The following is a 72089-nucleotide window of genomic DNA, read 5'->3' as shown; positions in this document are numbered from 1 at the left end:
TACCAGTGACATAAACATAACAATTTACAGACAGATGAACGTTCTGTACCACAGACAAAAACATCTCAATTAACTGACAGGTGACCTTCCTGTACCAAGATACAAACATTCCAATTTAGTGAGAGGGGACGTTCCTGTACCAGAGACGCAAACATCCCAATTTACTGACAGGTGGCCTTCTTCTACCAGAGAAAAAATATCCCAATGTACTAACATATGACCTTGCTGTATCAGTAACACAAGTATCCATATTTACTGACAGGTGATCCTCCTGTACCAGAGACATCAACATCCCAACTTACTGACAGATGATCTCCTGTACCAGTAACACAAATATCCCAATTTACAGACAGATGACCTTTCTGTACCGCAGATGCAAACATCACAAATTACTGACTGGTGACCTTCATGTACAAGAGACACAAAGATCCCAATTTACTGACAGGTGACCTTCGTGTAACAGAGACAGAAACCTCCCAATTTACTGACAGGTGAACTTCCTGTACCAGGAAAACAAACATCCCAATTTATGGACAAGTGACATTCCTGCACCAGAGACACAAACATCCCAATTTACTGCCAGTTGAACTTCCTGTACCAGAGACACAAACATCACAGTTGATTGACTGGTGTCTTTCATGCACCAGAGACACAAACATCCCAATATATGGACAGGTGCCTTTCCTGTACCAGAGTCACAAACATCCCAATTTACTGACAGGGGACTTTCGTGTACCAGAGTCACAACAGTTCAATTTAATGACAGATGAACTTCCTGTAACAGTGACACAAAAATCCCAAATTGCTGACACGTGACTTTCCTGTACGAGAGAGACAAAAATCCCAATTTACAGACAGGTGACCTTCCTGTACAAGAGACGCAAACATCACAATTTACAGACAGGTGACCTTCCTGTACCAGAGACACAAACATCCCAATTTACGGACAGGTGAACGTCCTTTACCACAGACACGAACATCCCAATTTAATGACAGGTGACTTTTCTGTACCAGTGACACAAACATCCCAATTTACTGAGAGGTGACGTTCGAGACCAAGAGACACAAGCATCCCAATTTACTGACAGGTGAACTTCCTGTACCAGGGACAAAAAAATCACAATCTATTGACGGGTGTCCTTCCTGTGCCAGAAACACAAACATTCCAATTTATTTAAAGGTGATCTTCCTGTACAAGAGATAAAAAAAATCACAATTTATTTACAGCTGACCTTCCAGTAACAGTGACATAAAAATCCCAATTTATTGACTGGTTTCTTTCCTATATCAGACACACAAATATCCCAAAATACTGACAGTTGACCTTCCTGTACCAGAGACACAAGCATCCAAATTTACTTACAGGTTGTTGTCCTGTACCAGGGACAATAAAAACAGAATTTTCTGACAGGATAACTTCTTATACCAGAGACACAAGCATCCCAATTTACTGACCGATGACCTTCCTGCACCAGAGACACAATCATGCAAATTTACTGACAGGTGGCTGTCCTGTACCAGGGACACAAAGAACAGAATTTACTGACAGGTGACCTTCCCGTACCAGAGACACAAACATCCCAATTTAATGACAGGTGACGTTCCTGTACCAGATACACAAACATCAAAATTTAGTGACAGGTGATCTGCCTGTGCCAGAGACACAAACATCCCAATTTAATGACAGGTGACGTTCCTGTACCAGATACACAAACATCAAAATTTAGTGACAGGTGATCTACCTGTGCCAGAGACACAAACATCCCAATTTAATGACAGGTGACGTTCCTGTACCAGATACACAAACATCAAAATTTAGTGACAGGTGATCTACCTGTGCCAGAGACATAGGCCTCCCAATTTACTGACAGGTGACATTCCTGTACCAGTGAAAGAAACATTGCAATTTACAGAGAGGTGAACTTCCTATACCAGAGACAGAAACATCCTAATATAATGACTGGAGACTTCCCTCTGCCAGAGACACAAACATCCCCATTTACTGACAGGTGACTTTCCTGGACCAGAGACACAAAAATCCCAATTTATTGACAGTTTCTTTCGTGTACCAGACACAAAAATATCCCAATTTACTGACAGGTGACCTTTCTGCACCAGAGACACAAACATCCAAACGTACGTATACGTTGTTGTCCTGTACCAGGGACAATAAAAGCAGAATTTACTGACAGGTGACCTTCCTTTACCAGAGACACAAACATCCCAATTTAATGACAGGTGACCTTCCTGTACCAGAGACACAAAGAACAGAACTTACTGACAGGTGACCTACCTGTTCCAGAGACATAGGCCTCCCAAATTACTGACAGGTGACCTTCCTGTACCAGTGAAACAAACATCGCAATTTACAGAGAGGTGAACTTCCTGTACCAGTGACACAAACATCCTAATATAATGACAGGTGACTTTCCTGTACCAGAGACACAAGCATCCCAATTTACTGACAAGTGAAATTCCTGCACCAGAGACACAAACATCACAATTTGTTGACAGGTGTCCTTCCTGCACCAGAGAAACAAACATCGAAATTTACTGACAGGTGACCTACCTTTACCAGAGGCACAGGCCTTCCAATTAACTGACTGGTGACCTTCCTGCACCAGTGACAGTAACATCCCAATATACAGACATTTGACCTACCTGTACCAGAGACACAAACATCCCAATTTAATGACTGGTGACTTCCCTGTACCAGAGACACAAACATAACAATTTACTGACAGGTGCCCTTCCTGTACAAGAGGCACAGGCCTCCCATATTACTGACAGGTGACCTGCCTTTACCAGAGACACAAACATCCCAATTTATTGACAGGTGGTTTTCTTGTACCAGTGACCCACACATCCCGGTTTATTGGTAGTTGACTTTACTGTACCAGAGGCACAAACATCCCAATTTACGGTCAGGTGAAATTCCTGTAACAGTGAGAAAAAATCCCAATTTACAGACAGGTGACCTTCCTGTACAAGAGACACAAACATCACAATTTACAGACAGGTGACCTTCCTGTACCAGAGGCACAGGCCTCACAATTTACTGACAGGTGACCTTCCTGTACCTTAGATAAAAACATTCCAATTTACTGAGAGGTGCCCTTCCTGTACCAGAGACACAAACATCCCAATTTATGGACAGGTGAACGTCCTTTACCAGAGACAAAAACGTCCCAAAAATTGACAGGTGATTTTCCTGTACCAGATAAAAAACATCTCAATTTACGGACAGTTGACCTTCCTATACCAGCGACACGAACATCCCAATTTACTGACAGATTCACTTCGTGTACCAGAGACACAAACATCCCAATTTAATGACAGGTGATCTTCCTGTACCAGGGACACAATCATCACAATGTACTGACATGTGACCTTCCTGTACCAGAGACACGAACATCCCAATTTACTGAGAGGAGACCATCCTGTACCAGAGACACAATAAATTCCAATTTACTGACAGGTGAACTTCCTCTACCAGAGACACAATCATCCCAGTTTACGGACAGGTGACCTTCTTGTATAAGAGACCGGAACATCCCAATTTACTGACAGTTGACCGACAGTACCAGTGACATAAACATAACAATTTACAGACAGATGAACGTTCTGTACCACAGACGCAATCATCTCAATTAACTGACAGGTGACCTTCCTGTACCAAGATACAAACATCCCAATTTAGTGAGAGGGGACGTTCCTGTACAAGAGACACAAACATCCCAATATAATGACAGGTGACCTTCCTGTACCAGAGACACAAACATCACAATTTACTGACAGGTGACCTAACTGTGCCAGAGACAGAGGCCTCCCAACTTACTGACAGGTGACCTTCCTGCACCAGTGAAACAAACATCGCAATTTACAGAGAGGTGAACTTCCTGTACCAGAGACAGAAACATCCTAATATAATGACTGGAGACTTCACTGTGCCAGAGACACAAACATCCCCATTTACTGACATGTGACTTTCCTGGACCAGAGACACAAGCATCCCAATTTACTGACAAGTGAAATTCCTGTACCAGAGACAAAAACATCACAATTTGTTGACAGGTGTCCTTCCTGCACCAGAGAAACAAACATCAAAATATACTGACAGGTGACTTACCTTTACCAGAGGCACAGGCCTTCCAATTTACTGACTGGTGACCTTCCTGCACCAGTGACAGTAACATCCAAATATACAGACATGTGACCTAAATGTACCAGAGACACAAACATCCCAATTTAATGACTGGTGACTTCCCTGTACCAGAGACACAACATAACAATTTACTGACAGGTGCCCTTCCTGTACAAGAGGCACAGGCCTCCCAAATTACTGACAGGTGAACTGCCTTTACCAGAGACACAAACATCCCAATTTATTGACAGGTGGTTTTCTTGTACCAGTGACACAAACATCCCGGTTTATTGATAGTTGCCTTTCCTGTACCAGAGGCGCTAACATCCCAATTTATGGACAGGTGAACTTCCTGTAACAGTGACACGAAATCCCAATTTACAGACAGGTGACCTTCCTGTACCAGAGACACTAACATCCCAATTTAATGACATGTGATCTTCCTGTACCAGAGTCACAAACATCGCAATTTACTGACAGGTGACCTTCCTGTACCAGAGACACAAACAGCGCAATTTACTGACAGAAGACCTTTCTGTACCAGAGACACAAAAACTCAATTTACTGACTGGTGACCTTCCTGTACCAGAGACACAGACAACAACATTTACTGATAGCTGAACTTCCTCTACCAGGGACACAAACATCACGATTTACTGACAGGTGATTTATCTGTACCAGAGACACGAACATCCCAATTTACTGACAGGAGTCCACCCTGTATCAGTGAAACGATCATCACAATTTACTGACAGGTGACCTTCTTGAATAAGAGACCGGAACATCCCATTTAACTGACAGTTGAACGACTGTACCAGTGACACATACAACCCAATTTACTGACAGGTGACCTTCCTGTACCAGAGACACAAACATCCCAAATTACTGACTGGTGAGCTTCCTGTAGCAGAGATATAATCATCCCAATTAACTAGCAGATGTCCTTCCTGTACCAGAGACAAAAACAACCCAATTTACTGAAAGAGAACTTCTTGACCCAGAGAAACCAGCGTCCAATTTTACTAACAGGTGACCTTGTTGTACCAGAGACACAGTCATCCCAATTTACTGACAGGTGAACTTCCTGTACCAGTGACACAAACATCCTAATTTACAGACAGGTGACCTTCCTGTAGCAGAGACACAATCATCCACATTTTCTGACAGGTGACCTTCTTGTACCAGATACACATTCATCCCAATTTTCTGACAGGTGAACTTCCTGTACCAGAGGCACAGGCCTCACAATTTACTGACAGGTGACCTTCCTGTACCAGAGGCACAAGCATCCAAATTTACTGACAGGTGACCTTCTTGTACCATAGACGCAGTCATCCCAATTTACTGCCACGTGACCAACCTGTACCAGATGCACAGGCCTCCCAGTTTACAGACAGGTGATCTTCCTGTGCCAGTGAATCACACATCCCAATTTAATGAAAAGTGATATTCCTGTACCAGAGACACATACATCACAATTAACTGATGGGTGACTTTCCTGTACCAGAGAAAAAAATCATTCCCATTTATTGACAGGTTATCTTTCTGTACTAGTGACACAAACTCCCAAATTTACAGATAGCTGGCCTTCCTTTGCCAGACACAAAAGCATCCCAATATACAGACAGATGACATTCCTCTTCTAGAAACACAGTCATCCCAATTTACAGACAGGTGATATTTCTGTACCAGTGACAAAAATACACAAAATTAGTGAAGGTACTCTTCCTGTACCTGAGACACAAATATCCCAATTTACTGACTGATGATCGTCCTGTCCCAGTGACACAAGCATCCAAATTTACTGGCAGGTGATTTCGTGTACCAGAGAAACAAACATCCCAATTTACTGACAGTTGACCTTCCTGTACCAGATACACAAACATCCTGATTTACGACAGCTGACCTTCCTGTACCAGAGGCACAATCATCCCAATTTTCTGACAGGTGACTTTTCTGCAGCAGAGACAAAAGCATCACAAATTGCAGACAGTTGACCTTCCTGTACCAGAGACACAAGCATACCAATTTACAGACAAATAACCTTCCTCTCCCAGAGAAACAAACATCCCAATTTACTGACAGGTGATCTTCCTGTACCAGAGATACAAACAGCCCAACTTACAGAGAGATGACCTTCCTGTACCAGAGACACAAACATCCCAATTTAATGACAGGTGATCTTCGTGCTCCAGGGACAAAAACCTCCCAATTTAATGAAAGGTGACCTTCCTGTACAGTGACACAAACATTCCAATTTACTGACTGGTGAACTTCCAGTACCAGAGACACAAACATCCTGATATACTGCCAGGTGAACTTCCTGTAACAGAGAAACAATCATCCTAATTTACTGACAGCTGACCATCCTGTACCAGAGACACAAACATCCCAAGTTACTGACAGATGACATTGATGTACCAGAGACACAATCATCACAATTTACCAACAGGTGACCTTCCGTTAGCAGAGACATAATCATCCCAATTTACTGACAGGTGAACTTCCTTTACAAGAGACATAATCATCCCAATTCACTACCAGGTGACCTTCCTGTTCCAGAGACTCAAACATCCCAATTTATTGACAGGTGACCTTCCTGTACCAGAGATAAAACATCCCATTTTACTGACAGATGACCTTCCTGTAACAGAGGCATATACATCACAATTTACTGACAAGTGACTTCCCTGTACCAGAGACACAATCATCAAAATGTACTGCCAGGTCACCTTCCTGTACCAGAGACACAAACAGCCCAATATACTGACAGGTGACCTTCCTGTACCAGAGACTCAAACATCCCAATTTACTGACAGGTGACCTTCCTGCACCAGAGACACAATCATCCCAGAATTCGGATAAGGTGACGTTCCTGTATCAGAGACACAAAGATCCCAATTTACTGAGAGCTGAGCTTCCTGTACCAGAGATAGAAACATCCCAATTTACTGACAGGTGACTTTCCCATATCAGGGAAAGAAACATTCCATCTAGTGACAGCTAATGTTCCTGTACCAGAGACACAAGCATCCAAATTTTCGGATAAGATGATCTGCCTGCACCAGAGAAACAAACATCCCAATTTACTGGCAGATGACCTTACAGTACCAGAGTCACAAACATCCCTATTTACTAGCAGGTGACCTTCCTGTACCAGAGACACAAACATCCAATTGACTGACAGTTGACATTCCTGTACCAGGGACACAAGCACTCCAGTTTACTGTCAGCTGAACTTCCTGCACCAGAGACACAAATATATAAATTTACGGACTGGTGAACTTCCTGTACCTGAGACACAAACATCCCAATTTCCTGACAGGTGACCTTACTGTACCAGAGACACAAACATCCCAATTTACTGACAGGTGCCCTTCCTCTACCAGAGAAACTAACATCCCAATTTACTGACACGTTATCTTCTTGTACCAATGACACAAATACCCACATTTACTGACACGTGATCTTCCTGTACCAGAGACACAAACTTCCCAAATTATTGACTGGAGATGTTCCTGTACCAGAGACACCAACAGCCAAATTTGCTGACAGGTCACCTTTCTGTACCAGAGATACAAATATCCCAATTTACTAACAGGTGGCCTTCCTGGTTTCTCGATGGAGTATGTGTCAATGCTTTAAAAGTTGTCTCGCTCTCCTGAGCCACATTAACCATTTCATGTCTTGCTGTTGTCAAGTAACTGAGCATGTGTGAGACCCGTTCTTCAGTGCAAATTCAACATACTTTCCTGGATGGTAACTGTTTCATATGTAACGAATCACAGTTGCACACTCATACCGGTATCTCAGTATCATGCCACATGTGCATCCAATACAAGCCTTTCTCGGGCTTTCAGTGTCTTATCGAAAGATTGTAGTCATCTGGAGTGCTTGCTCATCTTCCTCTGCATGGTACCGATGCGATGTCATGGGTAGTGGCCAGACTATCAAATTCAGTTTTCTTAAAAGTTCATTAAAGGCAGGGACACAAATGTCTCCAAGAGAAATCTATCAATTTACTATTCTTAACTGCACTTTCCTGACTTTCAATTGGGAATTTTGAAAATTCCCATTCTGTAGTGTAATGCTCCTGTTTCAATCTTACACCCTCAATCACTTTCCTTTAATTACCATTCATATCTCATTCATGAGTCATAGAGTCATAGAGTCATAGAGTTTTACAGCAGAGAAAGAGGCCCTTTGGCCCATCGTGTCCACGCCGCCCATCCACCCCTGTCCTGTCGAATCCCATTTTCCAGCATTTGGTCCATAGCCTTGTATGCAATGTCATTTCAAGTGCTCATCCAAATGCTTCTTGAATGTTGTGAGGGTTCCTGCCTCTACCACCCTTTCAGGCAGTGAGTTCCAGATTCCAACCACCCTCTGGGTGAAAAAGTTCCTCCTCAAATCCCCTCTAAATCTCCTGCCACTTACCCTGAATCTATGCCCCCTTGTTATCGAGTCCTGGAGAAACTTTACTGTCCAGTACAATACTTAAGATAGAAAACATAGATCAAACGTTCTCACTTGATCCAAGTTATTAACACTTTTTTAATTATCATTATTTTAGAATATCTTTTATTTTCCCAAAAGTAACCCAATATATAGTGCCTGAGTCCATTTTGTCTTTTCAAAATATCCCAAAATCCAAACAGCAGTATTATTGAACTGACAATATTCAATTTCATTTCTATCAATTTATCCTCCATTTCCAATTTCAGAAACAAGTAATTCTCAGGCTGGGTGGCTTACACAGTGTTTTAACATTAGAGGCAGAAGTGCTGCAATTAGTTTACAAGGTAATTTCCATGCAACAAATGAAAGAAGATAATCCATTGTGACTGTGCTTAGAGCCCAAGGGGTTAATTTATCAAATCATAAGTTTCATTCTGTCACTGTGGGGAAATATTAACATAAAATTAAGAAACTTAAAATTAATAATGACCAATATCTTTAAATTTCATACTAAAGTTTTTGCTTGGTGAACTTAAACAGCTGTCAGTGGGAAGGGTTAACTCCTTTGCAGGTGTTTAAGAAGGTGGAGCAAAACATTATCAGGTGCACGCAATTTCGTTACTTCACGTAAATTTAAAAAACTTTCCCGATTGAAAAAGACAGTTGTGTTTTCACACTTTAACTAAACACGAACAGAACAGATAAAACAAAACAAAATACCACATTCTTGCAGAAAACAGTAAATTATGTCATATTTCTTATTGTCCTTTCTTCAGATGTCTTTCCAACATACTGTAAGAACATTGAATATAACTGGAGAAAAATTCGTTTTTCACATTTAAACAAATCAAATCAAACTGCTTTAGAAGATTTCACCATAGCAACAGCGACTCCAAGGTTAAATCTTAGACTGAAACTTAATCTTTTGTTAAACAAACTTTTTGTTGCCCTTCTCAGTTTTTACACACCAGCTTAACTTCAATTGTAGTAGTTTTTTTTCAATTCTGGGGGCACAATCTTATTTGCACATTCTTAAAACTTCCAAAATCCAAGACAAGACAAAAGATTGAAACGCTTTTAACACAGAGCAGTGGGTGGAGCTAAAACACACATAACAGAATCTTTCATTTAAAGACAGACTTTCAGACAAAAGAAATACTGTAACTTCATAAACATTCATTCTCAGGAAAGCTTTCACACTTTAACGCACACTTTCACACAAACTGAAATTGCAGCATTTTTTTAAGGTTCCTTTCATTCAGCAATCTTGTGCTTTATTTGTCTCGGCACAGACATTAATAACTTCCATGTTGGTAAAACTTTAAATTTATCTCTTTTTCCCCTTTTAAATCGGTGTCTCAGCAGCTTCTTCTGGCTTTCCAAATCCCTGTTTTTTCCCTTCCCTTGCTGAGTTTTCATATTGGTTAGTCTGCAAATTAGATCTTTTTCCTTCTCGATCTCTCCCTCTCTCTCCTGCACTTTATGCTTTACCTCCTTTAGGCTATCTATCAACTGTTCCCGGTGATATGCCAACGCCATTGTACTTCTGGTTTTACCTTTCAACAAGCTCTTTACCGCTCCCTTCTTTCAGAGAGAAAAAAAACACTCTACACAGTATAAGCACCGATCACGTGTGTTCGACCGGACCGCTACCTTTTTTCAGAGAGAAAAAACACTATACACAGTCGAACAAATGATCACGTGCGTTCGACCGGTACCTCCGGTCATCCCAACTGGAACCTTACAACTCTTAATTCTGTGATCCCACTTCTGACACCAATGTAAGATTTGGGTCACTGGCTTACACAGATTACCGAACAGGGTTTTAGAAGTTGCAAGACTTTTACTAAAGAGCTACAGTTTTAAAGCATATTCAGATATTAGATATGGTTTCAGCCGAGTATAATAGACATACAACCCATGATAGTTGGAGCGATCTATGACTCCCGAACAGGAATGCCATGACCGGATGGACATGGTGGTAGTATGGTGGTTCAAACTGGGTGGATTCCTGCAGTCTGCTGCAGCGGTCACTTCTGTTGGGTCATCTCTCAAGCTGCTGGAGTTGGTAGGCCATCAGCCACCTCAGTGGCTAAACTTGACCAAGATGTTAAGCTGTAGCCACCTCGGAGAAGCCTTCGCCCCATACTGCCTGATTTCCTCTCTCGGTCATCTATATTTATAGTTATTTTGTGGGCTGGTAATCACCTGGTGTCAATCATTTGATCCCCATCCTATTGTCCAATTGTGTAGCGGGAAGGCAACCCTTGCCGTTCCTTTCTGCATGACTGACAAGGCCTCGCTCTTATCTTTCTGAAGAATGTTTTGTCAAGTTACTTCAAGGGCATTATATGGCTTCGTGGTTCCTTGTTATCTAGCAGGTGCTATCCTCCCTGTTTCCTTGCATGTTACAATTCACTTATCACTTCTATTTTTCTTTTGATGCTTGATATTCGACCTTGCTGGCATGTATGATATCTGTTCCCGGCTGCATGTTGTCAGTCTCTGTTCTAAGAATTAAAAGCCATCTTTGAATCTAACAGCTATTTCTTACACAGGTGACCTTCCTGTACCAGAGATACAAATATCCCAATTTACTGACAGCTAACCTTCCTGTACTGGAGACACAACCATCCAATTAACAGACAGATGACCTTCCTGTAGCAGAGTTAAAAACATCCAAATTTACTGACAGGTGACCTCCTGTACCAGAGACACAAGCAACCCAATATACTGACAGCTGAACGTTCCTTGCCAGAGACAAAAACAACCCAATTAACTGACAGGTGAGCTTCATGTACCAGAGAAACAAACATCCAAATTTACTGACAGCTGATATTCCTGTACCAGATACACACCATCCCAATTTACTGGCAGGTTACTTTCCTCTACCAGAGGCACAAACATCCCAATTTACTGACAGGTGAATTTCCCCTATCAGGGACAGAAACATCCCATTTACTGACAGGTGAGCTTCCTGTACCAGAGACACAAACATCACAATTTACTGGCAGGTGACCTTCCTGTTCCAGAGACACAAACATCCCAAGTTACTGACAGGTGACATTCTAGTACAAGAGACACAAACATCCCAATTTACAGACACGTTATCATCTTGTACCAATGACACAAATACCAACATTTACTGACAGGTGATCTTCTGGTACCAGAGACACAAACATCCCAAATTATTGAAAGGAGACATTCCTGTACCAGAGACACGAACAGCCAAATTTACTGACAGGTGACCTTTCTGTACCAGAGACACAAACATCCAAATTTACGGACAGGTGAACTTCCTGTACCAGAAACACAAACATCCCTATTTACTGCCAGGTGACCTTCCTGTACCAGACACACAATCATCCCAATTTCCTGACAGGTGACCTTCCTGCACCAGAGACACAAACATCCCAATGTAATGAGAGCTGATGTTCCTGTAGCAGCAACACAAACATCCCAATTTTCTGAGAACTGGTCTTCCTGTACCACTGACACAAGCATCCCAATTTACTGAGAGGTGACGTTCCTGTACCAGAAACACAAACATCACAATTAACTGAAAGGTGAACTTCCTGTACCAGAGACACAAACATCCCAAATTACTGACAGGTGAACTTTCTGTACCAGATTCAAAAACATCCAAATTTACTGACAGGTGACCTCCTGTATCAGAGACACAAACATCCTAATTTACGGACTGGTAACCTGCCTGTACGAGAGGCAGGAACAGCCCAATTTACTGACAGGTGACCTTCCTGTACCAGAGACACAAACATCCCAATAAACTGACAGGTGACCTCCCTGTACCAGAGACACAAGCATCCAAATTTACTGTCAGATGACCTTCCAGCGCCTGTGAAAAATTGACAGTTAACCTTCCTGCACCAGCGACACAAACATGCAAAATTACTGACAGGTGACCTTCCTGTACCAGTGACATAATCATCCCAATTTACTGACAGGTTACCTTCCTGTACCAGAGACAAAAACATCCCAATTTACTGACAGGAGACATTCATGTGCCAGTGGCACAAACATCCCATTTTACTGACAGGTGGCCTTCCTGTAACAAAGATACAAACATCCCAATTTTCTGGCAGTTGAACTTTCTGTACCAGAGACACAATCATCCCAATTTACTGAGAGCTGACCTTCCTGTACCAGAGCCACAAACATCCCAATTTACTGACAGGTGACATTCCTGTTCCAGAGAATCAAACATCCCAATGAACTGGCAGGTGACCTTCCTGTACCATAGACAGAAACATCCCTATATGCTGACAGGTGAACTTCCTGTATCAGAGATACAAACATCGCAATATACTGACAGGTGACCTTCCTGCACCACAGACACAAAGATCCCGATATACTGACAGGTGAACTTCCTGTACCACAGACACAAACATCCCAATATACTGACAGGTGATCTTCCTGTAACAGAGATAAAAACATCGCAATTTACTGGCAGGTGAACTTTCTGTATGAGAGACACAAACATTCCAATTTACTGGCAGGTGACATTCCCATAACCGGGACAGAGAAATCCTATTTACTGACAGGTAACCTTCCTGTACCAGTGACACAAACATCCAATTCATGGACTGTTGACAGTCCTGCACCAGAGAGACAAACATCTCAATTTGCTGACAGGTGACCTTCCTGTACCAGTGAAAAAACCATCCCAATTTGCAGATAGGTGACCTTCCTGTACCAGTGACACAAACATCTCAATTTACTGACAGAAGGATATTTCAGATGAATACGTGGCTAGAGGAATGGTGCGAGGGGGAGGGATTCAATCTCCTGGGACATTGGAATCATTTCTGTAAGGTGGGACCCATACAAACCGGCGGGTTGCACCTGGGCAGGGCTGAGACTGATGTCCTAGGGGGAGTGTTTGCTAGTTCTCTGGGGGAGGGTTTAAAATTAAATGGCAGGTGATTGGGAAGCTGGGCAGGGAGACAGAGGGGAGGGAAGCAAGGATAATAGCAAAAGATAGGAAGGAGAAAAACAAAAGTGGCAGTCAGAGAAATCAACGGTTTAATCAAACATGGCCACAGTAATTAATAATTCTAATAGGTCTATGAGCGTTAAAAACAAGCCTGAAGGATTTTGTCTTAATGCGAGGAGCTTTCCTAATAAGCTGGATGAATTAGCTGCGCAAATAGCGGTAAACAAATATAATTTGGTTAGGATTATGGAAACATGGCTCCAGGGTGGCCAAGGCTGGGAAATCAACATCCAGGCATATTCAATATTCAGGAAAGATAGACAAAAAGGAAAGGGAGGTGGGTAGCATTGCTGGTTAAAGAGGGGATTAATACAATTTTAAGGAAGGATATTAGCTCTGATGATGTGGAATCTGTATGGGTAGAACTGAGAAATACCAAGGGGCAGAAATCGTTAGTGGGAGTGGTATATAGACCTCCAAGCAGTAATGCGGAGGTTGGGGATGGCATTAAAAGTGAAATTAGAGAAGCGTTCAATAAGGGCAAAGCAGTTATCATGGGTGACTTTAATCTATATATAGATTGGGCTAACCAAATTAGTTACAATACTGTGGAGAAGGAATTCCTAGAATATTTACGTGATGGTTTCCTGGGCCAATATGTCGAGGAACCAACTGGAGATCAGGCCATCTTAGGCTGGGTATTATGCAATGCGGAAGGATTAATTAGCTAATTTGTTGTACGAGTCCCCTTGGGTTGGAGCGATCATAATATGATAGAATTCGTCATTAAGATGGAGAGTAAAGTAGTTGAATCAGAGACTAGGATCCTGAATTTAAATAAAGGAAACTATGATGATATGAGGCGCGAGATGGGTATGATTGATTGGGGAAGGTCACTCAATGGGGTTGACGGTGGGTAGGCAATGGCAAACATTCAAAGACCGCATGGATGAACTGCAGAATTTGTTCAACCCAGTTTGGCATAAAAATAAAACAAAAAAAGGTGACTCAACCGTGGCTAACAGGGGAAATTAGGGTTAGCATAAGATCCAAGGAGAGTAGATATAAATTGGCCAGAAAATGCAGTAAACCTGAGGATTGGGAACAGTTTAGCATTCAATAAAGGAGGACAAAGGGATTAATTTAGAGGGAGAAAATAGATTATGAGAGTAAGCTAGCGGCTAACATATAAACTGAAAGTAAAAGCTTCTATAGATATGTGAAGAGAAAAAGATTGGTTAAGTCACGCGTAGGTCCCTTGCTGTCAGAAACAGGGGAAAATATAATGTTGGACAAAAAAATGGCTGACCAATTAATTACATATTTTGGTTCTGTCTTCAAAAAGGAGGACACAAATAACCTCCAAGAGATGTTGGGGAACCTAGGGTCTGAAGAAAGGGAGGAACTGAAAAAAATCAGTATAGGTAGGGAAATGGTGTTAGGGAATTTGACGTGATTGAAGGCCGATAAATCTCCAGGGCCTGATAATCTACATCCTAGGGTGCTTAAGGAAGTGACCCTACAAATAGTAGATGCATTGCTGATCATTTTCCAACATTCGATGTAATCTGGAACAGTACCCATGGATAGGAGGGTAGCTAATGTTACCCCACTATTCAAAAAAGGTGGTAGAGAGAAAAGGGGGAATTACAGACCTGTAAGCCCGACATCGGTAGTGGAGAAAATGCTCGAGTGCATAACAAAAGATGTAATAGCAGAGCACTTGGAAAAAAGTGACTGGTTCGGACAAAGTCAGCATGGATTTAGTAAAGGTTAATCGTGCTTGACTAATCTACTGGAATTTTTAGAGAATGTAACTGGTAAAATTGATGAGGGAGAACCATTGGCAGTGGTGTATTTGGGCTTTCAAAAGGCTTTCGATACGGTCCCGCATAAGAGATTAGCGTGTAAAGTTAAAGCACATGGGATTGGGGGCAAGGTACTGACTTGGACAGAGCACTGGTTGGCAGACTGAAAGAAAAGATTTGGAATAAACGGGTCCTTTTCCGAGTGGCAGGCTGTGACTACTGGGTTATCGCAGGGATCATTCCTTGGACCCCAGCTATTCACAATATATATTAATGATCTAGACGAGGGAACTAGATGTAATGCCTCCACGTTTGCAGACGACACAAAGCTGGGTGGGTGTGTGTGCTGTGAGGAGGTTGCCGAGAAAATCCAGGATGATTTGGACAGGTTGGTGAATGGCAGAAGCATTGCAGATGCAATATAACGTGGATGAATGCGAGGTTATCCACTTTGGTGCCAAAAACACGAAGACAGATTATTATCTGAATGGCAATTGATTGGGAGAAAGGGAATTGCAACGAGACCTGGGTGCCCTTGTGCACCTGTCGCTGAAGGTGAGCATGCAGGTGGAGCAGGTGCTTAAGAAGGCAAATGGTATGTTGGCCTTCATAGCGAAAGGATTCGAGTACAGGAGGAAGGATGTCTTGCTGCAGTTGTACAGGGCCTTGGTGAGACCACATCTTGCGTATTGTGTGCAGTTTTGGTTGACTTATCTGAGGAAGGATATTTTTGCCATGGAGGGCGCGCAGCGAAGATTCACCAGACTGATACCTGGGATGGCAGGAATGATGTGTGAGGAGAGATTGGGTCGACTGGGCTTATATTCCTTGAAGATTAGAAGAATGAGAGGGCATCTAATTGATACTTAAACATTCTAACAGGACTAGACAGACTAGATACAGGAAGGATGTTCCCGATGGTGGGGAAGTCCTTAACCAGTGGTCACAGTCTAAAGATAAGGGGTAAACCATTTAGGACAGAGATGTGGAGGAAATTCTTCACCCAGAGAGTTGTGCAACTGTGGAATTCTCTGCCAGAAAAGGCAATTGAGGCCAATTCATTAAGTATATTGAAGAAGGCGTTAGATATATTTCTTAATGCTAAAGGGATCAAGGGATTGAGCAGAAAGCAGGGACAGGGTACTTAATTTGGATGATCAGCCATGATCTCATTAAATGGCAGAGCAGGCTCGAGGGGGCAAATGACCTACTTCTGCTCTTATCTTCTATATTTCATATTTCTATGACTAGAGAGCCATGTGTCCAAGATTGCCGACGACAGTGTTATGTGGCACAGTAAGTAGTGTAGATGAATTCATTAATAAACTCATGCTGGGTGTGTAAAAAGTGCATAAACATGGCAAATAAACATTTCGCGTTGAATATAGCAACAGAAGGGAAGGTCATAATTTGTTTTTTTGTAGCAGCAGTAAGAGAAATATTGAAACGATGGATGAAATGGGAGCGCTGGAAGTGCGATCTGGTGAGGGCCTGATAACTGATACAAATGATAACTGGTTCTACACAGGCAGCAAAGGGGCTAATTACATGTTTTTGTCTGAATTTTTACAAAAGACGGGTAAGGTAACTTATTTTATCTGGAAATGGGACCTAGAGGGTGCTTCAGAATAATTTGTGACACTATTCATATTACCACCGGCATGGATGCTGTGTACAGTCTTAAGATGAATCAATCTCAGGGGCCAGGGAAGATTCATGCGAGGATCCTTGTGGAGATAAGGGAGAAAATTGCAGGGCATAAATCTGGGAGAAATTATTGAATGCTGCAGAGTTGCCGGGGACTGGTGAATGGCAGATGCTAAGCCTATATTCTAAAAAGAAGGTGGCAAAGTGACCCGGGAAACCATGGACCAGTGAGTTAGAGTCCCAGTGGGGGTAAAGTCATGTAAACCCTAATTAAAGATATGATCATGGAGCATCTGGATAGAAATATCATCTTACAATATTACCAAGGGAGGCCTTGCCAATCTAGTTCACTAGTTCTCTTTGAGAGTGTGACAAAGGAGATGGAAAGGGGTAAGGCAGTGGGTGAGACGTACTTGACTTCAGTCATGCTTTTTATTCACTTTCTCTGGTAACGCTGGTACTGAAATAAAATATCGCGAGAATCAGTGGGAATATTTTACAAGGGATGTGTAATTAGTACATCGATAGAGCCCAGAGAGCGGTGATACAGGGATTGTCATTGGACTGGGAGAATGTTACCAGTGGGGTCTTACAGAGATCTGTTTGGACATTTTTTGCTCAATATCTTTATAAGTCATCTGGAAATAGCAGTCAGAACGTTTTCAGATGCAACAAAGCAGGTGAAGGTGCAGACTGCAAGGCTGAAAAGGATAAACTGAGGAGAATTTAAATACCTGGGCATTGGGCAGACAGGCAACAGATGTAATTCAATGTAGAGCAAGGCAAAGTGCGTCAAATGGAGACAAGAAATCCAGGAACGGACTTTCACTTAAATGAAAAGAAATTTATGCCATGGAAAGTGAGAGAGATCTGTAGGTCTTATTGACAATAAATTGAAGCTATCACAACAATTAGTAAAGCAAATCAGACGTTTGGGCTGTGTTAAAAGGTCAATATTGAGCCGAGATAGCGAGTCAATCCAGCCGCACTTGATAAATCATTGGTGCAACCGGGCTCAGACTTCTGTGTACTGCTCTGGACACCACAGGGTATTGCAGCTATTGAACGGACACAGAAGAAACTGACCAGAATTAGTGGAGGATGGAGGGATTGGTTTGTGAGGTGCGATTCATTAAATTGTGCAATTTCTCACTGGAAAAGGGAATGTCGTGAGGTGATATGATTGCTGCTTTTAGGATTGTAACTAAACCAGGTAAATTTGAGCACGACTTGCTATTTATCCTTGTCCAGAGTAGTAGAACCAGTGGACACGGCCTGCACTTGAAGGGGGTCAATTCAAACCCAAACTGATGAAACAGTATTTAAGTACTTAAGAATGAGTGGTCAGTCTATGGACAGGTCCCTAGGGAGTCGGTGGAAGCTGTTAGTGTTGATTCATTCAAATGCAAATTAAATAGATATTATTCCTAGAATAACATATTGGGACGCAGTATGTAAATAATTAGAGACATGACATGTGGTAAGTGCAGCATGCTTGGGAGGAACAGATGACTGTGGTTGCTAAAGCTCTCCACCACAGGGGTTTTCCTCACCTCACGTCTGGGTCTGTTGTAGGCTAATCGATAGAGATTGATCACAGTGACAGGGCAACAACTCCATTACCATTTGATTGGCAGAATACCAGGTTAGTAGGAAGTGAACTAGACTGGAGTGCATAAACTTTAGTGAAGGTAATATTCTCATTTATTTTGATAACTTTCCTATTTGTAGCGTTTTGGTGTTGATTATTTTGCCCCTTTACAAAGGGGGCACGTTAGTTAGATTAATTTTCTTCTGTTCACTGACACTCGGGGTGACGACTCAATTGGCCACTGAAAAGAGTAGAAAGTGACCTGGATGGTCGTTTGTCTTTATCCTCCAGCAATTCCTCTGCTCCTCTGTTTATGGACACAGGAGTGCAGCTGTGGGGCGGTGCCAGTGAGTGGAGAACAATGCGTGGGGCCAGCACTTAATCCCATTTCGGAGCATATCCGACGCTCAAGATCCAAACCATTCCCAGGAGGGATATTGGGTCCCTTCATTAAACAGTTAAACTTGATATCCAATCACAGATCAGAGGTCGGACTCCACATAAATGTAGAGATAATCCAGGGCCCTCGGGGCTGGTGAGAATGTGCCAGGCCTGAATCAGCACCGACAAGAGAACTGGAAACTAACTGAAAACTGATTACAACACTAAATTTTGCGCTGATGCAGTGTTCCTCATACATTCTTAAATTCACATTGGGTAAGGATCTTAGAGTGAGTGACTGTGTATCTGGGAGGGGAGGCCGTGTCTGACTCAGACAAGAAGAGCACTGCTTGGAATATAAGTTACAATGCATGATATAGTTTACTATTTTCATCATTTAAATAATTTAACAATGAGGCTCAGTGGATATTTCACCACATTCTTTAACTCCGCCCTGAATTTACTCTGGGTCCCTGCATACATAAACGGGTTGATGCAGGAAATCAAAGCTGATGCATAAATCCGCTTTCATTCAGAATAAAATTTGATTGATTTATATCGGTACCTGAAAAATAAGTAAGTTTTGCAATCCGGACATAGAGGGATCTTACAAGAACAAGAAACATAATAGGATGAAACTGCCGGAGATACAGAAAAGTAAGACAATGGACTTTCTCTGCTTCTCCATCTCTGTGTCACTCTAATTCTCTCCATTGCTGTGGGCCCGGAGTCTCCTGCGGATTCTACTGGCTGCTAGAGTGTGTCTGACGGTCAGAGCATTGAGCAGCAAAAACAGAATGACTGGGAGACATGGGGATAAAATGCGATTAATCCAATCACATGTGATCCATGCCGGTGAGGAATAAAATGTCAATTTTATGCTGCAGAACCAGGGTATGTTGTTAATTTTGTGCAAAGATTCTTATATAAAATATAAGAAGGTAGCTTTCAAACAGTTTAAGGCACAGACCACCGCCATTTTATCGGTGCAGTATTTTGTTTCCAGCTTCTGGCAGCAAATGGCGACAAATCAATCAAAGGTAAAAGCGACCGTTACCCAGACAGAACTGATGGTGACTGCAAAGATTAGGGCAAAACGGAGACTACAAACCGGAGTGATGGACAGGAAAGGGAGTGGGAAAGAAATACTACCAATCTGGTTAAATATAACAGCGATGATCATGACCAGGAGACCTGTCATCGCCATGGATACCAGCTACAGACTGATACATCTGGAGAGACCGTACCTTCCTCGGGATAGGATCACAATCACTGCCAAGTTAGCTGTAATATAGAGAGAGAGTGTGATAGAGGGAAAGAGGGTGAATGTGTTTGTGAGAGAGGGAGAAAGAGTGAATGTGTGTGAGAGAGATGGAGAGAGAGAGAATGCGTGTGAGAGAGGGAGAGAGAGTGAATGTGTGTGAGAGCGAGGGAGAGTGAGTGAATGTGTGTGTGAGAGAGGGAGAGAGAGGGAATGTGTGAGAGAGTGGGAGAGAGAGTGAATGTGTGTGAGTGAGAGTGAATATGTTTGTGAGAGAGGGAGAGAAAGTGAATGTGTGTGAGAGCGAGAACAGGAAAATTACTGGTCCCACTCCCAGCAAGTTCATCCGTTTGACAGGATGCCGTGTGAAATTTACAGTTTTGACAAGTGATCCTGAGTTGGAAACAGATCGCTTACACTATGGGCACCTGCTTCTGCGTTTACAATAATCCTCCAGGTAAAAATAATTAAAGCCAATAACATCGGAATATAAAATAACGTAAATAATCCTAATGGAGAACAAGAGAGCATCGGAAACACCTCCAAACCAAAGCACGGTCTTCAAATAGACAAAAAAAATAACATATCATGACGCATTAGAGAAGATATTTAGATATTAAGTATGAAAGCGTCACTGGAAGTGGAAAGTAACATAAAATAGGACAAAGTGCATTTTAACCAGATGAGGTCCTGCAGAGGACCCAATATGCCTTCATCTGTTGAATTACTGTAAAATTATTCACTTATGGAATTCAACTTGCGGCAGAAGATTCCCAAACAGCGAGGGGCGGATGGACAATTGGCGTTTCTGACTTTGCGGACAGAATGTTGCGTGAACACAGTGAAAACTCCGAGCTCCTGTGATCTCCGGTGTACATCGGAACCACTGGAACTGGCAGAGGATGAGGCCTCAGTCAGTGAAAGGCACCTTGTACAATGCAGCACTTGCTCAGTACTGCACAGCACTGGTGGGATAAATGATCGTGAATGGTAACGTAGTGATAATGTTACTGGACTGCTAATCCAGAGGCCTGAACTAATGATCCAGAGATATGAGTTCAAAACCCACCACGGCAGCTGGGGAATTTAAATGCAATCAATTAAATAAATCTGGAATAAAAGGCTCGCATCAGTAAAGCTGACAAAGTACCAGATTGTTATAATAACACATGTGGCTCACGAATGTCCTTTAGGGAAGGAAAACTGTCATTATTACCTGTGCTGGCCTATAAGAGACTCCAGACCCACAGCAATGTGATTGACTCTTAAATTCCCTCTGAAATGCCCTGGCAACTCAGTTGCAAATAAGAAACTGTGAGAAATAATAAGATTAAAACCGGCCTCGGCATCGGCTGTGGACACCCAGCACAGCCCAGTCGACCCTGCATATTCATCCTCACCAACATCTGGTGATTTGTGCCAAAATTGAGAGAGCTGTCCCACAGACCAGTCAAGCAACAGCCTGACATCGTCATACTCAGAGAACCCTACGTTTCAGCCAATATCCCAAATTCCTCAATGTCCCAAACTCCTCCATCACAATCCCTGGGATTGTCCTGTCCCAGCAGCAGGACATAACCACCAGGGTGGTATACCGTCGGTAAGGATCCCACAACATTGAAATCGGACCCCAGGAAGTCTTATGGCTTCAGGTCAGGCACGGAAAATGAAACCTCCTTGAGATTACCACTTACTGCTCTCCTTCAGCTGAAGAATGAGCACTCCTCCATGTTGAACACCACTTGGAAGAAGCTCTGAGAGCAGCAAGAGCACAGAATGTACTCTGGGTGGGGGACTTCAAACTCGGTAGCACCACTACCTGAAGAACATAAATGCCAGTCTGGATTGTGACAGGTGGAGGGAGAACCAACACAAGGGAATAATCTACTTGAGCTCGCCCTCCCCAATTTACCTGGCGCAGATGCATCTGTCCAGGAAAGCATTTGTTGCAGTGGCCACCTCAAAGCCATTGTGGAGACGAAGTCCCGTCTTCACACTGAGGGTATCCTCCATCGTGATGTGTAGCATTACCACCGTGCTAAATGATATAGATTCAGAACAGATCTAGCAGCTCAAAGCTGGGCATCCTCGAGGCGCTGTGGGCTATCAGCAACAGCAGAATTGTATTCCACCACAATCTGTAACCTTATGGCCCGGTGTGTCCCTCAATCTACCATTAACATCAAGCCAGGGGACCAACACTGGTTTAATAAGGAGTGTAGAAGAGCATGCCAGGAGCAGCACCAGGCGTACCTAAAATGTGGTGCCAAGCTGGGGAAGCTGAAACACAGGATTACATGCATGCTAAAAAGCAAAAGCAGCAAGCTATTGACAGAGCTAATGATCCACAATCAACGGATCACATCAAAGCTCGGCAGTTCAGCCACATCCAGTTTTGAATGGTGGTGGACCATAAAACAACTAAAGGGAGGAGGCGGCTCCATGAATGTCCCCATTCTCAATGATGATAGAGATGAGCACGTGAGTGAAAAATGCAAAGCTGAAGCATATGCAACCATCTTCAGCCAGAAGCGCCGACTTGATGATCTATATCGGTCTGTTTCTGACGTCCCCACCACCACAGAAGCCATTGCTCAGCCAATTCACTCCACGTGAAATCAAGAAACGGCTGAGTGCAGTGGATACATCAAAGACTGTGGGCCCGACAACATCCGGGCTCTCATGCTGAAGACTTGTGCTCCAGAACAAACCGCGCCCCTAGCCAAGCTGTACCAGTACCACGACAACACTGGCATCTATCCAACAATGTGGAAAACTGCCGAGGTATTCCCTGTCCACAAAAAGTAGGATTAATCCAATCTGACCAATCACTGCCCCATCAGTTTACTCTCAATCATCAGCAAAGGGAGGCAAGGTGTCACCGACAGTGCTATCAAGCGGCACGTACTCACCAATAGCCTGCTCACTGATGCCCTATTTGGGTTCCACAAAGACCACTCAGCTCCCGACCTCATTACAGCCTTGGTCCAAACATGGACAAAAGAGCTGAATTCCAGAGGTGATGTGAGAATGACTGCCCTTAACATCAAGGCAGCATTTGTCCGAGTCTGGCTCCAAGGAGCCCCAGTAAAACTTAAGTCAATTGTAATCAGGAGGAAAACTCACCACTGGCTGGAGTCACACCAAGCACAAAGGAAGATGGTTGTGGTAGTTGGAGGTCAATCATCACAGCCCAAGCATATCACTACAGGAGTTACTCATGGCTGTGTCCTAGGCCCAACCATCTTCAGCTGCTTTATCAATGTATTTCCCTCCAACATAACGTTAGAAATGGGGATATTCGCTGATGACTGCACAGTGTTCAGTGCCATTCACAACTCCTCAGATAATGAAGCAGTCCATGCCCGCATGCAGTAAGACCTGGACGCCATTCAGGCTTCGGCTGATAAGTGGCAATTAACATTTGCGCCACACAAGGGCCAGGCAATGATTATCTCCAACAATCGAGCGTCTAACCACCTCCCCTTGACATTCAACAGCATTACCATCGCGGGATCCCCCACTTTCAATATCCTGGGGGTTACCATTGACCAGAAACTTAACTGGACTGACCACAGAAATACTGCGGCAACAAGAGCAGGTCAGAGGCTGGGTATTCTGCAGCGAGTGCCTTACCTCCTGATTCCCCAAAGCATTTCCACCATCCACAAGGCACAAGTCAGGAGTGTGATGGAATACTCGCCACAAGCCTGGTTGAGTGCAGCTCCAACAATAGTAAAGAAGCTCGACACAATACAAGACAAAGCAGCCCACTTGACCCACCACATTAAGCATTCAATCGCTCCACCACCGGTGTAAGAAGGCTTCTTCGGCAGCATCTCCGAAACCCGTGACCTCTATCACCTAGAAGCACAAGGGCAGCAGGCGCATGGGAACACCACCTTCAAGGTCACCTCCAAGTCACACACCATCGTGATTGGAAATATATTGCCGTTCCTTCATCGTCGCTGGGTCAAAATCCTGGAACTCTCTTCCTAACAGCACTGTGGGAAACCTTCACAGCATGACAGCAGCGGTTCAAGAAGGTGGGTCACCACCACCTTCTCAAGGGCAACTATGCATGGGCAATAAATGCTGGCCTTTCCAGCGACGCCCACATCCCATGAATGAATAAAACAAAAGTTTCAGAATTGATATTGAACTCAAAACTTTGTGACTCATTTATGCAGCCTCACTCAATGATTGAAGATGGGAACTCCCCGTCTCAGCAGCGGGCAATTTAGAACTGTCAGAAAATAACAATATAAGAACAGAGGAGCAGGAGTTGGCCATTTGGCCCTTCGAGCCAGCTCCACCATTCAATAACATCATGGCTGATCTTGTACCTCAACTCTTTTTCTGCACTGTCCCCATATCCATTGATTCCCTTATTATTCAAAAATGTATCGATCTGTCTTGAATATATTCAACGACTGAGCCGCCACAGCTCTCTAGGATAGAGAATTCCAAAGATTCACAACCCGCTGAGTGAAGAAATGCCTCCTCATCACAGTCATATAGGCCGACGCCTTATTCAGAGATGGTAACCACTGGTTCTAGACACCCCAGCCTGGGGAATCATCTGCGCTGCATCTACCCTGTCAAGCCCTGTAAGAATGTTGTATGTTTCAGTGAGATCACCTCTCATTTTTCTAAACTCTAGCGCATAAATGCATAGTGTACTCAATCCCCCCATCCCAGGAACCAAGCTGGTGAGCCTTCATTGCACTCCCTCTATGGCAACTGTATCCTTTCTTAGGTAAGGAGCCCAAAACTGTACACAGTGCCCTAGCTGTGCTCTCACCAGGGCACTATATAATTGGAATATGACGTCTTTACTTTTATACTGAAATCATCTTATAATAATGGCCAACATATCATTTACTTTCCTAATTACTTGCTGTACCTGCATGTTAACTTTCAGCGATTGGTGTACAAGGACGCCCAGTTCCCTCTGAACACGAACATTTTCCAATCTCTCACCATTTAAAAAATATTCTGCTTTTCTATTTTTCCTACCAAAGTGGATAACTTCACATTTCTCCACATTAAATTCCATTTTCCATCTTTGTACCCTCTCACTTAGCCTGTCTATATCCAGCTTAAGCGACTTTGCATCCTCCTCACATTCTCAACCAGCTTTGTATCATCAGTAAACTTGAATATATTACATTTGATCCCTCATCCAAATTATTGATGTAGATTTAGAATAGCTGAAGCCGAAACATCAGTTACAGTGGCCGGCCAACCCAAAAATGACCCATTCATTCCTACTCTCTATTTTCTGGCCGTTAACCAATCCACAATCCATGCTAATACATAGATACATAGATACATAGAAGATAGGAGCAGGAGTAGGCCATTCGGCCCTTCGTGCCTGCTCCGCCATTCGATGAGATCATGGCTGATCCTTTAATTCAGTATCCCGTCCCCGCCTTCTCTCCGTAACCCTTAACCCCTTTTGCCCGTAGAAATATATCTAATTCCCTCTTAAATATATTTAATGAGCTGGCGTACACTGCCCTCTGTGGCAATGAGTTCCACAGGTTCACCACTCTCTGAGTGAAGAAATTCCCCCTCATCTCTGTCCTAAATGGTTTAGCCCTTATCCTTAAATTATGTCCTCTAGTTCTGTTCTCACCCGCCAAGGGAAACATTCCTTCTGCATCCAGTCTGTCTAGACCTGTCAGAATTTTATACACTTCTATGAGGTCCCCTCTCAATCTTCTAAACTCCAGTGTGTACATCCCTAAACTACATAGTCTCTCCTCATAGGTCATTCCCGCCATTCCTGGTATCAGCCTGGTGAATCGCCGCTGCACCCCCTCCATGGCAAGAACATCCTTCCTCAGATGAGGCGACCAAAACTGTACACAGTACTCGAGGTGTGGTCTCACCAGTGCCCTGTACAGCTGCAGCAAGGTATCCCTGTTCCTGTATTCTAACCCTTTTGCTATGAAGGCCAGCATACCGTTTGCCTTCTTGACCGCCTGTTGCACCTGCATGCTCGCCTTCAGTGACTGGTGTACAAGAACACCCAGGTCTCTCTGTACTTCCCCCTCTCCCAATCTATTGCCATTTAAATAATAATTTGCCCTCCCGTTCCTGCACCCAAGGTGGATAACTTCGCACTTGTCCACATTATAGTGCATCTGCCATTTATCCGCCCAATCGCCCAGTCTGTCCAAATCGCTCTGGAGCTTCCTGGTCTCTTCCTCTGAGCCCACCCCCCCTCCTAGTTTAGTGTCGTCTGCAAATTTGGAAATGCTGCATCCGACTCCCTGATCCAGGTCATTAATGTAAATTGTGAACAGCTGGGGGCCCAGGACAGATCCCTGTGGTACCCCACTTGTTACTGCCTGCCATTCAGAAAATGAGCCGTTTATTCCAACTCTCTGTTTTCTATCTGACAGCCAGTTCCCTATCCACGCCAAAACTTTCCCCTTTATCCCATGAGCCTCAATTTTCCATGCTAATCTTTTATGTGGGACCTTATCGAAGGCCTTTTGGAAGTCCAGGTACACCACATCTACTGGCTCTCCCCCATCTATTCTACCAGTTACTCCCTCAAAAAATTCCAATAGATTAGTCAAGCACGATTTACCCTTTGTAAATCCATGTTGACTCTGTCCTATCCTGTCCCCATTTGCTAAGTGCTCCGCTATTTCATCCTTAATGATGGACTCCAGCATTTTGCCCACAACTGATGTAAGGCTTACAGGTCTGTAATTACCTGCTTTTTCCCTACCCCCCTTTTTGAATAGTGGGGTAACGTTAGCTACCCTCCAATCCATCGGCACTGTTCCCGAGTCTAATGAATTCTGAAAAATCATCCTTAGTGCATCCGCTATCTCTAGGGCCACCTCCTTCAGTACCCTAGGATGCATGTTATCAGGCCCTGGGGATTTGTCCACCTTCAATCCCTTTAGCTTCCTTAACACCATATCCTTAGAGATATTGATTTGCGTCAGTTCCTCCTTTGCCAATGTCCCTATTTTTCCCGATAATATATTACCCCCATTCCCATTTACACTAATTTTGTTTAATAACCTCTTGTGTGGCACCTTATCGATTGCCTTTTGAAATTCCAAATACATCACATCCGCTGGTTGCCCCGTATCTATTCTACTCATTACAATCTCCAAAAACAGATTTGTCAAACACGATTGCACTTTCGTGGTATGCATGTTAAATCCATGTTGACTCTGCCCAATCGGATTATTTTTTTCTAATTGCCCTGTTATCACGTCTTTAATAATAGATTCTAGCATTTCCCCTACTACTGATGTCAGGCTAACTGATCTATAGTTCCCCGTTTGCTCTCGCCATCCTTTCTTAAATAGTGTGGTTCCATTTGCAACCTTCCCATCCATGGGAACCGTTCTAGACTCTATGGAATTTTGGAAAATGACAACCAATATAGCTACCTACTTCATAACCCTAGGATGTATGCCATCAGATCCAGGGATTTTACCGGCTTTCATTCCAATTAATCTCTCCCCTACTATTCACAGAATCACAGAAACCCCACAGTGCAGATAGAGGCCATTTCGGCCCATCGAGCCTGCACCGACACATATCCCACCCGATCCCCGTAACCCCTACACCAACACATATCCCACCCTATCCCTGTAACCCACGTATTTAATCCCCCTAACACTAAGCATCAATTTATCATGGCCAATCAACCTAACCCGCACATCTTTGGACTGTGGGAGGAAACTGGAGCACCCGGAGGAAACCCACGCAAACACGGGGAGAATGTGCAAACTCCACACAGACAGTCGCCCGAGGCCGGATTCGAACCCGGGTCCCTGGCGCTGTGAGGCAACAGTGCTAACCACTATGCCACCGTGCTGCCATTCGCTGCCATTCTTTTACTAATATTAATTTGTTTCAGTTCCTCATTCTCACTAGAGCCGTGATTCTCCATTATTTCCGAGGAGCTTTTTATGTCTTCTGACATGAAGACAGACAGAAAGTATTTGTTTAATTTCTCTGCCATTTACTCATTTCCCATTATAATTTATCCTGTCACAGCCTGTAAGGGACCCACATTTACGTTTGCTAATCTGTACCTTTTTGCATACCTGTAGAAGATTTTACAGTCAGTTTTTATCGCTGGTTTACTCGCATATTCTATTTTCCCTTGCTTTATCAGTGTTTTGGTACTCCTTTGCTGAATTCTATAAACCACCCAATCCTCGTTGTTTACGCTTTTTTGCAAGATTTTGAAGCTCTTCCTTTGATCTTGTACTATCTCTAACATCTCTTGTCGGGCATGGTTGCACCACTTTATCTGTGGGTGTCTTGTGCCTTAAAGCAATGGAAATTTGTTGTAAAGCATGTATTAATTATTTAAATGCGAGCCATTGCTTCTCTACCATCATAGGTTGTAATGTAGTTTCCCAATCTATCTGAGCCAAATCGCCCCTCATACCTACATAGTTTGCTGTGTTTAGATTTCAGATCCTAGTTTCGTATTTAAATAAATCACTTTTAGACTCAAAATAAAATTCTATCATATTGTGGTCACTCTTTCTTAAATGCCCCTTTACTACAAGGTTATTCATTTTCCCTTCCTCATTGCACAATACTAGATCTAATGTGGCCTGTTCCCTAGTTGGTTTCCCAACATACTGATTTGGTTTATACATAGATTAAAAACCCCCATGACTACTGTATTATCCTTGTTACATGCATCCTCTAATTTCCTGATTTATACTCTGCCCTACATTACAACTACTGTTTGGGAGCCGATAAAAAAAACTCCCACCCATGTATTCTGCCACTTGCTGCTTCTTAGCTCTGCCCAAAGAGGGCGGTCGAAGGAGAACCATCGAATTTTTTTAGGGCAGAGGTAGATAGATTATTGATAAGCAAAGAGGTGAAAGGTTGTCGGGGTAGACAGTAATGCAGAGCAATCAGACCAGCCATGATCTTATTGAATGGCGGAGCAGGGTCGAGGGACCGAGCGACCTACTCCTGCTACTAATTCGCATGTTTGTAAATTCGTAAAACTATCTTGCATACATTCCATGAATTCGTCCTCCACACTATTACTGCAAATTTGGTTTATAAGTAGATTAAATTCCCCCATGATTGCTATAGTGCCCTTGTTACTTGCGGCTCCAATTTCCTGATTTATACGCTGCCCTACATTACAACTATTTTTTGGAGGCCTACAAACAACTCCCACCAATGTTATCTGCCCCTTGCTGTTTCTCAGCTCCACCCAAACTGATTCTACTTCTAGATTTTCAGAGCTATGATCCTTTCTCTCTACTGTCTTCTTCGCATCCTTTATTATCAGGGCTACCCCTCCTCCTTTTCCACTTTGCCTATCTCTGCTGAAAGATATGCATCCTGGAATATTTCGTTCCCAACCTTGGCTACTTTGCAAATACCTCTCTGTTATGGCTAATAGATCAAACTGGTTAATTTCTATCTGCGCTATTAATTCATCTATTTTGTTGCAAATGCTTCGCGCTTTCAGATAAAGTGCCTTTAGCTTTGACTTATTTCTATATTTCCCTGCTCTCACCTTAGTCACTGAAGCCTTATTACCTTTGTTGCTCTCTCTTTCCCTTCCTGACCCACACTGCTTGTATTTACCCAAAGCTCTACTCTGCTCTAGATCCTTGTCATTTCTCTCAATGTTTTTAAATGTACTCGTTCCTGAATCCGACCACCCCCCACCCTTTCATTAGTTTAATGCCCTGTTTACTGACCTAGTTATTCAGTTCACCGGGACATTGGTCCCAGCCCGGTTTTAGTGAAACCCATCCCAGCAGAACAGCGCCCTCAATCCCCAGTACTGGTGCCAGTTCCCCATGAACTGAAACCCCTTCTTTGAGCCACTCATTTAAAACTCTTATCTGCTTTTCCCTAAGCCAATTTGTGCGTGGATCAGGTAACCATCCAGAGATTATTAGCTTTGAGGTTCTACTTTTTAATTAGAATCCTAGCTCCATAAACTAACTCAGCAGAACTCCTTCATTACTTATGCTACCCATGTCGTTGGTTCCTACGTGGAGCACGACAACTGGATCCTTCCCTCTCCTACTCCACGTTCTTCTCCAGCCGTGAGGAGATTTCTTTATCCTGGTACTGGGTAGGAAACCCAACCTTCGGTAATTTCGGTCGTGGCTGCAGAGAACAGTATCTATCCCCCTGACTATACTGTCCCCTACCACAACTACAGTCACTGATACTCTCTCCACTTGAATGGCCTCCTGCATCATGGTGCCATGTTCAGCTTGCTCCTCCATCCTTCAGGCTTTTCCGTCGTCCACACACTCAGCAAGGACCCCATACCTGTTGGGCAAGGGAGAGGCTGAGGCTCCTCCAGCACTGCAACTGGGGTCCCCTTACCTGCCTGAGTAACAGTCACACCCTTCTGTCCCTGACCACTAACCAGGCATGTACCTCTACCTAACCTAAGGGTTGTGACTGCCTCCTGGATCAAAGTGTCGAGGTAACGCTCCCTATCTCTGATGCCCTGCAATGTCTGCACCTCAGATTCCAGCTAAGAAACTCTGAGCTGAAGTTCCTGACGATGCAGGTGCTTAATGCAAACGTGGTTGTACAGGTCCACAATACTCCCCACAAACTCCCACATGCTGCAGTTGTGGCACACCGCCTGCACTAACATCCCTGTATGACATTGTGTTATTTAATTACATTTAATTAAATTTGTATTTAGGTAACATAGATTACAGTGTAGTTTCTAGATTAAGTTAAGGGAACTGACATTTAATATCTACCTGCAACATAAAGCAATACAAGTAGTGTAGGCAAAAAGCAACAACTCCTTCCTGCTTTATTCCAAATTTCCATTCTTTCGAAATTCACTCAATTCACAAGTGAGGACTCGGCTCCCCTACTCCTGGTGATCAGCGTCTATTCAAGACAAACACTTAATGCTGACTGACAGTTAACCGCCACTGGCAACAGCTTCTGCTAACTACAGTTTTTAAAGTTATAGTTTAATACCAAAACCTTGAACTGAGTAACACTTTTTACAGATCCTATTTATCAAAGCTTACTAGATATTCCCACTCATTTCAAATTCCCAAATTAAACACTCTGTTCAAGTCCACTCTGTTTAATCCCGGTCTATGTAGACCGCACTGTGCTGTGCAGAAATGTTTACTATTATACACGGGAAGCCTCACCCAATTTACAAGTGACGTCTCAGCTCCCCTGCTCCTGGTGATTGGCGCCTATTCAAGACAGCAGCAGAATGTGGAAGAGGGAGCCAAGCTGAACCAGTGAGAGTCAGAGACTGAGAGCAGAAAACTGCACTGTGGGAGATTTGGGAAATTACAGATGTAAATGGATATGATATGATTGGGATTACGGAAACATGGCTCCAGGGTGACCAAGGCTGGGAACTCAAAATCCAGGGGTTTTCAAAATTCAGGAAAGACAGGCAAAAAGGAAAAGAATGTGTGGTAGCATTGCTGGTTAAAGCGGAAATTAACACAATAGTAAGGAAGGATATTAGCTCCGATGATGTGGAATCTGTATGGGTAGAGCTGAGAAATACCACGGGGCAGAAAACGTTAGTGGGAGTTGTATACAGAACCCCAAACCATAATGCCGAGTTTGGGGATGGCATTAATCGGGAAATTATAGATGCGTGTGATCAGAGCACAGCAGTCATCATGGGTGAGGTTAATCTACATATATATTGGGCTAACAAAATTCGAAACAATACACTGGAGGAGGAATTCCTGGAGTGTATACGGGATGTTTTCCTGGACCAATATGTTGAGGAACCAACCAGAGATCAGGCTATTTTAGACTGGGTATTATGTAATGAGAAAGGATTAATTAGCAATCTAGTTTTGCGAGGTCCCTTGGGGTGGTGTGATGATAATATGAAAGAATTCTTCAGTAAGATGGAGAGTGAAGTATTTGACTCAGAGGCTAGGGTCCTGAATTGAAATTAAGGAAACTATGATGGTATGAGGGGCGAGTTGGGTAGGATGGGTTGGGGAATGTTACTTAAAGGTTGACGGTGGATAGGCAATGGCAAACATTTAAAGATCGCATGGAACTACAGAATTTTGTTAATCCATGTTTGGCATAAAAATAAAACAAAAAAGGTGACTCAACTGTGGCTAAGAAGGGGAATTACGAACAGCATAAGATCCGAGGAGAGGACATATAAATTGGCAAGAAAAGGAAGCAAACCTGAGGATTGGGAGCAGTTTAGGATTCAGCAACGGATGACAAAGGGATTAATTAAGAGGAGGTAAATGGAGTATGAGAGTCAGCTTGCTGGGAAAATAAAAACTGACTGTAAATGCTTCCATAGATATGTGAAGAAAATAAGATTGGTAAAGTCAAGCATAGGTCCCTTGCAGTCAGAATCAGGGAAACTATAATGGGGAACAAATAAACGGCTGACCAATTAAATACATGCTTTGGTTCCGTCTTCACAAAGGAGGACACAAATAACCTCCCAGAGATGTCGGGGAACACAGAGTCTAATGAGAGGAAGGGACTGAATTATATCAGTATTTGTAGGGAAATGGTGTTAAGGAAATTGACGGAATTGAAGGCTGATAAATCCCGAGGGCCTTATAATCTACATCCTAGTGTACTTAAAGAAGTGGCCCTAGAAATAGTAGATGCATTGCTGGTCATCGTCCAAAATTCTATAGATTCTGGAACAGTTCCCATGGATTGGAGTGTAGGTAAAATTACCCAACTATTCAAAAAAGGTGGTAGAGAGAAAACGCGTAATTACAGACCGGTAAGCCTGACATCAATAGTGTGGAAAATGCTAGAGTCCATTATAAAAGATGTAATAGCAGAGCACTTGATAACCAGTGACAGGATCGGACAAAGTCAACATGGATTTACAAAAGGTAAATCATGCTTGAATAATCTACTGGGATTTTTTGAGCATGTAACTGGTAGAATAGATAAGGGAGAACCAGTGGATGTGGTGTATTTGGACATTCAGGAGGCTTTCGATAAGGTCCCGCATAAGAGATTAGCATGTAAAGTTAAAGCACATGGGATTGGAGGTAAGATACCGACTTAGATAGAAAACTGGCTGGCAGGCAGGAAGCAAAGAGTTGGAATAAACAGCTATTTTTCCGAGTGGCAGGCAGTGACAAGTGGGGTTCCACTGGGATCAGTGCTAGGACCCCAGCTATTCACAATATATATTAATGATCTAGACGATGGAACAGGATCTAATATCTCCAAGTTTGAAGACTACACAAAGCTGGGTGGGCGTGTGTGCTGTGAGGATGAAGCTGAGTAACTCCAGTATAATTTGGACAGGTGGGGTGATTGCGCATGTGGTGTATGTGCCTTTAAGAGCAATTATGGTGTATGTGCCATTAAGAGCCCCAGGTGTGTGTGATGCCGGTAATTGCCACTTGGGCTATATAAACCTGTGTATTGTGTATATCCTTTAGAAACCCCCCCCAGACTTGCTTAGTAAATAACTATGAACCAACTCCTGTCTTCAGTGTCTTTATCTACACACGGACACTACAGTGGCGATGAAGTGGAAACGGACTTACCTGCAATTCGGCAGCACCTCAAGGACATCGATTCCTCCAGCGTCCAGAAGACTCAAGGAAGTAAGAGAAACTGTGGTTTCACCAGCTGGCCAAGCTGGTGACAGGTACTGCGTTAATCCTTCCTGGGCATCAGGCTGGAGCTCCAGCGGCGGGTTCTACAGCTGAGACAGGCAGTGAAATCGGAGGCAAGCAATAACGGACTGGGAGGGTGCACTCGAGAGACGGCCGGCACGGCAAGCAGGTCAGCGTTTAGACCTCCATGGGGAACGAGTCTCCAACAGTGAATAAACGGAAACCACAGTAAAACAGCGTTGTTATCGGTAGCAGCGGCGGGAAAGCGCGGGAAGCGCCATATCGTTGCTACAGAGAGAAAAAAAAAAAAAGCGCGGGAAGCGCCATATCTTTTCTGAAATGCCTAAATCAGGTAATATTGAGGCTTTTGGTGGCGAAATAGAAGATTGGACCACATACGTGGAAAGAGTGGAGGTTTATTGCACTGCAAATGGAATAACAGATGAAAAAAAAGCTTCAGTACTTCTGAACTTAATGGGCGTGAAGACATTCGGGCTGTTACGAAATTTAATCACTCCAGCCAAACCAAAGGCCAAGACTTTTAAAGAAATTGTTGATACCCTGCAGGAGCATTTAATCCCAACACTGCTGCTGATAGCGGAACGATTCAAGTTCTTCAAGAGAAATCAACACAAGAATGAAAGTAACGCTGATTACCTAACCGAATTAAGAAAGCTATCAAAGTACTGCCAATTCGGCGCAGGACTATCGGATTATCTTCGAGACAAATTTGTTTGCGGTCTCTTAAGTGGAGGAACACAAAAAAGACTGCTTTCTGAAAAAGATTTAACATTGGACAAAGCTTTCAGTATGGCTGTATCATGCGAAGCAGCAGCAAAAGGAACTGCAGAGATACAAACAGAGACACAGGACTTCGGCACCCATAAAATGACACAGGAGTTTGGAAGATGTTATCGCTGCGGCAGATCCACCCACAAGCAGAGGGACTGCTGGTTCAAGGGCAAAGCTTGCAGGCAATGTGGTAAGATTGGACACATTGCACGGGTATGCCAATCTGGACAAAATAAATCCACTGGCAGAAAACAAAAAATCAATAAAGAAAAGTACAGGAAGGTACAAATGATGACGGACAATAGCTCCGAAGACCAGAATAGCGATAGCGACTCCGGAAACAAGTGACTAAACTGTCTCAAATTACATAATGTACTTGCCAAAGAGGATTACCAAACCATTTGGGTTACCCTCACAATAGCAGGGTCCCCAGTTAAAATGGAGCTAGATACAGGATCAGCTCTAACTGTAATAAATCGACGAGATTACGAGAGGCTATTTTCATATATACCTCTAAAAGATACATCCATTATCTTAAAAACATATACGGGGCAGAAAGTCTACCCCAAAGGAAAAATAAGGGTGCCTGTGTTATACAATGGCAAAGAAATACAAAAGTTGTATTTATACATTCTAGAAGATGGTGGTCCACCGTTGTTGGGACGTGAATGGATAAGGAAGATACGTTTAGACTGGCACTCCATTCAGGCACTGATGGTAAACAGGAAGGAAAAAAACAGTGATTACATCATACCTGAACGATTAAAAGACACCTTGGCCAACGCCAAAGAAGTGTTTCAAGAGAAACTAGGAACCTTGAAAGGCATCACCGCCTCAATAAAAGTGGAAGATACCGCAATTCCAAAAATTTTTAAGGCAAGACCGGTGCCATACGCAATACGTCCAGCAGTCGAGGCAGAGCTGAAGAATTTGGAAAAGGCAGGCGTATTATCCAAAATAGATTGGAGCGAATGGGCAACACCCATCGTTCCAGTCATGAAAAAAACATTGAAAAATAACTCTGAGGAACAGAAAAAAATTCGCATCTGTGGGGACTTTAAGGTGACTGTAAACCCGGTCCTTCACACGGTACAGTGTCCTCTTCTGAGGATAGAAGATATTTTTGTCTCACTATCCGGATGGAAACGTTTCACAAAAATTGACTTGGCACAGGCATATCTACAGATGGAGGTTGAGGAGACCTCTAAAAAGTATCTCACAATAAACACACACAAAGGCCTGTACCAGTACAATCGACTGGTTTTTGGAATAGCATCAGCTCCAGCTATCTGGCAAAGAGCTATGGAGCAAGTCCTGCAAGGGATTCCGGGGACTCAATGCTACCTAGACGACATCCTTATAACAGGAGAAAACGACAACGAGCACCTTGCCAATTTGGAGCAGGTGCTCACTAGGCTGAAAGAATGGGGCCTACGAGCAAATCGCCCCAAGTGCGAATTTTTCCAAAATCAGATATCATATTGTGGCCACAAAATTAATAAGGAAGGGTTGCATAAGTCACCTGAAAAAATTGAAGCAGTTATAAAAGCCCCAGCACCTGAAAATGTTTCACAATTAGGTCATTCCTGGGATTAATAAATTACCATCATAAATTTTTACCGAACTTATCAACTATTCTACACCCTCTTAATGATCTTCTACAGACAGGAGTGATTTGGAAATGGAACGAAGACTGTAAACGTGCCTTCCATAAATGTAAAGACTTAATCACATCCGAGAAAATTTTGGCTCATTACAACCCATCACTACCAATCAGACTGGCGTGCAATGCATCCCCTTATGGCATAGGAGCGGTATTGTCCCATAGATTCCCTGATGGCTCGGAACGGCCGACAGCTTTTGCATCACGCTCATTGAACTCAGCTGAGCGTAACTATGCCCAGATAGACAGGGAAGCACTCAGCCTGGTGTGGGGAGTGAAGAAATTCAACCATTACCTACACAGACAAAAATTTACCTTGCTGACTGACCATCAACCCCTCATCTCCATATTCAACCCTAAAAAAGGTGTCCCCATTATGACGGCACAAAGACTACAGAGGTGGTCCCTTGTTCTAGGGGCACACCAATACAACATTGAATACAAAGGGTCAAAACAGCATGGGAATGCTGACGGTTTATCACGCCTACCGTTGCCAACGATAGACGAGGCACCGACAGTAGACCCAGTAGAGATATTCCACTCTACCATAGTGGAATGTCTACCAGTGACAAATTCTGCCATTGAAAGGGAGACAAGAAATGACCCTACTCTCTCACGGGTCTACGATTTAACAGTGAAGGGATGGCCAGCACATGGCGAACCACTGTTGCCAGCATTCTCGCAAAGAAGAGAACAGCTGTCAGTGTGCCGAGGAACCTTGATGTGTGGATCCAGAGTGGTGATTCCACCCAAACTCCAGGATAAAGTGCTAAAGGAGCTTCACGAGGGGCATCTGGGTGGAGTGAAAATGAAGAACCTAGCTAGGGCGTTTTTATGGTGGCCACGTATCGATGGAGACATCGAAGACATGACCAAGAGCTGCCTAGGATGCCAGAAGGTCCAAAATGCTTCGCCACAGGCCTCTCTACATCCATGGGAGTGGCCCTCATCTCCCTGGCAAAGGGTGCACATTGACTTTGCTGGTCCATTTATGGACTCAATGTTCTTAATCGCAGTTGATGCACACTCCAAGTGGCCGGAGGTAATAAAGATGTCCTCCACCACCACGGAAAAAACCATCACAGTACTAAGGACCATATTTGCCAGGAATGGGCTGCCGGAGCAGATATGTTCTGATAATGGACCGCAATTTGTGTCCGAAGAATTCAGAAAGTTCTTAAAGAACAATGGGGTAAAGCACGACACGTCCGTCCCATACCATCCCGCCACAAATGGATTGGCTGAAAGGTTTGTCCAGACCTTCAAGAAGGCCATCAACGCCATGGGTAATGAAGACATAAAACTTCAGCACAAGGTGGATAACTTCTTATTTGCATATAGGAATGCAACGCATATGGTTACTAACCAAACTCCCGCCATGATGTTCTACAATAGAAAACTAAGATGCCGGCTGGATTTGGTCAAGCCCAACATCCGAAGGGACGTGGAGAACCGGCAGTTTCAGGGCATGAATGAAAGGCCAACTAGGGCCTACCAGATAGGCCAACCGGTTTTGGCCCGGGACTACCGTACCGAGAAATGGCAGCCTGGAACTATCTGCACATGATTAGGACCACTGATGTATACCGTGGACATTGGAGACAGCATAATAAGGCGCCTTGCTGACCAAATCATCAAGTCATCCGAAAGGGACAACCTACACCACCACTCTATACATCTAACGATGAAGTAGAGACACCCATATCTACCTCCGATCCGGTGATACTGGAGCCCGATGAACCCAACACTGGCCTTCAAGCCGAATCAGCCTTGCCAGAAGAACCTACTACACCACCAGAAACTATTACACCCCCGAGGCGTTATCCGGACCGAGTCAGGAAGCCTCCTGAGAGACTAACTTATAATTAATTAATACAGCAATGTATATTATTTTGCATATAACATGCAATTAATAATTACTTAAAATATGATGTACTAGTTAGCTGGAAGGGGAGGAATTGTGGTGTATGTGCCTTTAAGAGCAATTATGGTGTATGTGCCTTTAAGAGCCCCAGGTGTGCGTAATGCCGGTAATTACCACTTGGGCTATATAAGCCTGTGTATTGTGTATATCCTTTAGAAACCCCCCCCCCCAGACTTGCTTAGTAAATACCTATGAACCAACTCCTGTCTTCAGTGTCTTTATCTACACACGGACACTACAGGGCAGATGTATGACAGATGCAGTATAATGTGGATAAATGCGAGGTCATCCACTTTGTTGGCAAAAACAGGAAGACCGATTATTATCTGAACGGCAAAAAATTGGGAGAAGGGGAACTGCAACGAGACCAGGGTGTCATTATACACGAGTCACTGAAGGTAAGCATGCAGGTGCAGCAGGCGAATAAGAACGCAATTGGTATGTTGGCCTTCGTAGCGAGAGGATTCGAGTACAGGAACAGGGATGTCTTGCTGCAGTTGTACAGGGCCTTCCTGGGACCACTCCGAGTATTGTGTGCAGTTTTGGTCGCCTTATCTGAGGAAGGATATTTTTGCCATGGAGGGAGTGCAGCGAAGATTCATCAGACTGATACCTGGGATGGCAGGAATGATGTATGAGGCTGGAAACTATAGACCGGTTAGCCTAACGTCTGTGGTAGGTAAAATTTTGGAGTCCATTATTAAGGAGACAGTAACAGGACATTTGGATAATCATAATTTAATAGGACAAAGTCAGCATTGTTATATGAAGGGAAAGTCATGTTTGACAAATTTGCTGGAGTTCTTTGAGGCAGTAACATATAGGGTGGATAAAGGGGAACCAGTGGAAGTAGTGTATTTAGACTTCCAAAAGGCATTTGACAAGGGGCCACACAGAAGATTATTGCTAAGATAATAAATCACGGGATTGGAGGTAATATTGTGGCATGGGTAGAGGATTGGCTATCTAACAGAAGGCAGAGAGTTGGGGTAAATGGTTCATTCTCAGACTGGCAATCAGTAACTAGTGGTGTTCCGCAGGGGTCAGTGCTGGGACCCCAACTCTTTACAATCTATATTAACGATTTGGAGGAGGGGACCGAGTGTAACATGTCAAAGTTTGCAGATGATACTAAGATGGGAGGGAAAGTAGTGAGTGAGGAGGAGATAAAAAACCTGCAAGAGGACATAGACAGGCTAAGTAAGTGGGCAGAGATTTGGCAGATGGAATACAATACTGGAAAGTGTGAGGTTATGCACATTGGCAGGAAAAATCGTAGAGCAACTTACTATCTTAATGGCAAGAAACTGAAAGTACTGAAGTACAAAGGGATCTGGGGGCCCTGGTGCACGAAACTCAATAGGTTAGTATGCAGGTGCAGCAAGTGATTAAGAAGGCCAATGGAATGTTGGCTTTCATTGCTAGGGGGCTGGAATATAAAAATAGGGAGGTATTGCTTCAGTTGTACAAGGTATTGGTGAGACCGCACCTGGAATACTCCGTACAGTTTTGGTGTCCATACTTAAGAAAGGACATACTTGCTCTCGAGTCAGTACAAAGAAGGTTCACTCGGTTAATCCCGGGGATGAGGGGATGGACATATGAGGAGAGGTTGAGTAGATTGGGACTCTACTCATTGGAGTTCAGAAGAATGAGAGGCGATCTTAGTGAAACATATAAGATTGTGAAGGGATTGAATCGGTTGGATGCGGGGAGGATTTTCCCGATGATGGGTGAAACTAGAACTAGGAGTCATAGTCTTAGAATAAGGGGCTGCTCTTTCAAAACTGAGATGAGGAGGAACTACTTCACTCAGAGGGTGGTAGATCCATGGAATATGCTGCCCCAAAAAGCTGCAGAAGCTACATCATTACATAAATTTAAAACAGAAATAGACAGTTTCCTAGAAGTAAAGGGAGTTAAGGGTTATGGGGAGCGGGCAGGAATTTGGACATGAGTCTCGGTTCGGATCGGTCATGGCCCTGTGGGTAGCGGAGCGGGCCCAGGGGCCGTGTAGCCTGATCCTGCTCCTATTTCGTGTGTCTAATTCTGTTAGATTCAGGAGATGGTTCTGTGATAGTGGATTAGCGGTTAGGATCAGATCAGCCATGATCTTATTGAATGGTGGAGCAGGTTCGAGGTGCCGATTGGCCTACTCCTGCTGCTAATTCTTATGTTCTTATGTTCTTATTGGGTCGATTGGTCTTATAGTCGCTGGAGGTTAGTAGAATGAGAGGGGATCTCATTGAAACTTATAAAAATCCAGCAGAATGGACAGGCTAGATGCAGGAAGGATGTTCCCGATGGCGGGGGAGTCCAGAACCAGCGGTCACAGTCTAAAGATAAGGGGTAAGCCATTTAGGACAGAGATGAGGAGGAATTTCTTCACTCAGAGAGTGGAGAACCTGTGGAATTCTCTACCACAGACGACATTTGAGGGCAACTCATTAAATATATACAAGAAGGAGTTAGATATATTTCTTAAGGCTAAAGGGATCAAGGGATATGGGGAGAAGGCAGGGACAGGATACTGAGTTTGGATGAACAGCGATGATCTCTTTGAATGGCGGAGCAGGCTCGAGGGGCCGAATGGCCTGCTCCTGCTCCTATCTTCTATGGTTCTATGTTTCTATGTTTCAGACAACTGTACTAAATGTGCTCCGTGATACCATGTGAGAATTCACCCACAGTAACAGTGTCAATAATACAATAGAACTCCCTGTACACAGTGAGAACAGTGTGAAAATTCACCCACAGTAAGTGTCAATAACACAGTAGAACTGCATGTACACAGTGATGACAGTGTGATAGTTCATCACAGTTACAGTGTCAGTAATACATTAGAACTCCATGTGAACAGCGATAAGTGTGTCATAATTCACCCACAGTTAAAAACCAATAATACAATACAAAGTGCATGCTCCCCATAATCATAGCGCGGAAACTGCACTCACCAAATCACAAATGCCATCCTTTGCGTCTGGGACCGTGGCAAACTATCCCTCTCATCCTTCTGGAAATGTCTGCAGCCTTCGACACGGTTGACCACACCATCCTCCCCCAACTCCTCTCCTCCGTCATCCAGCTGGGTGGAAAGATCCCTGGAAGCCAGAGAATCACTTGCAATGGCTTCTCTTCCCGCTCTGCAACGATAGCTCTTGAATCCCTGATGGATTTATCCTTGGCCCACTCCTAATTATCATCTAAATGCGGCCCCTCGGCGATATCATCCGAGAATACAGCATCAGGTTCCACATCTACGCTGATGACACCCAACACTACCTCACTCTGACCTCTCCATTGTCTCTGGTTTGTCACACTGCTTGTCCTAGATCCAGTACTGAATGAGCAGAAACTTCCTCCAAATTAATATTGCGTTGACCAAGGCCATTGTCTTCGGTCATCAGCACAAACTCTATTCACGAGCCACCAACTCCATCCCTCTCACTGGCAACAGTCTGAAGCTGAACCAAACAGTTCGCAACTTTGGAGTTCTATTTGACCAAAATTGAGCTTCCAACCATATATTCACTCCGTCACCAAGTCTGGCTACTCCCACCTCCGTAACAAAACCGTCGCCACGCCTGCCTCAGCTCATAACTTGTTGAAATCCTCTTCCATTCCTTTGTTACTTCTAGAGTTGACTATTCCAATGCTCTCCTGGCTGGCCTCCCACCTTCCACCGTACATAAACTTGAGCTCATCCAATTCTCCGTTGCCCACAGCCTAACTCGCACCAAGTCCCATTCACCCATCACCACTGTGCTCGCTGACCTCCATTGGCTCCCAGCCCAGCAATGCCTCGATTTTAAAATTCTCATCCTTGTTTGCAAATTTCTCCGGGGCTTCACTCCTCCCTATCTCTGTAATCTCCCAATCGTACATTACTCCGAGAGCTTTCCCTATATATCCTACTTTAAATGCTCGTTAAAACTTAACTATTTACCCAAGCTTTTGCTGTGCGAATATCTCCTTATGTGGCTCGGTGTGGAATGTTGTTTGATAACGCTGCTGTGAAGTATTTTACTCCATTAAAGGCGCTAAATTAATGCAGGTTGCTGTTGCTGATAATACAGCTCCCAGTACAGCACAAATAACACAATCAGAAATATATGTAGAAGGGCAAATTACTGAGGATGCTGGAAATCTGAAATAAAAACAGAAAATGTTGGAACTACTCAACGGGTGAGGCAGCATCTGAGGAGTGATAAACAGAGTTAACATTTCAGGTCGATGAACTTTTGTCGGAACTGGAAAAAGTTAGAGATGCAAGTGCAGAGGCAGGGAAAGGGGCGAGGGGAGGAAAGAACTAAAGGGAAGGTCAGTGAATGATTGGAAGGCAGGAGCGGTTCAATGATAAAGGGATGACGGTGCAAGATAAAAAGGAGGTGCTAATGGGACAAGTGAAGAAACAAAAGACGGGTCTAGAGGAGGTGTAAATCGCAAAGACAGAATCATGGCCAGCACATGCTGTCCGAAAAATGGAAGCAATGGTTATGATCTGAAATTGTTGAACTCGATTTTGCATCTGGAAGTCTGTAAAATGACTTTTCGAAAGATGAGGTGCTGTTCCTAGAGTTTCTGATGAACCTTATAAGCACAGTGTAAGAGGCCACGGACAGAGAGGTCAGAGTGGGAGTGGGCTGGAGAATTAAACTGACAAGCTACCAGAAGTTCAGGATCAGGCTTGCAGATTGAAGGGGGGTGTTCTGCAAAGCGGTCACCCGATCTGCATTTGGACTCCCCAGTGTAAACGAAACTGCATCGTGAATGCAGTATTCTAACTTGCAAGAAGTACAAGTACAAATAGCCACAACGCTATAATACTGTAATTATACCACTCACAGTGACATACCAAGAAGGCAATAGGAAATATATAAACACAGCTACAATACTGATGATAATACCACTCACATTGAAATAACAATAACACAAAAGGAATATATGTACACATTTATAATAGTGTGATACTACCACACACACTGAAATACTAATAACACAATTGGAAATATATGTGCACAGATATATGAGTGTGATAATACCACACACAGTGAAATACCAATAACAGAATAGGAGATATATGTGCACAGTTATAACAGTGTGATAATAACAATCACAGTGAAATAACAAAAACAAAATAGGAAATATATGTACACAGTTATCACAGTGTGATAATACCAATCACAGTGAAATAACAATAACAAAATAGGAAACATATGTACACAATTATAACGGTGTGATAATACCACTCAGCGTGAAATGCCAATAATAGAGTAGGAAATGAATGGACCCAGTTATAATAGAGTGATAATACCACTCACCTTGAAACATTATTAACTCAAGAGGAAATATATGTACACAGTTATAATAGTGTGATAATACCACTCACAATGAAATACCAATAACAAAATAGGAAATATATGTACACAGTTATAATAGTGTGATAATACCACTCAGTGTGAAATAACAATAACAAAATAGGAAATATATGTACAAAATTATAACGGTGTGATAATACCACACAGTGAAATGCCAATAATAGAGTAGGAAATGTATGGACACAATTGTAATAGTGTGATAATACCACTCACAGTAAAACACCATTAACAGAAGAGGAAATATATGTACACAGTTATAATAGTGTGATAATAAAACTCAGTGAAATATTAATAGCAAAATACGAAATATATGTATACAATTATAACAGTGTGATCATACCCATCACAGTGAAATACCAATAACACTACAGGAAATATATGTACACAATTATAACAGTGTGATAATACCACTCACAATGAATTGCCAATAATACTGTAGGAAATGTATGGACACAGTTAGAATAGTGTGATAATACCACTCACAGTGAAACACTATTAACACAAGAGGAACTATATGCACACACATTATAATAGTGTGATAATACCACTCACAGTGCAGCGACATCTACAGTTAATATGAAATAAAACATCCCTCGGAGCAAATAGACTGGTACTGCTGAAGAGGCGGCTCTGTGGAAAACACATTAATACAAATATTGCAGAACCAGGCTCTCAAATTAGGCAGTGAATCCGTTAAAGGGGAGCAATGAGGTCGAGAAAAGGAAGACATGATCGCGGTAAAGGGGGAGAAATTATACCATCTAAGAGGAGAAATGATTCCATTAAAGGGGATAAAATATACCATGAAGCGGTGGAAAGGTCATAGGTAAAGGGGAGAAGCGTTCCTAGTAAATAGGAACATTGATACCGTTAACCAATGATATCCGTAATTATTAACTAACTTCAATACTTTACCTGGAATGCCGATAGCTGCAATGACGGGATAGTCAATGGCAAACACCAGACGTTTTGGTATCCTGTGCATTTCTCTCAGAAGCTCTGAGCGCACTCTGCACTCCACTCATAGATTGTCACATTTATACCTGATGTCAGGCTCCAGGGAGATAAGCAGATGACTTGATCATTTATATTAATTAAGCTAATTAAAATAAATAAATTAGTGTAGCCGCTGCCAGGTCGTGCTTATGTTTTGATGGAATGGAGTGTCTTAAAGTAAATCTGACCTGGCTCTAAAGTGAAATACCCAGGGATTACAGGATGATCCCGGTTAGAGTTCGTCTAAAATATAATAAAACGCTGAATCAGAGGTTGCCATGGTGAGAATGCTTCTTGTAGACGAGGACTTCACGGGTTTAAACCCATTAATGCTAAATTAAGAGGTCTCAGCATAATCAATAATTGACCAGAGAAACTCGGGTCCTGCAGCTGGTAATCGTGGCCAAGTTCTCGCTCCTGACCATTATCCAGCTCCATTCGGGTAAGCATGGGTCACGAGCAGCTGTCTCAAAAGTCCTCCGAGATTGGACACCCACTTTAACCAACTGTCTGCGTATTCAGTGTGGACAGATCCAGTTCAGAAGAGTTACATTCAGTGTGGACACATCCAGTTCAACACAATTACATTCAGTGTGCACAGTTCCAGTTGAACACAGTTACATTCAGTGTGGACAGTTCCATTACAGCACCGTTACATTCAGTGTTGACAGATCGATTTCAGCAAATTTACATTCAGTGTGGACAGCTACAGTTCAGCAGATTTACATTAATTGTGGACAGGGCCAGTTCAGCACGGTTATATTCAGTGTGTAAAGGTGCAGTTCAGCATGGTTACATTCAGTGTGTAGAGGTTCAGTTCAGCAGAGTTACATTCAGTGTTGAGTGGTCCAGCTCAGCACAGATACATTCAGTGTGGACAGGTCCACTTCAGCACAATAACATTAATGTGCTCAAGTCCAGTTAATCACGGTTACATTTACGGTTGACAGGTCCATTTCAGCAGAGTTACATTCAGTGTTGACTAGTTCAGTTCAGGACAGTTACATTCAATGTGGACATCTCCATTTCAGCAGAGTTACACTCAGTGTGGACAGGTCTTGTTCAGCACAGTTAATTTAAGTATGGACAGGTCCAGCTCAGCGCAGTTACATTCAGTGTGTAGAGGTCCAGCTCAGCACCGACATATTCAGTGTGGACAGGTCCAGTTCAGCACAATTACATTCATGTGGTCAATGCAGTTAATCACGGTTACATTTAAGGTTGACAGGTCCAGTCCAGCAGAGTTACATTCAGTGTGGACTGGTTCAGTTCAGGACAGTTACATTCAACGGGGACAGCTCCATTTCAGCAGAGTTACAATCATTGTGTAGAGGTCTAGCTCAGCACGGATACATTCACTGTGGGCTGGTCCAGTTCAGCATAGATATATTCAGTGTGGACAGGTTCAGTTCAGCAGATTTACATTCAGTGTTGACAGGTCCAGAACAGCACATTTACATTCAGTGTGGACAGCTCTAGTTCAGCAGAGTCACATTCATTGTGGACAGGTCCAGTTCAGCACGGTTATATTCAGTGTCGACTGGTCCAGTTCAGCAAAGTTCAATTCAGTGAGGAGAGGTCCATTTCAGGAGATTTACATTCAGTGTGGACAGGTCCAGTTCAGCAGAGTTACATTCAGCATCGAAAGGTCCTGTTCAGCACGGTTACATTCAGTGTCAACAGGTTAAGATGAGCACAGCTACGTTCAGTATGGACAGGTCCAGCTCAGCGCCGTTACTTTCAGTATGTAGAGTTCCAGCTCAGCACGCATACATTCACTGTGTACCGGTCCAGTTCAGCACAGACACTTTCAATGTGGACAGGTTCAGATCAGCAGAATTACATTAAGTATTGACAGGTCCAGCTCAGCACAGATACATTCAGTGTAGACAGGTCCAGTGCAGCGCAGTTACATTCAGTGTGGACATGTCCAATTCAGCACAGTTACATTCAGCGTGGACTGGTCCAGTTCAGCCCAGTTACATTCTCCGTGGACAGGTCCAGTTCAGCACAGTTACTTTCAGTGTGAGCAGGACCAATTCAGCACGGTTAAATTCAATGTGGGCAGGTTCAGTTCAGCACGCTTACAATTAGTGTGGGCAGGTCTTGCTCAGCACAGATACATTCCACGTGCACTGGTCCAGTTCAGCACAGTTGCATTCACTGTGGACAGGTCCCGTCCAGCACGGTTAAATTCAGTGTGGACAGGACCAGTTCAGCACAGTTACATTCTGTGTGGACCAGTCCAGTTCAGCACAGTTATATTCATTGCGGACAGGTTCAGTTCAGCAGAGTTACATTTTATGTTGACAGGTCTAGCTCAGCACAGATCCAATCAGTGTGCACTAGTCCAGTTCAGCACATTTACAATCATTGTGGCCAAGCCCAGTTAAGCACGGTTACATTTAGTGTTGACAGGTCCCGTGCAGCAGTGTTACGTCAGTGGGAACAGGTGCAATTCAGGACAGTTACATTCAGTGTGGACAGGTCCCGTTCAACACGTTTACATTCACTGTGGACAGGTCAAATTCAGCACCGTTACATTCACTGTGGACAGGTCCAGTTCAGCAAAGTTAGATTCATTGTGGACAGGTTAAATTCAGGACAGTTACATTCAGTGTGGGGAGGTCCGGTTCAGCAGCTCTACATTCAGTCTGGACATGTCCAGTTAAGCACAGTTACATTCAGTGCGGATAGGTCCAGTTCAGCAGAGTTACATTCGTTGTGGACAGGTCCAGTTCAGCACGGTTATATTCAGTGAGGACAGATCCATTTCAGCTGAGTTACATTCAGTGTGGACAGGTCCAGTTCAGCAGAGTTACATTCATTGTCGGAAGTTCCAGTTCAGCACGGCTACATTCAGTGTGAACAGGTCCATTTCAGCAGTTACATTCAGTGTGGACAGGTTGAGTTCAGCAGTTACATTCATTGTGGTCAAGTCCTGTTCAACACGGTTATATTCAGTGTGGACAGCTCCAGTTCAGCAGAGTTACAGTCACTGTGGACAGGTCCAGTTCAGCAGAGTTAGATTCATTGTGGACAGGTTCAATTCAGGACAGTTACATCCTGTGTGGAGAGGTCCGGTTCAGCAGATTTACATTCAGTGTGGACAGGTCCAGTTCAGCACAGTTACATTCAGTGTGGACAGGTCCATTTCAGCAGAGTTACATTCAGTGTGGATCGTTGCATTTCAGCAGAGTTACTTTCAGTGTGCCAGGCCAAGTTCAGCACGGTTACAGTCACTGTGTAGAGGTTGTGTTCCGCAGTAATCTTCATGTGTCGAAAGACCCTGTTCAGCACGGTTACATTCATTGTGAAAAGGTCCAGTTCAGCACAGTTACATTCAGTATGGACCGACCCCTACCTAACGGAAGCCAAACGCCAACTCTCCGACACCTCCTCCTACCTCCACCTGGACCATGACCCCACTACCGTATGTTAAACCACTGTTTGCAAGACGGTCACTGACCTCATCTCCTCTGGAGATCTTCCCCCCATGGCCACCAGCCTCATAGTTCCCCAAACCCGCACAGCCCACTTCTACCTCCTTCCCAAGATTCACAAACAGGACTGCCCTGGTAGACCCATCGATTCAGCTTGCTCTTGCCACTCGGAACTTATCTCTTCCTATCTCAACTCTATCGTTTCTGCCCTTGTCCAGTCTCTTCCCACCTACATCTGTGACTCTTCTGATGCCCTCCACTGCTTTAACAGTTTCCTGTTTCCAGGCCCCAACCGCATCCTTTACACCATGGACGCTCACTCCCTCTACAACTCCATCCCCCACCAGGATGGCCTGAGGGAGTTCCGTTTTTACCTTGAATAGAGGCCCAAACAGTCCCCATCCACCAGCAACCTCCTCCACCTGACTGAACTTGTTCTCACATTGAACAACTTCTCCTTTGTCTCCACTCGTTTCCTCAAAATTAAAGTGTTTCATGGGTACCCGCATGTCACTTAGCTATGCCCGCCTTTTCGCGGGATTTGTGGAGCACTCTTTGCTCTAGTCCTACTCGGGTCCCCTCCCTCACCTCTTTTTCCAGCACATTGATGTCTGAATCGCTACTGGTTCCTGATCTCTCTCTGAACTAGACATTTTCATTCACTTTGCCTCCAATTTCCACCCTTCCCTCACCTTCACGTGGACAATCTCCGACAGTTCCCTTCTCTTCCTCGACTTCTCCATCTCCATCTCTGGGGCTAGGTTATTGACCGACATTCACTACAAGCCCACTGACTCCCACAGCTACCTGGACTATACTTCCCCCCACCCCGCCTCATGTAAGGACACTATTCCATTCTCCCAGTTCCTCCATCTCTGCCGCATCTGCTCCTACGATGCCACCTTCCACACCAGTGCATCTGACATGTCTTCCTTTACACTCAACCGAGGATTCCCCTAAACCGTGGTTGATACCGCCCTCGACTGAGTCAATTCTATCTCCCACATTACTGCCCTCACCCCTTCCCCTCCCTCCCGGAACCACGATAGGGTTTTCCTTGTCCTCACCTTTCACCCCACCAGCCTCCACATTCAACGGATCATCCTCTGCCATTTACACCAGCTCCAACGTGATCACACCACCAAATGCATCATCAACTCCCCTCCCTTTTCAGCATTCCATAGGGACTGCTCCCTCTGAGACACCCTAGTCCATTCCACTATCACCCCCAGCACCTCTTCCCCTTCACCCGGCATTTTCCCATGCAAGTGCAGGAGATGCAACACCTGTCCATTCCCCACCCCCTTCCCACTGTCCAGGGCCCCAAACACCCCTTCCAGGTGAAACAGCGATTTACTTGTACTTCTTGCAATCTAGTATACTGTATTCGCTGCTCACGATGCGGTCTCCTCTACATTGGGGAGACCAAACGCAGATTGGGTGACAGCTTTGTGGAACACCTCCGTTCAGTCTGTAAGGATGACCCCGAGCTTTCTGCCTCCTGTCATTTCAATTCACCGTTCCATTCCCACTCAGACCTCGCCATCTGTGGCCTCTTGCATTGTTCCATGGAAGCTCAGTGTAAACTCGAGGAACAGCACCTTATCTTCCGATTAGGCACTTTATAGCCTTCCAGACTCAATATCGATTTCAACAACTTCAGATCATAACCTCGGCCCCTATTATATTTTTATCTTTTTTATCCACACTGTTGGTCTGTGCCTTTTCCTTTCTTTGCTCTCTCCCACATGTCAGCTGTCTTTCTCTCTGCCAGCACATTTCACACTTCATCTAGAAACATTGTTTGTTTCTTTACCTGTCCTATTACCATCTCATCTCACCTTGAATATTTCGTAATGTCTCTTCCTTCATCCCCTTCCCCATTTCCCAGCCCCCAAACTACCTTTTAATCTGTTTCATTTCCTGCTTTTTTTCTCAGTTCTGAAGAAGGTTTTTGACCCGAATCGTTGACTCTATTTCTCTCTCCATGGATGTTGCCTGGCCTGCTGAGGTTTTCCAGCATCGTCTGTGGCTATTTCGAATTTCCAGCATCCACAGTATTTTGCTTTCATATTAGTGCTTTGTTCACTGCCACACCTCTTCTAGGAATGGCTACCTTGAAGAAGTTCTGCTCTTCTCTTTGACGGGATCTCCGGTTGGCTCTTCAAGCTTGTTCATCTTCATTGCTTTCAGTATCCCTTCTTGTGTTTGATCAGGTATCTGCCAAGACTCGGTTTCACAGCACATCATTTTCCCCAACAACTGTCTCTAGTTTCGACTTATTCCACGTGGATTCCAACTAAACTTCCACCCTTCATGTTTCGGATCCACCCAGGATTACAAATATCTCCAAGATATCCATCGCTCCTCGAACTACTGCTCTCGCCGCATTTTGAGATCCATGCTCAATGCCATGCAGCACCACGTGAACACTCTCGACCTCCCTCTTTAGCAGCACCGACGCTCTGTATCTCAAAGCCGTCTGGGTCCACAGTTACATTTCATCTTTGACTCATCCGACGCTTCAACAAAAAATGTTTTTCTTCTTTTCCGATGTAAAGGATCGCAAGCTTCATCAACTCTTGAACACCAACGCCCCACCAGAACATTCTACCCTTCACTTTCCTCTGACCCCCCTTCTCCCAGTCTCAATTCCTGCCGTGAATTCTCTATCCCCTCTGACCTTCCCCTCTCTGACCCCGAACAATCAGTCTTCAGCAAAGGCTTGAGCTTCATCCCCTTTCACCCCCACCTTAATGAATTACGAGCTCGGCACAATGCCGAGCTCATTTTCCGCTGCCTTCATCTCCATGCTCACTTCTTTGGCCAGGAGTCTTCCCCCCGCACATCTGACCCTTTCTCCCGCATTCAGAATTCTCATTCAACCTGGACCCCTCCCTCTCGCCTCTTACCGTCTCTAGATCTTATCATTGCTAAGTGCCACCGTGACATTGGCCATCTCCATTACTCAGCACCCCTCACTCACTCCAACCTACCTCCCTCTGAACTTGCAGCACTCGATTCTCTCAGAACCAACCCCGACATTGTCATTAAACCTGCTGACAAGGGTGGTGCTGTTGTTGTTTGGTGAACTGACATCTACCTAGCGGAAGCTGAACGCCAACTCTCCAACACCTCCTCCTACCTCCACCTGGACCATGACCCCATTACCGATCATCAAACCACCATTTCCAAGACTGTCATTGACCTAATCTCCTCTGGAGATCTTCCCCCCACGGCCACCAACCTCATAGTTCCCCAACCACACACAGCCCGCTTCTACCTCCTTCCCAAGACCAAATAAACCCAGGACTGCCCTGGTAGACCCATTGTTTAAGCCTGCTCTTGCCGCACAGAACTTATCTTTTCCTATCTCGACTCTATCTTTTCAGTCCTTGTCCAGGCCCTTCCCAACAACATATGCGACTCTTCCGACGCCCTCTGCGACTTTAACATTTTCCAATTTCCTGGTCCCAACCGCCTCCTTTTCACCATGGACGTGCAATCCCTCGACACCTCCATCCCCCAGCAGGATGCCCTGAATGCGCTCCACTTCTTCCTTGAACAGAGGCCCAACTAGTTCCCATCCACCAACACCCTCCTCTGCCTGGCTGAACTTGTTCTCACATTGAACAAATTCTCCTTTGATTCCACTCACTTCCTCCAAATTAAAGTGTTGGTATGGGTACCCACATGGATCCTAGCTATGCCTGCATTTTCGTGGGATAAGTGGAACACTCTTTGTTCCATTCCTATTCGGGTCCCCTCCCTCAACTCTTTATCTGGTACATTGTTGACTGTATTGGTGCCATTCCCTGCTCTCATCCTGAACTACACAATTTCATACATTTTGCCTCCATTTTCCACCCTTTCCTCACCTTCAAATGGTCCATGTCTGACTCTTCCCTTCCCTTCCTCGACTTCTCCATCTCTATCTCTGGGTATAGGTTATTGACCAACATACACTACAAGCCCATTGACTCCCACAGCTACCTGGACTACACTTCCTCCCACCCCGCCTCATGTAACGACTCTATTCCATTCACCCAGTTCCTTCATCTCCGCTGCATCTGCTCCAACGATGCCACCTTCCACACCAGTGGTTCTGACATGTCTTCCTTTTCCCTCAACTGAGGATTCCCCTCTACCGTGGTTGAAACAGCCCTTGACGGGGTCTGTTCGATCTCCCGCACTACTGCCCTCACCCGTGCCCCTCCCTCCTGGAACCACAATAGTGTTCCCCTCATTCTCACATTACACCCCACCAACCTCCACATTCAACTGATCATGCTCCGCCTTTTCCCCACCTCCAACGTGATCCCACCATGAAACGCATCTTCCCCTCCCCTCCGCATTCAACATTCTGTAGGGACCACTACATCTGAAACACCCTAGTCCACTCCTCTATCACCACCAACAGACCTTCGCCTTTGCCCGGCACCTTCCCGTGCATGCGCAGGAGATGCAACACCTGCCCATATAGGTCCCCCTTCCCACTGCCCAGGGCACCAAATGGCCTTTCCAGGTGAAACAGCGATTTAATTGTACTTCCTGCAATCCAGAATACTGTATTCGCTGCTCACGATGTGGTCTCCTCTACGCTGGGGAGACGAAATGCAGATTAGGTGGCTGCTTTGCAGAAAACCTCCGTTCAATCTGTAAGGGTGACCCCGAGCTTCTGGTTACCTGTCATTTCAATTCACCATTCCATTCCCACTCAGACCTCACCGCCTGCAGCCTCTTGCATTGTTCCACGGAAACTCAGAGTAAGCTTGAGAAACATCACCGCATCTTCCGATTAGGCACTCTACAGCCTTCCCGACTCAATATTGAGTTCAACAATTTCAGACCATAACCTCGGACCCTAATATTGTCATGTTTTATCCTCTATTTTGGTTTGTGCCTTTTCCTTTTTTTCTCTTTCCCACATGGCGGCTGTCTTTCACTCTGCCAGCACATTTCACACTTCATCTAGAGTCATTGTTTGTTTCTTTACCTGTCCTGTTACCATCTCGTCTCACCTTGAATATCTCTTAATGCCACTTCTTTCATCCCCTCCCCCATTTCATTGCCCCAAACTGCATTTTAATCTATTTCATTTCCTACCTTTTGTTCTCAGTTCTGAAGAAGGGTTTCGACCCAAAACGTTGACTTTATTTCACTCTCCAGGGATGTTTCCTGGCCTGCTGAGTTTTTCCAGCGTCTTCTGTTGTTATTCCAGTTCAGCACGGTTATTTTCTGCGTGGACAGGTCCATTTCAGCACGGTTACATTCAGTTTGGACTGATACAGTTCAGCGCAGTTACATTCAGTGTGAACTGGTACATTTCAGTCCCGTTTCATTCAGTGTGGACAGGTCTAGTTCAGCACAATTACATTCAGTATAGGTCAGTCCAGCGCGTTTAATGGCTGTCTTAGTGTGAGTAACGGCGGTGATAATCCTAAAGTTGAAATTGACAAAGTTTATCCGGATTTAGCACGGTCAGTAAGGTTCTTAAAATTGGCCAGCCTGCTGGGCCTGAAATGAGCCACAGAGGGCGCTCAAAGAAATGAGGACTGTGCTCCACGGGCCCCGTGCTCATATATTGAACAATTCGCTGGGACTGGAATTGTTCCACGGAAATGTGAGAGGCACATGTGGTTCTAAGATTTAATAAAGAAAATGTAAGAACCGGGTAATTAAAGGCTCATTAGTTACACTGCAGTTAAATGCATCATCAGTGGAACACGGATTATTGGAGAAGCACAACAAGGGTTCAGACAAAAGTTTCGTCTCACTAACTTGATTGAAACTTTGACGAAGTTACTCGGTTGGTTGTAGGTTTCTCGGTTACAATTCTGGATCTTGAGTTCCAAATTGCCCTTGACAATGTGACACATGGAAGTTTACAGAATGAGGTTAAGCTCTGTGGGTTTAGCAGGTAGTTTTTGGGTTTATTAAGGAACCAGCTGCGTTGTCTTATAGAGAGTTAATTATTAATGGAAGTGGTTGTGTTTGTGGACCTATAACTGATGGAGTTACACAAGGAGCAGCGATGGGACGGTTGCTCTTCACGATCTTTATCAATGATCTGCAAGAAGACATCGGGGTTACTTCCCACAAACTCAGAGATGATAGAAGGAATTGATTGAGTGTTGGGTCGTTAGATGAGATAAATAAATAAATTACAGGCAGATCTAGATGGGGCCGGGGAACAGACCCACAACTGGCAGACATAAGTAAATATCGATAAATTTAGCGTGAATCACGTGGGCAGGGTCAATGCCAGTCACGTGTACAACAGGCAGGGTTGTGTATTGAAGGGTAAGGCCTTGGGTGCCATAGAGCCAGTGCTCTTCACTTGTACACCAGGCTGGGTTTTCTGATCAAGGTTGCTCAGTGGGCAGAGTTACCTCTGTTGGATTATTCATTCCTCATCCTTAAATAGGTTCCAACAACTTGATACAGCGCCAGATTTTATAATTCACTTCGTTTACTAGCGATAAAAGTTTTATCTTAAAGCACTCTAACCAATCATAGAGAACAGAGCACGTCAGCCCTGCGTACAAAACTTACTGAGCCTTAATTTAATAAGACATCTTAAAAATGGCTTCTCCAAGCCTGTCTCACTGCAAGAGCTCGAATGCCACTTTCTTTTCTTCTTTCCTTCTTTCTAACTAACAAAATCATGGCATATGTCTTATACCCATTCGGTTTATGGTTCGCTTTCTGCTGAATGCAACTGCATCTCATGTTTTACCAACACCCATTTGTTTCAAATGATTTACCAGAGTGAGATTAGAGTGGGCATAAACAGAGTGCATTTTAAGCAGAGTTTAATTTTGGGAATTCGATAAGATTAAACTCTGGTAAGTCGTGGGTGAGTAGGTCTCAATCTGATATTTAGTTTTAACATTTGGAATCTGACTTAGAACATTAAAAAGTGTAAAAAGAATAAACTGCAAGTTAATCACGAGTTAACAGAGACTGTCTGTCACTGGTTGATAACAGTTGACAGCATTAAGTGATTAGCTGAATAGGGGGTAATTACAGTGAGCAGGAAGTTCAGTTATCACTTGTAGCCTGGGTGTGGCTCGAAAATGTGTATTTAAAAAAAAGCCACCTGCTGACTCAAAGCATGGTTGTACAGAGTTGACATAAATGGAGTGCATCATAAGCAGACTGTAAACGTGGGAATTTGGTGAGAGAGTTCGGTACAGAGGGGGAAGGAGGTGCTGCTTTTGAATTCAATACTTGTAGTGGTTAATGCAACTGGTGACTATTTAATTTAATCTACATATAACTTAAGCTAGATCAAGTAATTAGTTAAAAACTTAGAACTATAAGCTAAGTTGGTTAAATACATAAATTTTAATTAATTAAATAAATAAAACAAGGTTTGATAGGGTTGGCATTGCAGAAGGTGTGCCACAACTGCAGAATGTGGGAGTATGTGGGAGCATTGCGATCCATGACAACCACATCTGCAGTAAATGTCTGCTTCAGGGAGGGAATGAATTACCTGGACACATTGATCCAGGAAGCAGTCACTCCTCTTAGGATAGGAAGTATTGTAGGCCTGGTTAGTGGTCATGGACAGGAGGGTGTGCCTGAGTCGACCTCCAGGTGAAGTGATACAGGAGCCTCAGACTTTGCCATTATCCAACAGGTACGAACTTCTTGCGGCCACGATGGATGACATGAAATTCTGCAGAGTGGATGAGCAAATTGACCACGGCACTGTGGTAAAGGAGGCCGTTCAAGTGCGGGGGCAGAGGGGGTCAAAGGGATTGTGGTAGTGCTATGGAACAGTATATTCAGGGGGATAGATACTGTTTTCTGCAGCCGTGACTGGGAGTTCTGAAGGTTTTGTTGCCTGCCAGGGTTAAGGATATCTCGTAACCACCAGAGAAGAAATTTGAGTGAGATGGGGAGGATGCAGTTGTCGTGGTCCACGAAGGAACCAACAACAAAAAACTGAGAATAAGGTTCCTGCTGAGAGAGTTTGTGGAGCTAGGGTCCAAATTAATAAGCAGAACCTCAAAGGTAATAACCAATGGATTATTCCCTGAACCACACGGAAATTGGCATATGGTGAAACAGATCATAGAGTTAAATGCGTGACTCAAAGAGTGGTATGAGAGACAGACCCCTCGATTCAGGGGCACTGGCACCAGTACTGGGAAAAGAGACAGCTGCTCCAATGCGACAGGCTGCACTTAAGCCGGGCTGTGACCAATGTTCTGGTTAATCAAATAACTAAAGCTGTAGATATAAGAACATAAGAAATGGGAGCAGGAGTAGGCCATTTGGCGCTTCAAGCCTGCTCCGCTATTCAATAAGATCTTCTACCTCATCTCACTTTCATGCAATATTCCCATATCCCTTCATTCCATTAATAGGGCTTTTACCTAAAAGGGGGAGGAGTCAACTGAAGGGAAACTTATAAATCTAAAGAGAAAACTCAAGGCTGTAAAGCGATTTGGATAAAGATACATGGAGTGTGACAGGAAGGAAAAGAGAATTTAACGGTAATAATGCATCTTTGAATAAGGCCAAATCAAGACAAAATGGAAAAAGTTAACATTAAACACGCTTTAGCTGAATGCACGAAGCATTCCTAACAAGATAGAGGAATTAAAGGCACAAATAGAGAAAAATGGGTTTGTTCAATAGCCGTTACAAAGAATTGGTTGCAAGGTGACCAAGGTATGGAACTAAATCTTCCAGTGTACTTGACTTTTCTAAAAGACAGACGAAATGGAAAAGGAGTGGGGGTAGCACTGAAAATAAACATCGACATAAGAACAGTAGTATGGAAGGGTCTTGGCTCAGAAGAGTTGGAAGTAGAATCAGTATGGGTGGAAAAAACAAATAACAAAGTTCAGAAAACACTGGTGGGAGTAGTTTGTAGGCCCCCGAACAGTACCTATCCTTTTGCGCAGAGTATTATTCAAGAAATAAGAGGAGCCTGTAACAAAAGTAATGCAAAAATCGTGGGAGACTTTAATCTTCACATAGACGGAACAAATCAAATTGACAAAAGCAGTTTCGAGGACGAGTTCATGGAATGCGTTCGAGACACTTTCCTAGAACAATATGTCATGGAATCAACCAGTGAAGAGGCTATTTTATATCTTGCCTTGTGTAATGAGACAGGGTTAATTCCTAATCTCATAGTAAGGCATCCTCTGTGGAAGAGTGATCATAATATGAAAAAAATCGTATTGAGTTCAAGAGTGACGTACTTACGTATGAAGCGAGAATTAATTTTATATAAAGCCAATTACACAGGTATGAGGGCGAGTTAGATTGGATAAATAGATTAAAGTTTTGATGGTAGATAAGCAATGGCAAAAATTTAAAGAAATATTTCATAATTCTCAACGAATGTACATTTCATTGAGAAATAAAATCATCACGGGAAAAGTGATCCCTCCGTGGCCAACTAATGAGGTTAAGGATATTATTATATTAACAGAAGATGGTTATAATGTTGCCAAGAAGAGTAGCAAGCCTGACGTTTGGGAGAGTATTAAAAAACAGCAAAGGATGTCCAAAATTAGAAAACGAGGGAGAAAATAGAATGAGAATAAATTAGCGAATTATATCAAAATAGATTGTAAGACTTCTACAAGTATATAAAATGGAAGAGAGTAGCGAAAGTAAACTTTGCTCCCTTAGAGGCTAAGACAGTAAAAATTATAATGAAGAGTCAGAATATGACAGAGACGTTAAACAAAAGTTGTGTCTTTCTTCACAGCAGCAGACATAGAGACATATCAGAAATAGTGGGGAGCCTATAGTGTAATGGGAGTGAGAAACTTAAAGTAATTAATATCAGTAAAGAAAAAGTACTGGATAAATTAATTTAAATAAAATTCGACAAATTTCGTGGACCAGATGTTAACATCATAGGATCCTCAAAGACGTCGCTGCAGAGATAGTGGATGCATTTGTATTGATGTTCCAAAATTCCCTAAATTCTGGAACGGTCTCAGTGGATTGGATAGTAGAAAATGTAACACCGCTACTCAAGAAAGGAGGGAGAGACAAAACAGGGAACGACAGGTCGGTTAGCCTGACACCAGTCATCGGGAAAATGCTGGAATCCATTGTTAAGGAAGTGGTAACAGAGCACTTAGAAAATCTTAATATGTTATGGTAGAGACAACATGGTTTTAAGAAAGGGAAATCGCGTTTGACAAATCTATTAGATATTTTTGAGGATGTAACTAGCAGGGTAGATAAACCCTTCATCTAAGTCATTAATATAGATTTTACATAGCTGAGGGGCCAGCACTGATTCTTCTGTCACTCCACTAGTAATAGGCTGCCAACCTGAAATCGACCCGTTTAAGCATAAACTTTGCTTTCTGTCCTTAATCAATCCTCTATCCAGGCTAATATGATACCCTCAAGGAGGAGTTATTCACTTTGCAAAGAAGAATAGAACAACAGAATATTTCTAAATGGTGAGAATTATTAAATGTTGGTATTCAGAGGGATTTGGCTTTCATTGTACGAGAAACAGAGGAAGTTAACATGCAGGTGCAACAAGCAATTAGGAAGGCAAATGGCATGTTGGCCTTTAATTCAAGGGGGTTTGCTGTACAACAGTAAGTAATTCTTGCTACAATTGTACAGGGCCTTGGTGAGACCACACCTGCAGTATTGTGTACAATTCTGGGCTCTGTATCTAAGGAAGGATATACGTGCATTATAGGGAGTGCAACGAAACTTCACTAGATTGATTCTTGGGATAAGAGGGTTGTCATATAAGGAGAGACTGAGTAGATTGGGCCTATACTCTCTGGAGTTCAGAAGAATTAAAGGTGATCTCTTTGAAACATATAAGATTCTGAGGGGGCTTGATGGAGTAGGTGCTGAGAAGTGCTTCCTCTGGTTGGATAATCTCGAACTAGGTGTCATAGTTACACGATAAGGGGTCGGCCATTTAAGACTGAGATGATGAGAAATGTCTTCACTCAGAGGGTTGTCAATCTTTGGAATTCTCTAGCCGAGAGGGCTGTGGATGCTCAGTCATTCCGTATATTCAAGGCTGAGACCGATACACTTTTTCACTCAAAGGGAATCAAGGGATATGATGATCAGGCGGGTAAGTGGCTTTGCGGTCGAATATCAGACATGATCTTTTTGAATGGTGAAGCAGGTTCGAGGGGCCATATGGGCTACTTTTACATAGGAACATAGGAATATGGGTAGGCCATTCAGCCCCTCGACCCTGCTCCGCTATTCAATGAGATCATGGCTGATCTACGAACTAACTCCATATACCCAACTTTGGTCCATATCCCTTAATGTCTTTGTTTAACAGAAAGCTATTAATCCCTGATACAAAATTAACAATTGATCTCGCAACCATTGCCGTTTGCAGAAGTTTGCTCCAAACTTCTACCGTCCTTTGCGTGTAGAATTGTTTCCTATTTCCAGTCCTGAAACGTTTGGCTCTAATTTTTAGACTATACCCCCTAGTCCTAGAATCCCCAACCAATGGAAAACTTTCTCTCTATATACCCTATCGGTTTCCCTTAATTTCTTGAAAACGTCTATCAGATCTCCCTTTAACCTTCTAATTCTATGGAACACAACCCTAATTTGTGTAATCTCTCTTCATAATTAATCCCTTGAAGACCGGGTATCATTATGGTAAACCTACGCTGCACTCCCTCCAAGGCCAATATATCCTTCCTAATGTGTGCTGCTCAGAACTGCTCACAGTACTCCAGGTGTCATCAAACCAGGTTTTTTTTTATCAGCAGCATAACCCTTTGTATTCTACCACTCTAGATTAAAGGCCAGCATTCCATTACCCTTTTGATTATTTTCTGTACCTGTTTATGACATACTAATGAAGTATGTACCTGAACCCCCATGTCTCTTTGGAACTCCACTGTTGTTAGCTTTTCACCATTTAGAAAGTACCCTGTTCGATCAGTTTTAGGTCCAAAGTGGATGGCCTCACAGTTGCCTTCATTAAAATTCATTTGCCACACATTTGACCATTCACTTAATATGTCGATATCACTTTGTAATTTTACGCTTTCATCTGCACTGCCTACAAAGCCACCCATTTTTCTGCCATGAGCAAATTTGGATATATTACTTTCTATGCCATCATCTATGTCGTTAATAAATACTGTGAATATTTGGGGCCCCAACACAGATCCCTGCGGGACACCACTAGCCACATCCTGCCAATTTGGGTACCTGCCCTTTATCCCTACTGCCTGTCTCCAGCCACTCAGCCAATTTCCTAACCAGGTGAATAATTTGCCCTCAATTGCATGGGCATCCACCATTGTTAACAATCTCGTATATAGAACTTTATCAAATGCCTTCGGAAAGTCCATAAAAATAACATCCATAGACATTTCCCAGTTCACTACATTAGTTAACTCCTCAAAAAATTCACTCAGTGTTGTCAGGCATGACCTACCTTTCACAAATCCATGCCGGCTCTCTCCCTGATCAACTGAAAATGTTCGACATGTTCAGTCACTCTATCCCTAATTATAGACTCTAGCAATTTCCCGACAACAGATGTTGGCTAACTGGTCTTTAATTCACAGGTTTCCCCCTCTCGCCATTTTTAAATAGCAGAGTGGTATGCGCAATTTTCCAATCTAGTAAAAGCAGGCGTAAGACCTTCCTTTCCCAATGTAAAGGTTCAAATAAATGTGAATATAACATTTATAAAATGAATTAAACATGCACAAACCTTTAACATTAGATTAGATCATTGTTGGCATCTTTAGAAATGTTTAAATTTATTGGCCCAGAAATTCGTGACGGGGGCTTTCCTCGGGTCAAGCCCCCGACCTACACTTACATTGCACACCGACAGTTGAGGCCTGGGCCTGCGTGCATTTCCTGTCTGGGGCCTGGTCTAGCTCCCGGCACACTGTGCTTGCGTGATCCAGTGGCGTACTTAGTGCGATGCTTCGGCGGGGATCACGTGAGCACTGTCAAACTCATGAAAACTCCGGGCGCCCAAAACAGTACATAACCTTAAAATAAAATTTAAAAAACATCACACTATTTAAATCAACTATAAATAACATTAAATAACCATTTTAAACAATGGTTTTGAAAAAAATAATTTTATAAAAAATCGGAGCAAAAATACACTAACCTTACTGTAAAGTATTTAAAAATAATAAACCTGTGGAAAAAATGTTCTAATTTTAATTAATTGATCACTTACCTTTTATAATGAAGTCCTTACGTCTGCTTTTTTAATGTGTAAAAAGTGGAGGCCTTCACGCACGGGCAAACCTGTCAAAAAAGAGGAAGTTCAACGCGCACGCGCTGCCTCATACGTCGCACCTCTTAACCCCTGCTTTCAGGGGAGCGGAAGTGCTGTTTTCCCACGCATGCGCTGTGCATGCAAGAAACCGGCAATTCCATCAGGTCCATTGTTCAAAAAGTTTAATTTTTGTTTTAAATGTTTAATTACATTTCATTTTCATTAATTTTGAACATGTGATGATTTATTTTTATTTAAGTGGGTGAAAATATATTTTTTAGGGGATTCCGATGATGCTTATGGGGATTTCGGATGTAAATGAAATCCCAAGAAGCATAACGCGATTCCCTCTTTCTCATTGTTTGGGCTGGCCCACCGTTTCCCACGATGCTTGCGAACCATGGGACGTTACGCAGGTGTACGCCTGCTGGCCCAGGACCAAACTGTCTATAGATACCGAGGCACCAGTTTGGTGCGCATTTCTTGCGGTTCGGAGGCATTCACCCACGGGAGTCTTCCGACCGCAATTTCCAGCGCATGATTTATAACATGGTGACTAAAATGGGTCACCATATAATGGGGCGTGAGTTCATTCACCTGCTTGATTTATGAGTTGAAATAGGAAATGTTATGGATATAATCTGTGGGAAAGAATTGTTCAGTCTCAGTCTATTCGAGTTTGTTCTGTCGTGAGTTTAAACTGGCTTTGTATCCATTAAAATGGCTGCAAGGCTCCAATCTCCCACCAGTCCCTCTTTACCCGGCAGTCAGTGCAGGCGCTCAGTGTTGGAAGTCCCAGTAAGACCGTCAGTTGTTCCCTCTTCTCATTGGAGGGGAAAATCAGGCGGGTGTGAAATGGGCGGCCGAATCACTACTGCCCGTTTTTTGCCCCCGCCCAAGACCAATTTCACCCAATGATCTTTGTATCAGATTACTCCCAGTGTCTGTATCCAGTTTCCATAATCTTCCCTGTAATGCTGTGTTGGAGAAAACCCATTTTGGGAATTACCAATAACTTGTTGCTGCCACTTACAGTTGGAGGCGGAATTCTGATTAACGCCTGACATTCTGCTGCTTCAATTCCGGCCTGATCCATGATCCAGAACACACAGAATTACAGGGAGATTACAGCAGGGCAACAGGCCATTCGGCCCAAACAGTCCAGTGTTGGTATTTATCCTAATCCCATATAGCCACCCTGTTCACCGTTCCTTAGTCCCTTTCCTTCAACCATCACTCTAACTTGTTATTCAATATTAACACGGTCTCCGCTTCAGTCACTATCTCTGTATCCTTTGTGTAAAACGTGTTCTCCAAGCTCCCTGTCCTAAACTAATTAATCTTATATCTGTGTCCCAAATTTCTAACTTGATACTTTAACTATATAAAATGCGGTCTCTTCATTGCACTGACTCGCGGACAGACAGCGGCCTGAGTAGAATTAGAATCATTCTTGTGTTTGGTGTTTCCTGTATATATTTGGAATTTATCATTGTTAATATTAATCTGATTTCGCGTTGTTATTGTGAGAAAGTTTGCAAAGTAGCAATTACTTCAATTAATAGGAGTACCAGGCACAGTTATCAAAATTCCCAAATCAGAGACTTTAATCTAATGTGCTTGTATGAATTAAAGCGAGAATGCCAGTGTCGGGGATTGGATCATTAATTATTGTCTCTACCTAGCATGAGCCGGAAGGTGTCGGATTGGTTAGATTCAGAATGAAACTCCAATTCATTGCAACGTCACGCACAACACATGGAAAACTGTAGACTAAAACAAGGACCCAGATTTACCATTGATTGGTTGAATCATTAATTACAAACCCGCTCAGTTATAAACAGTGTCCTGACCAATGTTTATCTCTCAACCGACATCACTAAAATTGATGGTCTGGTCACTGCCATATTGTTGTTAGTGGGAGCTTGAGCTGCAAAGGTTGTCTGCCGCGCTACCAACATTACCTCAGTAACTGCACTTCAATAGTACTTCATTGGCTATAAAGTGCTTTGGGACTTCCTGAGGTCGGGAGAAGCGCTATTAAATGCAAGTCTTATTTTTCGTGTAAACATTCAGATCCAGTTCTATAATTACTGGCAGTAAAGTGCGGCATTGGTTAATAAAGCATTAAAATATGAGCTGATCTCAGGGTATCGAGGTCTGATGAAGATTGCAAGTGTGACGTTGCTTCCAATTATTTAATCCCAACGTGTGTCTTGGCAAACAAGGGCTCCACTATTGATAATCTAAATTAGTGTAGAGAAGAATAACTTGGTTACTTAATTAGTGCAGCGCTGTGTTACCCAATTTCAAATTAATATGCATTAGTCGTAGATTTCTGTGCCGTCTGTTAGACTTGAATTCATTTAGCATCTTGCACGAACTCAGGACGTCCGAAAGCGAACTGTGAGATTACTTTTCGATTGATAGATCAATCCAAAACAGTTCCCACTGCCCGTTCTCTCCCAGCAGCCCTCTATCAATGCAAACATAACCTCATTGTCCCACTTTCTCTCTATAAACCTGTACCAGTCCCAAACTAATTTCACTGCCCACTTTCTCCCCATAGCCCTGTCTCAATCCAAAGCGAATTTCACGTCATTTTCTCTCCCAAAGCAATCCAAAATCAATCTCAATTTCCGCTCTATGAACAGAGCCTTTGTTCAATCTCAAACTAATCCCAATACCTTGCTCCCTCCCCATAATCCAGTTTGAATTCCAACCTCATCACTCTGCCCCAATATTCTCTCTGAAGGCCAGGATCAATCCTGAAGTAACCCTGCTGTCCTGCTGTCTCCCGATAGCGCTGTGCCAGTCCTAAGTTAATCCCAGTCAGAAGGACCATGAACTATGATGTCACACAGAGAACCCAGATCAATGGGCTCCTCAATTCCATAAAAGGTGCACATAATTAAAGCAGCCATATAAAATTAACAGATTGTTCCAGATTTAATAAGCAGTTACCAGATGATACAAAACATAAAATAATGACACTGTTCATTGTCGTAGGGCACGACATGGGACAGCCAGGGTAGATATTGATTTCACGCTCTCATGCAGATTTCCAACTGTTCCAGAGAAATTCAAGTAAAACATCAGACTGAGAAAATAATGCTCACTTATGAGTAGATAGTAATGTCTGTGTCATTGGTACAGTAACAACAACTAAAAACAAATTGGGATGTTTGTGTCTCTGGTAATGGAACGTCATCTGCCAGTAAATGGGGATGTTTTTGTCTCTGGTACAGGGAGGACTCCTCTCAGTAACTTAGGATGTTTGTGCCTCTGGTACAGGAAGATAACATGCCAGTAATTTGGGATGTGTTTGTCTCTGGTACAGGAAGTTCACCTGTCAGTAAATTGGGATGTTTGTGTCTCTTGTACACGAGGATCACCTGTCAGTAAATTGGGTTGTTTGTGTCTCTGGGACAGACAGGTACCCTGTCAGTAAATTGGGATGTCTGTGTCTCTGATACAGGAAGGTCACCTGTCAGTAAATTGGGATGTTTGTGTCTCTGGGACAGACAGGTCCCCTGTCAGTAAATTGGGATGTCTGTGTCTCTGATGCAGGAAGGTCACCTGTCAGTAAATTGGGATGTTTGTGTCTCTGGTCCAAGAGGCTCACATGTCAGTAAATTGGGATGCTTGTGTCTCTGGGACAGGAAGGTCACCTGTCAGTGAATTGGGATGTTTGTGTCTCTGGTACAAGAGGCTCACATGTCAGTAATTTGGGATGCTTGTGTCTCTGGGACAGGAAGGTCACCTGTCAGTAAATTGGGATGTTTGTGTCTCTGGTACAAGAGGCTCACATGTCAGTAAATTGGGATGCTTGTGTCTCTGGGACAGGAAGGTCACCTGTCAGTAAATTAGGATGTTTGTGTCTCTGGTACAGGAGGTTCACCTGCCAGTAAATTGGGATGTTTGTGTCTCTGGGACAGGAAGGTCACCTGTCAGTAAATTAGGATGTTTGTGTCTCTGGTACAGGAGGTTCACCTGCCAGTAAATTGGGATGTTTGTGTCTCTGGGACAGAAAGGTCACCTGTTAGTAAATTGGGATGTTGTGTCTCTGGTACAGGAAAGTCAGCTGTCAGTAAATTGGGATGTTTTTGTCACTGATACAGGAATGTCACGATTCGCACAGCGTATCTCAACTTCTGTTGATCGACTTTTTGTATCTTGTCCTTACAATAATATAGGTGTGATTTGTTTTGATCTGCCACAAAACATGGAAATGTTTCCCATTCAGATGTATCGCTGTTTAGAAAAAAAGCTATCTTTGTTTTCTATGATGTTAATAGCTGAGAACAATTATTATTTTGATAACGCAGAATGAATATTGGAATTTAATTTTTTCACTTTATAATTAATTTAACAATTAGAGTCAGTGGATATTTGGTCGCGTTCTTTAACTCCTCTCTGAATTTACTCTGAATCGCTGCGTAGATATAGGTGTTGCTGCAGGAACTTAGAAGCTGCAGCATATTTCCAGTTTCTTGGAGAATAAATTTAGGATCACTGAAGCATTTCATGTTGTAGTTGTTTGTGATACGCACATGTAAAAACTGTACAACATAGGTCATCCATAATAGGATAAAACTGCCCGAGATGGTGAAGAGTAAAATGATGGACTTTCTCCGGCTCTCCATCTCTGGGCCACTCTGATTCTCTCCATTGCTGTGCGCCCAGAGTCTCCTGCGGGCTCTACTGGCCGCTAGAATGTGTCTGACTATCAGAGCATTGGGCAGCAAAATCAGAAGGAACGGAAGACATGGGGTTAGAATACGGTCGAACCAGTCATACACTCTCCATAGGGGTGAAGTATAAAGAATGTCCTTCAGTCTGCAATACCACGGAACATTGTCAATTATGTAGATTGTTTCATGGATAAAGTACCAGGGAATATTGGTTAAAAGCCCAGTGCACAGACCATCCCTATAACCACGGCCGCCGTTTTATCGGTGCAATATTTTATTTTCAGCTTCTGCCAGCAAATGGCTACAAATCGATCAAAGGTGAAAGTGACCGTTAACCAGACAGAACTGACTCTGGCTGCATAAGTTACCGCAAAGCTGAGACTGCACACCGGGGTGATGGACAGGAAACTACCTGGAAAATAAATTCCACTGATCTGGTTTAATATCACAGCGGTGATAATGACCAGGAGATCCGTCACCACCATGGACACCAGGTACTGACTGATACATCTGGAGAGGCCGCACCTTCCTCGCGACAGAATCACAATCGCTACTAAATTAGCTTCAAAAGAGCGAGAGAGAGAGAGAGACGAGAAGTTACGGAACAGGGTCGCAGCTAAAGTATTACATTGACAGGAATTATATAAAGTTTTCAGCTTTGATTCAAAGCGATGGGATCTGCTTCTAACACAATATGATTAGGCAGAGTCAACAATGCTGTTTGAAAGTGAAATCATGTTTGAAAAATCATATTAGGCATTTTTCAGTGTTTAACTAGCAGGGTAGATAAAGCTGAACCAGTGGATGCAGTGTATTTGGATTTTCAGAAGGTATTCGACAACCTGCCATATAAGAGGTTGTTGGACAAGATTATGGTTTATAGAATTGAAGGTAATATGTTAGCATGGATTGAGGATTGGTTAATGGACAGAAAACAGTCACTAGGAATAAACGGATTGTTTTGGGATGGTACTCGGGTGCATCTATTGGAGTGCCACGAGATTCTGTGCTTGGACCTCAGCTATTTACCATCTAAATCAATGACTTAGATGGGGGGATCAAATGTAATGTATCCAAGTTAGCTGATGATACAAAACTCACTGGGAACGTGAGCTATGAAGAGGGTGCATAGAGGCTGCAAAGGGGCATAGATCAGATAAACGATTGGCCTAGAAGTTGGCAGATGGAATATAAAGTGGGGAAGTGTGAAATCCCTTTTGTCTCTTAATCTCTCTTGCCTTCCATCCTATCACAGACCTTCCCTATTGTTCTTTCCTACCCTCCGGCCTCTCCCTGCCACTACACTTGCTTAAAAACCTGTTACATCTCCAACGTTTTCCAGTTCTGACGCAGCGTCATCGTCCTGAAACGTTAACTCTGTTTCTCTCTCTACAGATGGTGCCTGACCTGCTGAGTATTTTCAGCATTTTCAGTTTTTTTTGGTGAAACTATCCACTTTGGTAGGAAGAATGTAAAATCAGAGTATTATTTAAAGGTTGAGAGCCGAGGAAATGTTGGGATTCAGAGGGATTTGGGCGTCCATGTACACAAATCACAGAAAATTACCATGCAGGCACATCAAGAAATTACGAAGGGAATGGTATGTTAGTGAGATCACGCCTAGAATACTGTGGACAGTTCTAGTCTCCTTACCTAAGGGATGATATATTTGCTTTAGCGGGAGTGCTACGAATTTTATCTAGATTGATTCCTGGGATGAGTGGGCTGCCCTATGAGTGGAGAATTAGTTGAAAATGCCTAAACTCTCTGGAATTTAGAAGAATGAAAGGTGACCTCATTGAAAGGCATAATATTCTTAGAGCGCTTGACAGGGTAGATGATAAGAGTTTGGTTCCCTTGGCTGGAGATTCTAGAGCTAGAAGTCATATCGGCCAGATTTTCCGATCAGAGGCTTCCTGCATGCGGATGCCCCCGATCGGAGAAAATCTACGAGCCTACCTGCTGGCTCCATAGATCCCGACACTTCCGATCCTGGGCCTCTCCTGGTCCACACGCACATTGGCCCAGGTATATCAGGGGCGCATGTGGTTAGCAAGCGGCCCTGGGATCAAGTGGGCCATGGGAAACCAATCAAAGAAGGAAATCCCTGTGCACGCCATTGTTAGGTCTCTACACACAGATCTGACAAAGGTATGAATGGGGATCATATTTATGAACACAATTAAACAGAAGCCAATATTTTTTAAATCACGTATTTAAACTAATTAAAATTACATTAAATTAAATATTTTAAACAAAAATTAAATTCTTTGAAAAAAATAATTAAAGTTATTTACGGACTAAAAATATACTTCGCTTTTTAAAATTATTTTTAATTATAAATGAGTAATAACTTTTTTAACTCTTATGCTGTATTTTTTAAAACTCATATGGTGCAAGATTTTTAAAGGTTGTCAGCGGGCGGAGGTTGTGCAGAAATCGGAACTCTGGCCGTGGAGGCCCTTTTCCCTGGCAGGTGGATGATCTGTCAAGAGGCACTTGCACGCCTGAAACCGGCACTTACGAGGACCCTAATGGTGTGTACACACCTCGTTGTGAATCTTTGGAATTCTCTGCCCCAAATGGGGTATATTCAAGGCTGAGATATATAGAATTTTGGAGCCTAGAGGAATCAAGAGAGATGGGGCACGGGGAGGAAAGTGGAGTTGTTGTTGAAGATCAGCCATGAACTTATTTAATGGCGGAGCAGGCTCGAGGAACCGTGTGGCCTACTCCTGCTCCTAATTCTTATGTTCTTAGGTGGAGGTGAGACGGCCCGAAGGCCTTGATAAATGTAACATGATATGTAAAATCACAGGAAATCAAAATCCTTTTAATAATGGTGGAAATTTCAATTACATTAAAGATATTCGATTGCATAATAATGAATAAAATAAGTCAATAATAAGTGTTAGATCCGTGTGTTAATTCGACACGGAATGCAGGAGTTGATTCAACAAGTGTTTACTGAACAAAGTCTGGAGGTGAACTAAAACACAAGACGCTACACAGGCTTATATACCCGAGTGGTCACTACTGGTACTACAGTATACAGGGGCTTCAAAAACATAGTTCCTCTTAAAGGTACATACACTACAATTCCTCCCCTTTTAGATAAATAGTATATAACATTTTAATTAATCATTAAATAACATTTTTACAAGAACATTAATGTACACATTTGCTGAAGTTAATCAATTACAAAATCAGTCTGCCTGGAGGCTTCCTGACTCGACCCGGATAATGCCTCGGTGGTGTAGTAGGTTCTTTTGGCAAGGTCGATTCGGCTTCAATGCTAGTGTTGGGTTCATCTGGTTCCAGTATCACCGGATCGGAGGTAGATACTATGGGCATCTCTGCTTCATCACTCGGCGTATAGAGTTGTGGTGTAGGTTGTCCTTTTTCGGATGATTCTATGACCTGGTCAGCATGGCGCCTTATTATGCTTTCTCGAATGTCCACGGTATACATCAGCGGTCCTAGTAGTGTGCAAATAGTTCCAGGCTGCCATTTCTCGGTACAGTAGTCCCAGGCCAAAACTGGTTGACCTATCTGGAAGGTTCTAGTTGGCCTTTCATTCATGCTTTGAAATTGCCGGTTCCCTACGTCCCTTCTGATGTTTGGCTTGACCAAATCCAGCTGGCATCTTAGTCTATTATTGAAAAACATCATGGCGGGGGTTTGGTTTGTAAACACATGTGTTGCATTCCTGTACGCAAACAAGAAGTTATCTACCTTATGTTGTAGATTTATGTGTTCATTACCCATGGCCTTCTTGCAGGTCTGGACAAACCTTTCAGCCAATCCATTGGTGGTGGGATGTTATGGGGCGGACGTGTAGTGCTTAACCCCATTGTTTTTTAAGAACTTCCTGAATTCTTTGGATACAAATTGCGGTCCATTATCAGAACAGATCTGTTCAGGCAGCCCATTCCTGGTGAATATGGTCCTTAATACTGTGATGGTTTTTTCCGTGGTGGTGGAGGACATCTTTATTACCTCCAGCCATTTGGAGTGTGCATCCACCGCGATTAAGAACATTGAGTCCATAAATGGACCAGCAAAGTCGATATGTACCCTTTGCCATGGAGATGAGGGCCACTCCCATGGATGTAGATGGACTTGTGGTGGGGCGTTTTGGACCTTCTGGCATCCTAGACAGCTCTTGGTCATTTTTTCGATGTCTCCATCGATAACTGGCCACCACACAAACGCTCTGGCTATGTTCTTCATTTTCACTCCACCCAGATGCCCCTCGTGAAGCTCCTTTAGCACTCTATCCTTGAGTTTGGGTGGAATCACCGCTCTGGATCCACACATCAAGGTTCCTCGGCACACTAACAGCTGTTCTCTTCCTTGCAAGAATGCTGGCAACACTGGTTCGCCATGTGCTGGCCATCCCTTCACCGTTGAATCGTAGACTCATGAGAGAGTCGGGTCGTTTCGCATTTCCTTTTCAATGGTAGAATTTGTCAATGTTAGACATTCCACTATGATCGAGTGGAATATCTCCACTGGATCCACTGTAGGCGCCTCTTCCACCGTTGGCAACGGTCGGCGTGATAACCCGTCAGCATTCCCATGCTGTTTTGTTCCTTTGTACTCTATGTCATATTGGTGTGCCCCTAGGGAAAGGGACCACCTCTGTAGCCTTTGCGCTGTCATAATGGGAACGCCCTTTTTAGGGTTGAATATGGAGACGAGGGGTTCGCGGTCAGTCAACAAGGTAAACTTTTGTCCGTGTAGGTAATGGTTGAATTTCTTCACCCCCCTCACAAGGCTGAGTGCCTCACTGTCGATTTGGGCATAGTTACGCTCAGCTGAGTTGAATGAGCGTGACGCAAAAGCTATCGGTCACTCCGAGCCATCAGGGAATCTGTGCGATAATACTGCTCCCACGCCGTAAGGGGATGCATCGCACGCCAGTCTGATTGGCAGTGATGGGTTGTAATGAGCCAACACTTCCCTGGACGGTATCAAGCCTTTGCATTTATGGAAGGCATGTTTACAGTCTTCGCTCCATTTCCAAACTACTCCCGTTTGTAGCAGTGCGTTAAGCGGGTGCAGAACCGTCGACAAGTTTGGTAAAAATTTATGATAGTAATTTACTAATCCCAGGAACGACCTTAATTGTGAGACATTTTCAGGCGCTGGGGCCGTTATGACCACTTCAATTTTTTCAGGTGACTTATGCAACCCTTCTTCGTTAATGACATGGCCACAATATGATATTTGTTTCTGGAAAAATTCGCATTTGGGGCGATTTGCCTCGTGAACACCTGCTCCAAGTTGGCAAGGTGCTCGTTGTCGTTTTCTCCTGTTACAAGGATGTCGTCTAGGTAGCATTGAGTCCCCGGAATCCCTTGCAGGACTTGCTCCATAGCTCTTTGCCAGATAGCCGGAGCTGATGCCACTCCGAAAACCAGTCGATTGTACTGGTACAGGCCTTTGTGTGTGTTTATCGTGAGATACTTTTTAGAGGCCTCCTCAACCTCCATCTGTAGATATGCCTGTGCTAAGTCAATTTTGGTGAAACGTTTCCCTCTGGATAGTGAGGCGAAAATATCTTCTATCCTCGGAAGAGGATACTGTACCATGTGTAGAACCGGGTTTACAGTCACCTTGAAGTCCCCACAGATGCGAACTTTTCTCTGTTCTTCAGATTCATCATTATTCAATTTTTTTCTTCATGACCGGGACGATGGCTGTTGCCCAGTTGCTCCAATCTACCTTGGATAACACGCCTGCTTTTTCCAAATTCTCCAGCTCTGCCTCGACGGCTGGACGAATTGCGTATGGCACAGGCCTTGCCTTAAAAAACTTGGGAATTGCCGCATCTTCCACTTTTATTGAGGCGGTGGCACCTTTCAGGATTCCTAGTTCCTGTTGAAACACTTCTTTGGCGTTTGCCAAGATTTCTTTTAATCGTCCAGGTATGACGTCATCATCGTTTTTTTTCTTACTGGTCACCGTTAGTGCCTGAATAGAGTGCCAGTCTAAACGTATCTTTCTGATCCATTCACGTCCCAACAACGGCGGACCACCATCTTGCATAACGTATAAATACAACTTCTGTATTTCCTT

The 72089-nt window shown here is 43.5% G+C and overlaps 1 pseudogene; it reads left to right on the top strand.

The window, feature by feature from the left end:
* The first annotated feature begins 16813 nt into the window (after nucleotides 1-16813).
* On the top strand, nucleotides 16814-51366 carry LOC147119769 (uncharacterized; annotated as a pseudogene).
* Nucleotides 51367-72089: the final 20723 nt, after the last annotated feature.

This window comes from Somniosus microcephalus, chromosome 4 (assembly GCF_052327205.1).
Source record: "Somniosus microcephalus isolate GS21.2 chromosome 4, FLI_Smic_1.0, whole genome shotgun sequence".
In the NCBI taxonomy this organism is placed as follows: domain Eukaryota; kingdom Metazoa; phylum Chordata; class Chondrichthyes; order Squaliformes; family Somniosidae; genus Somniosus; species Somniosus microcephalus.
This window is presented reverse-complemented; position numbering and strand designations above follow the sequence as displayed.